Genomic DNA, 64602 nt, shown 5'->3' on the forward strand with positions numbered 1-64602 from the left:
CCACCTCCTTAAATTGTTCAAATATTGTTTAGTTATTCAAATTTTATGAGGTCACTTGGGATGTTGCAGAACTTAGCATGTATTGTGTGTTCAATGATTGTATCAATTTTGTGTGGTCAGACAAAATCTCTATTATTTGTCACTCAGCGTCAGATAATTTTTTGAACTTCCAGTTAGCCCAAGTATGCACCTACTGCTACCAACTGAAGAATGAGGTTTGCATCTTCAAGTACTCTTACACGTACAGCTGTGCAACACCTGCAAGCATAAACAAGTGGATAAAAATTTTCTTTCGGAATTTCGGAAACACGACACAATTTTAAAGCTGTCATTCAATTTCTGTAACGAAAGGATCACCCAACACTTTTGTTGGCAATAGGATAACATTTTCGGGTTGCTTTTGCTTAATCTGCAAATAAAAATGAATGAACTTGAACATACCATAAAGTTCTAGATGCATTGCCTTATTAGCTCCAGACATTGCAGGGAGCAATGCATTTATATACCGTAGTTAAATGAACAAGATTTGTCCACATATATCACACATCAGATTATTCACTATCTATTGTACTGAAATTTTAATATAAAATTTTGAAACGTGTGGATACGATGTGTACCAAACATAAAATATAATGTATTTCAAAAAGTGGTTTTCAAGCCTGCTGTTTATATATATTGAACTAACCCTGAGCTCTGCTGTGCCTGTCAGTTTCATGTGATTTTAAAGTAGATGAGTTAATTTAAAAAATCCTTAACTTCTGTTGCAAACTGCCCACTTACGGCACTGAAAAATACGGTACTATTCGGAGATATGCCAACTTGGAAAAAGCCTTTTTCGAAGATTTCAAAAATCCCAAAGCAGCCTCGGTTTATTCAAAGGAATTAGCTTATAATACCATAGAGATTAATCAAGTAAAGTGTCAGAGATAAATTTTCAACTGAAGTTTCAATGAGAAAAAAAAACGGTTGTCAAGAGGCGTTTCATAAATAATAATCTCTCTCTGTAGGTATCATGGCTGATACAGCCCTCGATGTACAATGATGTTCCAGTTTGATCGATCTCGTGCGTCTTGCCAAATTTTAGTAGGGTTTTTGATTTGTGGTTGAAAATTGTGCAAAAATGTGAATCTTTGAGCTCCTCTTGACCGTTTTCCTATTATTTTTCCACTTAAAGATAAATCTTCTAGTTTGCCTTTCCTTATGCTGTGACCCAAGAACTTCAGTTGCCGCATTTCTATAAATCTCATTATCTGCTGCTCTTGGCCCATGTGTTGGAGAACTGCTCTGTTGGTTCGAAAAGCTGTCCATGGTATTTTAAGAATTCTTCGGTAAAACCACATTTCTGCAGCTTCAAGCTTTTTTCGGGTTTTTGTCGTTAGCGTCCAGGTTTCACATCTGTACATCAAAATTGACCAAACAAAGCATTTTAACAAACGAATTTTTAAGGTTTTGGAGAGCTTTTGATCTTTAAAGATTTTTGTCATGGTGTTGAAACTCGACTTTGATAATGCAATGCGTCGTCTAATTTCTTCTTCACAACGGGTGCTTGGATTCAGTATTGAGCCCAAATAATTGAATTTTTGAACCTGTTCAATTTTGTTGTCATTGCAATACACACAAATTGTTGGTTCAGGAAGACGTTTCGAGACTGCCAGAGTTTTAGTTTTGTTAATGTTTATTTTTAGTCCATATTTTCACTAGATGTTTGAACTGCATCTAGTAAAATTTGCAAACCACATTGTGACGTTGCAAGCAAGACTGTGTCATCTGCATATCGAATGTTATTTATAAGTTTTTCGTTTATATTAATTCCTTCATCAATATCTTCCAGTTCTCTAAGGATGAGTTCACTGTACAAATTGAAGAGATCTGGGCTCATGACACAGCCCTGTCGAACACCTCTTGATGTTTCTATCCATTCAGTGATTCCATCGGGAAGCATGACAGCGGCTTGCTGCTTGTAGTATAGATTGTGTATCATACGGAAATCTTTATCATCAATCCCACTTCGTTTTAGTGATGAAAGAAGCTGGAAATGGCGTACTTTATCGAAAGCTTTCTGATAATCTATGAAACACAGAAATACATCTTGTTGGTGTTGAATTGAACGTTCACACAGCATGCGAACTACAAAAATTGCATTTCTCGTTCCTCTGTCAGGCGTGAATTTGTATTGGCAAGCAGATATTTCCGGTAAAATCTTTCTTCGTATTCTTTGGAGGACAATTTTCAAGAGCAGTTTTAATGTATGTGACATTAGACTTATCGTTCTATGATTTCCACACTCAAGTGTGTTTGGTTTTTTCGGAAGGGCGATAAAAAGAGATTTCAGCATATCCTTAGGTAATTCACCACTTTCATAAATGGTATTAATGAGATTCCACAACAAGTTTATTCCATCTTCTTTCAAGGCAATCAACATTTCCACCACAATATCATCTGGGCCTGCTGCCTTGCCGGTTTTTGAATTATCTAAAGCCCACTGTACTTCTTCCTTTAATATTGGTGGTCCAGTTTCACAATTAATCATATTATGATCAATATCTTCTCTGTCATCTTAAAAAAGGTCAGTAATGTACTCTTCCCAACGTTTCTTCACATCTTTCGGTTCATGGAGAATTTTGCCATCAGAAGATCGAATGCACTTCGAGGTTAATACAGGACCAGTTTTGGATATTAAACGTATTTCCTTGAACAGTTCCTTTGGCCTGATGTCTTTGAGCCTTTCAATTTTTTCACACTTTTCTTTTAACCATCGTTCTTTTGCAGATTTGCACTTTTCTTGAATAGATTGATGAATTTTGTTATATTTTTCTCGGTTTGTTTTTGACTGTCTTCTTTCTGACATAAGATTTTTTACTTCTTCAGTCATCCAGTGAGGCTGTTTAGTTCGTCTGGTTTCTTTTGGTATAACTTTATCTGCTGCTGTTAGAATACTTGTTTTGAGATTGTCCCACTGATTATCTACTGTTTCTTTCTTTTGGTTAGCTGGGAGATTATCCAGGACAGCATGACAAAAATTTGTTCTTGTTACAGGGTCTTTCAGAGCAGTTAACAAATATTTCGGTTGTTTTAAAGTGTTTAAACGAATTTTAATTGTTGCAATTACAGGGTTATGATCACTGTTTGCATCAGCACCTGGATAGGCTCTTGCATTAGAAATGGAAGACCTATAATATATCTTTCATTTATCATCATGTAGTCAATTTGATTTCTTGATCGGTCACCAGGACTTGTCCAAGTATATCGACGCTGAGGGTGTGCTGCAAACCATGTGTTCATAACAGCAAGCTTTTTTCCTTCACACCAGTCAATGAGCATCTCACCGCGGTCGTTTTGTGATCCAAGGCCGTGAGGTCCAACAGTTTTTCCATGTTTGTTGCAGCCAACTTTAGCATTAAAATCACCCATCACAATATTCACTTCCTGTGATTTATATACATTCTTTGTACAATTCATCCAGTGAGTCGTAAAAATCACCAATTTCCGAGTCATCTGCATCCGTTGTTGGTGCATAAGCAACAATCAGATTGATATTGAAAGGACTAGCTTTCAGTTTTACGAGAAGCAAACGATCAGATTTAGGCCAACTACCCAATATTGATTTAGAAAGTTGTTTGTCAATAATCACAGCAACACCTCTTTGATGTTCATTACCTCCAGAATATATAATTGTTTTATCATCTTTCATGAATTGACCAGTTTTTGTCCATCTTACTTCGCAAAGACCCAAGCAGTTCATTCTCATTCTGTCCATTTCTAGCATAATATTGTCCAGTTTTCCTTGTTGGTAAAGTGTTCGTACATTCCATATGGCAATTCTTTGAGTTCGTTGTCGGAATGTTTTTGCATTAATTACAGTTTTTGAATGACGATCGAAGGAGCCCTGCAATTGATGACTCCGACTACCGGGCGAGGGGCTCTGGTTTCTAGAACTCGGAGACCCATTTACGCCATTTCTCGTATTTTTGTTAAACTTTTGCATCATTGTAGACTTGGCCATAGTACTGAAGTAGGTAGGCCAGTTCCTTTCTTCAGCGCCTCTGTGTTTAGTCAGCCGCACTGCTTCCAGCCGCACCACGAGGAGGTACACAGATGACTTAGTGCCAAAAGCGGTCACCGAACGGCCTTAATTAATAATAATAGAAGTTAATTAAATAAACTCTCAGCCACAAAAAGAATGCAGTGGTCAAACAGCGTTTGATGTTCATAATCAACTAAGTTAAAATCTAGTGGCAGTTTAGAATAAACCTGAGTTTCGGCATTACATGATCTGAAATCATCTTGAGCTACTCATACTTGTTGCTCTTGCCAGCTAATAACAAAAATACAGCAACTTGAAGACTTCCTGATAAATTTTGACCAAGCATAGCGTTGGCTGCATATTAGTATTGACTTACTTATTTGGGCACCAGAATTACTTGGAAGTGATTGTTAGTTTGTCTTGTAAAAATTCTTGTTGACTCGTGTTATAGAATAAGTTAATTGCTTAACCTTTTGCATGGGTATGGAAAGGTAAAAACAAAAACTGTCTACCTAAATAATCACTACAAATTCTCGAAAATTTACGAATTGGTTTTCTCCGAAATGGATTCGCCGAAACGTGCCATTCCATGAAAAATATTCTTTGTTGGGACGATAATTGACAAACTTGACAAAAAGGACTAGAACAAAAAGGACTAGAACAGGGTTTCTTAAACCTTTTGGGTTGCGCTTCCCTTGGCATCACATATAAAACGCTGTGTCACTTTTTTTCGTTGAAGTTATAAACCAAAAGTCAAACTGCATAAAGTTTACATGTTTTGGATTTTAATACAAAAATTAGTTTCCATTTTCATCATGCATATATCAAAAGATTAAGTGGATCACAATCTAGCTAGATTCATTTTAACTTGTTCCCAGCTTGTGTCTTCACACTCGCAAGTGCAGAAACACCATGAACTTGACAATAACGGCAAGAATAAGCGCGGAGAACTAAAGTCAAAACTATAGCTCTCACAGTCAGTCACTAGTCAATAATCGTGACACAAGGTAAGGTGTTATCAATATTCCTGATCACAACTTTTACAATGCAGTAGAATACTAGTGCATAAGCCTACCATGTTCGGTTGTTCGCGCCCCCCCCCTTGTAGAATCTTCACGCCCTCCAAAGGGGGAGTGCCTCCCAGTTTAAGAACTACTGGACTAGAATCTCGTTGATGGTGTCAAAACAAATATTTTTTGCAGGAAATTGTGTAATATTGAAGCCATCAGAACTGGCGGAGAATACAGCCAAGGTTCTTTCCGATCTAATACCACGTTACCTTGATAAGGTAATAAGCAATAAGCATCTACCATAAAAGTAGTCGATTATAATACTGTATTCTTTTTTATTTCAAACGTTGCAATCAATTGAATTGCCAATAGTGTTCAACACTTGTTATATTATTTTATAGTACGTAAAATTGTATATAAATTATAACAGGAATGCTTTCTTGTCTACAACGGGGGAATTCCTGAAACAACCGCTCTATTGAAGGAAAGGTTTGATCATATCTTCTATACTGGATCTTGTATGGTGAGTGATGAGTGATGACCAGTCGTATGGGTAGAAAGTTAAACACAGAGATTGATAATAATCACATTTTGTGGACGAAGTCTTGTATGTGTAGTGCTGAATTAATAGATGTGAAATCGATTAAATGAACATTGTTTGCGAAGGAAGACAAAAGCGTTTCTTTCTTTGGGCGTAGCTTTGTTGTAAATTGACCTTGTAAGCGAATCATTAATTCCGAAGCTTGGCTTACCTATGTTACTGACAATATTGCGTAAGAAAAGTGTGTGCGAAATGTCTGGCTCTCTCGTGATTCAGCAAATCCGATTGCAGAATCAACATTGATAAGTTTACTACTAAGCCCTTTTGGAGAGATATTTGTTCAAGTTCAGTTTTTTTCATTGTTTTCAACAAAGTGTTGACAAAGTGTTTTGAACTTACGACCGAAAAGTCTATTAAACTTTGCCCTTGAGTTGCAAAATACCAATTATATATTTGTGCTAGTGCAATCATGAACAACAATAAGGTCTCTTTAGTTTTCTGTTGCAATTACTGAACACAAATCTAAAAAAAAATGCTTACTTATATATCAAGTAATTTTCTCCATTGTGCGTGAAAGTTTTTTTCAAACACTAGCGTCTGGTGGTGCCATGATTGTGATGTTAGTCAGCGAAGAAGAAATTTGTGTCTTGATTTTTTTCAAAGAAGCCAAGATTTTATCGGTATGTGTAAAATATTGCAAATGACTGGTATTTTATTTATTTAAGATCTAATGTCATTGCTTGTGATTTGCACGTTGACTGTTTAAACCGCTGTTCAGGTAATGATCTGCTGATGACAGTAAAATCTTGTGACAAATACTTTATAAGTATTCAAGAAAACGTGGTGGGCTAATCTTAACATTTTCGGCGGCAACTACCGCACAGAAATTGGATTTATCGAATATTGGAGTTGCTCAAATGCTTAATTTTGGACATTCATGTTCGCTGATGTTCAATTATTAGCCTACTTACATTTTGTCTTTCATTTTTAGGTTGGAAAGATAGTCATGACTGCTGCAGCCAAACATCTCACTCCAGTCACTTTGGAATTGGGAGGGAAGTCCCCTGTTTACGTTGGAAAGGAAGGTCATATGCCGACAGGTAGCTCCCTTCCTGTTTACCATATTTGCCTGGTTGATTAGCAACGTAACTGATTTAATGGATTACAAAACTGCCTGAGCATTTCATGCCAATTCAAAAAAAAAGACGTTTTAAACACTACTTTCTCCAATTTGGTTGAAACCTTGCCCAAAATGATGCTTATAAGTAAGACTACCTCATTTAAAATTTTACTTTAATCAGACTAATTTTTTATGAGTTATTGCACTTTGAATTTTTGTCTCTTGTTTTTACAAATTATCAAAATCATTAGCAAAAAAATAATATAAGCCTACAGAAATATTCATTCTCAGTACAAAAGAGAAAAAAGCCTGTAAAAGTTTCAAAATGGATTTTAAGTAGATATGGTTATATTTATTTTATTTGTTAATTTGTCCAGCTCGATACAAATAAAACTTTGTGAATGAACTTATCAATCTTCTTTTGAATTTAACATCGATCCAAATGGATGCATAGTGCAATCCATACCAATCAAAAAACTACACTAGGCTATCGCACTAATTTGACAAATTCAAGTGTATTGTGAAGCTTTCACCACACAAGTGTAGCTTCGTCGGTGACTACATATCTATCATATCAAATAAAGTTTAAAGTTCTACTTTTGTAAGAATGGTAAGTGTAGGCTACTTAAGAAGGCATACTTGTGTGGCAAAAGCTGAATAATTACCTTGGATCAATTTGATGTGGTAGCCCATTTTCTATTTCTTCAATACAGAATACCTGTATTTTCGGTACGCTTTACTCATGTGCGTAGTCATGCGCACAAATCGAAATGATCACTTTCTCGTGTTTTGCGATGAACCAAGACCAGAAAAACTGTTTGCGGCTGTCTTATTATTAACGTGTTTTGGCGCAGTAGTAAATAATATTTGAACTTTAATTGCCATAACCACAAAGAGACGTCAATGCAATAACCAAGCAATTTTACGCAAAAAGTTATTTTCATGGTAGGGAGGGTTTTTGGATATAAATTTCAATTTTTCTTTCTAGAGGTCTTTGAATGTACTGTTGTATCCTAAAATCAGGGCTAAAGTTAAAAGTAAAATTACCCCCCCCCCTCCCCCCCCCCCCCCCCAGTTATAGTCATGTCAACCGGCCAGCTTGGGCAGGTTTTTAATATCGTTTTTAATAATATCACACGTGCAATGTTAGGCTCAGCTGTAAAGTACCTTAACCAGTTTTGGAATAGTGGACTGAAAGCTGGTTTTTAAGAGTTTTGATGTTGTTTAAGACAAGTATGCAGGGGTGATATTGAAGTATTCATTGTATAGGTTTTGCAGTTTCAAATCGAGCTTAAATTCATCGTCAGATTCACCTATAAAAAAAATATACATGACAAATTCTGTTTAGTCGCAAAGCGCTTGTTGTGGGGAAAACTATTCAACGCCGGACAAATCTGCATCGCTCCTGACTATGTGCTCTGCGACAAGTCAGTAGTCGACAGCCTTCTCCAAGAGTTAAAGTAAGTAGCCGTTCGATTGGTTTCACAATGTGTGCATTGTTTGATTGTTTTGTGATTGATGACTTTAAAGTGTCGAAGTCAACAGCGATGTGTCTTGTGACGGTCGCGCGTTCTGGTTCATGATTAACTACATTTTGCCCGATTAGACCATGGTTGTGGCTGAAGGTCAAGATAACCTTTACCAGAGAATGTGATGTGATCGACTCCTATATTTCTTAGCGGTCCTCAAGAAAATACAATGGCCTGTTTTACGGTAGACAAACATTAGTCTGTTTGCCTTCCCGTTCATTGAATCCAAGTATTCAACCGGCTAGGAAAGTTATGTGTTGAGACAAAAACACTACTATTGGAGTTTGAACCTATGCGTTGTTGAGAGTAAAGCAAATACTATTTTACCGCCTCTGGTAGCCTGTTCCATTGCCATGAACCATTAAATATTTCCTTGTACAAGATATTATGTAATACATCATAGGCTTGGCTGCATTACGAAGATTTTAATACTACAGGAAAGTCATCACTGAGATGGTCGGTAAAGACCCCAAGGCTTCACCGGATTTCGCTCGCATCGTCAACGAGAGACACTTCGAAAGAATATCGAAGATGTTGGAGGATATGCCCAAAGAGAAGTTGGTGGTCGGTGGGGAAACGGATGCTGCATCCAAATATATTGGTACATGTGACATACTGTTCATACAGTACATTTATCAAAAATAGGCCTACTGCTTTATATTGCTAACTAAGATCATTAGAATTCGGTCAACTACTTTGGGACAAGTTAAACTTTAACTTTGTTTTTACATTAGCTCAAAACTGTTATTTGTGATGAGCATCAGTTAAACCATTGGATACTGCTTCGTAAGCTTAGTTTTAATACTGCACCTTTATGACATTGCAACATATTGATCCTCATCTAATTCAAACATCGTCAAACATATTTGATCACTCGACCAGATCACGTCAGAAGCTGCAGACTGAAAGGTCGAAATGCACATGAAGGAGCTGTTTCGCTTAAACAATTCCGTTGCTGTGACATAGAAACCTAATGTTTCTTGGAGACTGATGCAGTGTCATCACGTAGTGGCAAGATGTTTCTGAAAATATCTTTTGAGAACTTTTAAGAACCCTGCTCAACGCATTAGGTTTGTGAAAACGTTTAAAACAACTGCCTTTGTTTGACTCTTGGCACAAAATCTCATAAGTTTATTGCAAGAGAAGATGTTTTCAATAAAGATATGTGACACTCAGCGTCTTCTAACTAATAACTATATAATCAAACAAGTCATTTATATGAACAGAGGTGGGCACCCGCTACTTTTAAAGTAGCGCGCTACCCGCTACCGCTACTTGGACCAAAATAGCGCGCGCTACCGCTACCCGCTACCAATTTACAAAAGTAGCGCGCTACCCGCTACCGCTACTCGGACCAAAGTAGCGCGCGCTACCGCTACTTTTGTCTAAAATGACACTAGGAAACACTCAAGTCCATAGTGACACAAAAATGACCTTGAAAACGAATGTTATCATTCGTTTACACTGTCGTTTTAACGTCGTTATAGAAAACACATTCTAAGGGAAATTTAATGTTACTCATCTTTCAAAAACACGAGCATTTCAAAATGAGAGTTAGTAAGTCCTGCTCGCTTAAGCACATCTTTTATTCTTTTCCATCAGAGAAAAGTTTCCACCGCAGCACTGGAAGGAATGGGGGTGTTGTATTTAATGAACAGATGTTTTTAACTCGGTATTCGAAAAGCTCAAGGATCGACTTGCTCCTGTCCGAAAAAAGGCGTCCACAATTGCTGCTTCCTTCTGCACAGACGTTTCACGGGATGGCGCAAACACTCCAAAAAATTCATCCTCGGAGTCGTGACTGGTGTTGGTGTCACTCTTCTCGCTTCTCGGTATCAACCTGGCTTGATGTCTCCCGTAACAGTCGAATTACATCTGTCTTGACTTTTTCTCGCTGTGCGTCAGCATCATCCGTGGAAACGTAGTGCAAAATTGTAGCCAAGACGTCTTGAAGGAGGGATGAAGACATGATGCCATAACGCATTTCATGTCATTGAATCGTTTTTCCACCCCTTCAAGGACTTTCACTCAACTCCTCACAGGTCACAAGATCACTGATCTCGATCAACTTCTTCGCGCAAATTGTGATGGTTGGAAGCAAGACTCCGTAATACGCCTTGGACTCGCCCTGATGAATGTATAAAGCGTGGCAGATAGGCTTCATCACACGGAGATATTCGAAGAAGAAGTTGACGTCAGCTAGAAACGACCGAAACTTTGCAACCAAACCGATTATGTAGCCGCTTGACCACGCCAGCATTGCCAAAAAAACGAGTTTTTTTTTCACTTTAAATTAAAAAGTAGCGGGTAGCGGGAGTGCGACTGAAAAAAGTAGCGCCTCTCCCGCTACCGCTACTTTGGGAAAAAAATAGCGCCGCTATTGCAGCCGCTACTTCAACTAAAAAGTAGCGCCGCTACCGCTACTTTTACCAAAAAAGTAGCGCCGCTAGTAGCGCGCTACAAAAGTAGCGCGCTACTGCCCACCTCTGTATATGAATAATAACAAATCCACACTGACGTATAAAACCATGAGAGGTTTAAAAGGGAAAACGCTTTGTTGCCAAATGGGGTTAATTCATAGAAATTGATTAGATTTTTGGAAAAAATCACGAGTTTGAAGAAATCACAAGTCCGATGTCTCAATTCTGTTTCTGAAGAAACTTTACACCATTAAGTTTCACGATAACAATTGTATCTCATGGTAGCGCAATCTTGCCTTGGTCATATCTCTCTCAAAGTTAGCCGGCTACTTTAGTCCAATTAACAAAATCTATTCTTTCGCCTTTGGTTCAACGTCTACAAACCAGAGCTGTAAAGTCGGAAAGATTTTGGCATATCCGGAGTCGGAGTCGTTAATGAAAAGGCCGACTCCAGCTTGATAAACTTGATGAAAAAAAGACAAACAGTCAAATTTTTTGCTAATCTGTACAATCTTTTTTCAGCATATTGTTTCTTGTTCTGTGTATTGCGCTTTAAAGCTTTGCCAGAAAATGTAACTGTTTGTTCTTGTCTGTTTTTGTGAAAATTGCCGTTTCAATTTCGATCACAATTTTAAGTGAAGTTAGATTTAAAAAAAATGAAAAACGAAAAAAACTTTAAAAAATCTGTCAACACTGAAGTCGGAGTCGGCCAGTTATAAATCGAAGAGTAGGAGTCGTGTATTTTTAGCCCGACTCCACAGCCCTGCTATAAACCTTGAATCAATGGAAAAAGGACGGATTTTGCTGGTAAGGAAACGTTCCTTGCTTCACACAAGCATTTGTGTCGCAGCTCCGACTGTGTACAAGGATGTGACGTCGGATGATGCCGTGATGGCTGACGAGTTATTTGCTCCCATTCTTCCTGTGATGACGGTCGATGGTGTTGACGAAGCTATAAAATTCATTAACGCTCGAGAAAAACCTCTTGCATTGTATATCTTCTCCAACAACAAACAAGTGAGTTGTGCCCTTAAAAATTTTGATCAATTTTTGAAATTCCTTCCAACAATCGTCTTCTACTATCCACTTTACGATTTGGATTTGTCATTTATTTCCTTTCACTTTTAAGCAACTGCATTTTATTGTGTTTTTAGGTCGTGGAAAAGATTTTATCTACAACATCAAGTGGCGGGGTCTGTGTCAATGATTGCTTAATGCACATCGCTTCACACAACTTACCATTTGGTGGCGTAGGTGAGCGGTAGTATTGGTGTCTACCTGATTCACAGCAACCACCGTCAGCATCATCTATGAAAGCTATTTTAGACATAAGCGTCGTTACTAGTTATCGTTGTTACGTTTAATCGTTAGTGTACAATACATTGATAATAAAATATTGCACCTTTCACAATCACCAAAGTAAAGGGAAGGCCGTGCAAAGTGGACGTTTTAACTTCAAAGTGGACGTTTTAACTTCAAAGTGGATATTTGAGCAAGCAAATCAAATATCATGTAAGGTAATGATTTTTATTGTAGACATCAGTTTTAACCCACGGCCGCGGAGAAAAACTGACATAATATGGCGGCTTTGTTACGGACTTCATTTTGTTTATTGATTTTAAGTTCAAGCGAATTTGTTTGAACTTGTTAAAATGAATATCCATAAAAACAGTTAGGTTTGGTAATCAGTAAATTTATTATAAATGAGTATGAAGTATTTCGCTAAACTATTTGTCTAAACAAGAAACCATTGGGAGTGATTGTCTTTCCTCAAGATCATCTTTCCCCACCCTCCTCTATGCTTATTCAAATAGAATCAAACTAATTGTTTATTAAACAGTTTTGACAAATGCATCTTTGCTGTTTACAGGTCTCCAAAACAGACTATCTATCTGTTTGAAAATAAGTTTCCCGCTATAAAAATGTTGTTTCGTTTAGACCAGGGGTGACGAACCTTTTTGCGGTCGCAGGCCACTTTGTCAATTACACATGAGTTATCGGGCCACACAACTTTTTAATCGTAACCTACTATGAAATCTTTTAGAAGCGACTCAAGATATTATTCATGAAAAGTAACAAACGGCAGATGAAAGTAATAAAACCCACACAGTTGAAATTATCTTACGGAGTATCGAAACATACAACAGTAAAAAATAAAAACAAATCAACTTGAGCAAAAAGGATAGAGCAACAGTACTTGCACTGATAATGAAGACAGTTTAATTTTCGAAGCGTTTGCTTTCATATGAGTATAATTTCTACTTTTTTGGCTCTATCCTTTTTGTTCAAGTTGACTAAATGTTTCGACCATTATGCTCCGAAACAGCAAATCAGTTAATGAAATTTCTTTTTCAAACAACAAGCAAAAGCCCATGCGAATCATATAGACGAAGCTATCTAATGCAGCATTGAAGCATAAAATATAAAAAAAATAACATTGAAGCATTGAATTTTCAAACTTAGTCAAAATTCCTTGACGTCATAGATTGGAATCGACCAAAAATACAAGGGGAAGTTGGTGAATAGTGTTTTCACAACTTTACCTTATAGCTTTCATATTTTCTAACTTTAAACCCTCAAAGTTAGTGTTTAGAGCAAGAAAATAGCAAGGAAAAGTGTACTAGTGAAGGCATAAAACAACTTTGAGATGTATTTTGTCTTTGGTGCATGAGCGATTGTCGAATTGCTTTGCGGGCCGCACAAAATTCTTTGACGGGCGCAGGTTCGTCACCTCTGGTTTAGACTGTGTTGCAAGTGATGTCGATGTCTGTTTTGCCCCATACATCCATTATCCGTTTTGCTTTCAACAAGCTACCCAAAAAAAGCCTGTAATCATAAGCAAAAATGAAATATAAAGAAAGCTAACTTATTGGAGAAAGTTATTCATTGTCCACTATTGTTCAAAACTAAAAAAGAAGCTAAAATTCCCAAAAAATACCCTAACACACATTTAAATGGACAAGTTTTCACAACAAAGACCTGAGAAAACTATTTCAAACTCTTGGTCGCCGATTCTGACACGACGGATTTAGATTTTTTGTGTGGTATATTCGTTCAAGTGGTTTTAAAAGATAGAGAAAAATGTGTTATTTTTGTCTGTAGTTTATAAGCAAATGCAAATGCCCGTTTTACCCAGCATGTCCATTTTCCCCGTCTTCTCCTATATAGTAGTCGAACCAGTAGTCGGCTGCATAGCCGAGTGGTGAGAACCCTAGAACGGCACTTGAAAGGACGCCTTCGAACGAGCATGCTGCTGCGTCTTTAACAGGACACTTAAAGGTATGCCTGAAAGTGGACAGGAAGATTGGCTTCATTGTCTTCCCGTCCCGTCCAAATCTTCAATAACCGGGCAAAAGCCTGGATACAACAAAAAACAGTAGAACTAGCCCAGGCCCTATTTGGATCTGATTATACAGTGGGTCCGCCTACTCATCTGCGCCTACTGTAAATATCGTATTTGTTGCTTTAGATCAGGGATCACCCGCCACGTGCTGCGGAAATAACAGCTGCACTACAACTGTTAAGGAAAAAAAGTTACCAAACTTTTTGTGAAGGACTGACGTTGCTGTTTATCATTAGGCCACCACAAATGGGGACAGCCTAGGCCAAATTTGGAAAGATGTAATATTTTTTTAAGAGCACGATGCCCTGTAGTGTATCACAGCAGGGGATAAATTTTCCAGCAACCTTTCAATTTTCATCACAACTTTGCTATTCCACCCCTAACTTTGTTATTATTGTACTCAATTCAAGTCAATGGAGACTCTAAATAGTTGTATATCTTTTCGCAATTTGCATCCGGCCCGCAGCTGTTAATCTCGCAGCAATTCGGCCCTCAGAGAAAAAAGTTTGGTGACCCCTGCTTTAGATGATAAAATTATTTTGGTCTTTTGTGAACAACTTGTCATCAACACTTGACTTGTTTCAGGTAACAGCGGCTACGGGAGGTACCACGGCAAGTGGGGCTTTGATAACTTGAGCCATGAAAAGCCGATTTGTTGGAGAGGACAAGGTTTGGAGAGTTTGCTCTCCTCTCGCTACATGCCATACAGTGATGGAAAAGCAGCCATGGTAAGAATTATTTGACGTACAAGTCGTACATAGCCAATTGATTGTTTTTATGATTTTTACAGTTTATCATTATTATTATAGCATTTGCATAAGCCATCATAGAACTCGCATTTTCTGCCTTAACCGATTAACATCATAGCAATAGCCTGCATGACCCCGCAAGGCATACTACGTATTATTTCATTGGAAAAATGAATACAAAAGTTTTAAAACGTACTTTTATTTTGGGTATTTTCCAAATTTAAATGTGATTTTTTTCGGTAGGCTTATATGTTACGCTGATCTTACGCTGTTATTGAAATATTTCAGATCAGGCGTTTGACAGAAGAAAAGCCAGGAAGTTCTTGTGCTGTCATGTAATAGGGTAGAATTCAATGATTAGCAATATTTGTAAAGTTATCATTTGTCGCAACTGCCAGTAATTGAAAAAGGTTTACAATGATGTGAAAAGAAAGCGTGCTGTGTTGGTTATTGTTTCTGCAGTGCGATCACTGACCACATGGTCCGTTTTACTTCATGAAAATTTCATGTCCGTAGCATTCTGTAAATGGTCATTTTTATCAGATTTATATTTTATATTAATTTATCTATTGATATTTTAATTCATCAAGTTCTGTTAGAAGATTTGTCGACCGACAAAGATTAGCTTAGTAGTACACGAAGGATGTATGAAAAGTAGGCTATACAAACAACAATGGGCGCTTTTACATATTTACATAGGCTAATCTCCCTACTAAAATTTTACCTCGAAAAAACTTTGTTTTCAAACTTCTATACAACACAAACATTTCGAAAAGCCTTATCAAGAACCACTACTTTAGGCCTAATGTCTCAAAGTCTAAAAAAAATAATAATGCCTTCAAGCTCGAAAATGTCGCTGTGCATAGACAGCCATTAATTTTGGATTTTATCGATTAGTTAATTGTTTTATTGTTACTTGCAAGCGTAATTGTTTTAAAGCATCCGTTAATTTTGTCATTGCACACTTAATTTCTTCAAGAAACTTATTAGTTATCTTTACTTCATTTCATAAAAGTTATAGACTCTTTTGTTTTTTAGTCTATTTAATTTTACATGTTACGTTTTTTCGTTAGTAATTACGTAGTAATCAATTATATAATTTGTTTAATTATTTCCATAGTTTCGCAACATGCTATTGTTACGCCACAATATCTAAACTTGAAACCTTTGAAGAACTTTAGTGTTATTTTTGCTATTAACAGGATTATACTGAGGATGCTGTGATAGCGAAATCGATTTATGATTAAAAATGAGGCTGATAAACTGTTCGTTGCGTTGAGTAACAAGGCTTATACTAGGTCTAATGTGTAATTTTTCTTTGGTGCTAATCTGTTATTTTATTATTTTTTAAAGTGTTTTTTTTATCAAGTTTGATTTGCTGGGTTTAGATCAGGGGTTCCCAACCGGGGGTACTCGTACCCCTTGGGGGTACTCGTACCCCTTGGGAGTACGAGATTAAACACCAAGGGGTTCGAAGATTCTTGTGCCATTGAGCAGCTTTTCAAACAGATTTCAAAGTACAGTTTTATTTTGGAATTGTAGATAATATTATGCCTTTACCGTCTTTGCTTTAAAAAAAAATTATCTACAAATCATTGTTGTTATTTAGTAGGCTAGAAGCCTCATTGTCTCATAACAATGTGTTTTTTTACTTGCTGCTGCTGAAAATGGAAACCTTGCTAATTTTTCTTGTCTTGATTAAATTGCAAATAACTCTTTGCTGCAAAATGTCAAAAATGAAGTTATTTCCCATTTAAAGATGCTGGTTGATTCTTTCGATGGTTACTTTTTTGCTGGTGAATTGAATTATTTCCAGCATTGGATGATAAATCCATTTCTTTTTGATTGTCGGATGAGGATAATTTGAAGGAGAACATCATCGAAATGAAAAGCTGCCAAAAATTGAAACTGCTATTTGAAAAATCAATGTTAAAAGATTTTTGATGTTTTGCTATGAATCTTTCCCAAGTCTTGCTATGGGAAGCCATGACAGTGTTAATTCTCTTTTCAACAACTTATTACTGTGAAAGTGGTGTTCCAGCCAATTGTTCACCAAATCAAACGTCATATAAAAACCGTTATGGTCTACTTAACCTAGCTGGCATCTTACGTCATGGAAATTGCTAGAAAATGTCCAAATATTGCACCATCGGTCGTAAGACCTGATGAAATATTGCATTAGCCGCTTGAACACCTGTTTGAATGACTTCATAATTGTCTTTTATTATTGCGTCACAGTTACTGTCTACGTGCATTTGAGATATCGCAAATTATTCTAGTCATTCGTAAAATTGTTTGTTGGAAGTCAGTCGCAAGTTTAACTGTTTGCTTGGTGCTTGCTAGCTGGACAAATTTTCCGTCTTTTATCCAAGTAATCTGTTCTGTAGTGACAGTTTTAGAGGCGTACGGTGTTGCGTCCCATTTTCGATAGCCGCGGGCTAATTTTACAGGAATACACTTTTTGAATAGACGTTTCGAGGAGTGTTTCTTTTTCGGTCATTACATGCAGACGAACGGATCCGGGAACTTTATGTTACAATTTTCCCACGAAGAGATTATGGTTTACCGCTGTGACCAAGTGGCTTTTTAATCATGATGTATATCAAGAATAAGTTCATAAATCGTCTGCAACTGAATGAAGGTGTTGCCTTGAGTAAAATGAAACCATCGTTTGAGCGGATTTTATCAATAAAGCAGCAACAAATATCTCACTGACAAGTGACAAACAAAATAACTGACATTTAATTTCTTTTGATTATTGCATTTTTGTGTGAAATATCGGTTTAACATTTAATTGAGCTATAAAAGCAATTTAAATTAGCAATATATGCCTGAAAAATTCAATCAGAATTTTTTGGGGGTACGAAGAATGCTCTGACCTGACAAAGGGGTACGAACAGCAAAAAAGGTTGGGAACCCCTGGTTTAGATGGATGTTCTCCTACCTGGGTCGTTGTCGCAATCAATGGGTAGGCTACAGCCCAGACGGCAGGCTACATTATATGATCCTGACCATGTGTGCTATTTTAATTGTGTAATTTTTGCAAGATGTTATTTTCATTTATTGAGGTTAGGCTAACCTTTTGCTCAAGTGTTACGTAACCCTTATTGCGATAGGCTACTTGCTTTCTAGAAGATTTCTCTTACGTGCAAATCGAGAAACTTCTTTAACTTAAAGGAACATTTCGATGTAATGTATGCCGTTATGACGCCACAAACCTGTTTACGTATAATGCTGTTAACCATAAGAATGATTTCTTATGACGTAACATTACCGCAGTTTTAGAGAGAAAAAGCCTTTATTTTATTTGTTGCGAAAATAGTACGGTACAATTATAAACAATACGAATAAAATAGCACTATAACAAACCAGATTCCACAACAGACATGAAGCAGCGTAGGCTATTATAAAATCAAAAAACAACAAGCAAACGTTTTCGGCTAGTATTACAGCTCCTTCCAAGCCCATAAAAGAAATACTAAAGAATCATAGGCTATACAGTAGCCTACACTTAGAAGAAATACTAAAGAATCTGAATTCAGATTTGACCATATTTTTGCTTTTTTTTTTCGCGCAACGCTCAGAGTTTAAGATGGATACCACTACATCTTGCAGGTTTACAATTTTCCATATGAAATGGATTTGTTTCCTGTCTCATCATTAGTGCGTCCGTTACGGGAGCCGTCCACCCACCCAAACACTCAGCGGGCACACCATACTTACATGGAAGATACCTATCACTATCAGGGAGGTGAGGGACTCACTACGACCGAAGGGACCCACCGCGGTAGATGGTGATCTGTGGATGTAATTAAAGGTTATTGGCTGCCTCAAGCTGATCTGTCTGTCTCGACTTTCCTCTTACTGATCTTGGAGCAGTCTAGGAGATAGCGGGTCAAGCTCGAGAACTAGCGCGATTTGGTAGAGAGTTGATTTTAATTTTATTTGAGTTTGTTTGTGTGTGTGTGTGTGTGTTTCTTGTTGCCCGCTTGAAGAAGGGCACCTGCTTGTAGGAAACGGGCCACTGCAGTCTGACATCTCATTTGGCGGAGATGCCAGAGAGGAGCGGCCAGAGGGAGGGTAGCTTTCGCTGACCCAAGAGTCATCTTGGAATTGGCCACTGCAATCCTGTCATCCCAGGGCGTGTGGGACAACGAAGAGGGACGGTTAAAGATCTCCCGCTGCAATCACATATTTTTGCTGTGATAGCTTACTATGTGATTCTTTAGTATTTTTTTTTAAATATTTTTTTATAGGCTTGAAAAAGGCTGTATGACTAGCCAAAAACGTTTGCTTATTGTTTTTATAATGTTAAATGTAGTGCTGTTGCTTGGTTATGTCTGTTTGTAGTTTATTGGGATATCAAACGTTTAACAGCCAAATAAATGATCGAACAGTTCTACTTGTGAGATTGATTAATTGAATCATGCTCGATCGCCGAGTTTGACAGAGTGAAGTTTTCGATTGTTGAAGTGTTGTTGTTGGGAATTATTCCATCCATTAGATGCCGCTGAATGGAGAGCCAGGCCCGTAACTAGCTTGGAGCACTAGGGGGGGCAATAAGTATTCTAGAGGGGGCCTAACTTTTACCTTCCGTAGGATCATGTACGAAAACGCCGTTTGTACAGCATTCGTATTACAGCGTTTACATTAGCATAGAAACGTGAACTGGCATTATAGAGTGAATTACATGCTGTAGCCTAAACAGTTGTAATGACGAGTTTGACGACAGCATAGAAATGGAGAAGCAAAATCATTTTTAAAACATCCGACCATCAACTAGTGATAAAATGGTTAAAAATTGGCATATAAATTTATGATTTTGTAGTTGATTCTTTTGTTAGTTAACCCATTGCCTTTCATGAACTTTGAGTTCGTTTTAGTCAGGTTTTAGTTTATATACATTTTCCTCTATTGCGCTGCATAAATCACACAAAATATACTAGGCCTATACATAGAAAATAGGCGTTGAACTATGATCAAATAGGGCTGCCGCCGCTGCACCAGTCACTTATCGTTTTGTAAATAATTGTACAATGCACCTAATTTTTTCTAGTGCAGAATGAACATGCAATCATCTCTTCAAGATCAATTCTTTAATAATAATAGTGAGAATCTATTTCACACCATCAGTGAAATGTGTCCTCGCCATAGATAGGTTAGGCCCTACGTTAACGGAAGACGTGGATGGACTTCACTGAATCTATTAACGAAAACGTCCAGGTCTATTGTCTCGGTCATTTCCCTTTCAAACGCCAACAGAACCAAGCTCGCCTGGAACATAGACCTGCGTGTAGGCTTGTCTATCCGAGAAAAGACCGAGAAGCCACTCTCACAAACCGTACTGCTGGACCCGAATGATGCCACAGTAATGTAAGCTTACATACATTCAGGAATGCCAGTCGTTGTATGCTACTATATTGGAATCTTGGTGTTCTGCTAACTTCCACTTGGTCATGTAGGAACTGTTTTGCGACTTGCAATTCCACCTCTGGTTGAATATCTATCTTCAGTTTCGTATATAGTGGAATGAGCGATTCACGGTCCAAGAAGTTTTCATTTTTTCTTGAAAGGGCACGTACAGATGTATAAAACCATGCGTTGTCTGCCAATCTGAGTTCCAAACCGCAAGTAGGAGAAGCATAGGCCTACCTAGAACGTAAATGCCAAGGTGGTTGTCCGGTACTTTAATAATGCTTAGTGGCAGTTAACTGCACAGTATTCTGGAGACTGATCGGCTATCACACTGCTTAACTCAGTTGGAAACTGGTATAGGCCTACTCTGGATCTTACCAGCAATAAATGTCGAGTCTGCCTGTTTAACACAACATTCGACCACACCAGGTATAGGCACTAACATGCAGATATCCAATCAACCACGAACCAATCAGATGCTACGTTGTCTGTCCAATTGTGACCATTCCAACGTCAATGAAATGACTATCACCTCCCTAACTCTCTGCTCCAAGTCAGCCGATGGCAAAGCGATGACTTAATTTAGCTAGAATTTGCGCTTTTCCTTTGTTCTTTCTAAACGCAACATTGATGACGTCATGAAAAGCGTAGCTTCTGATTGTGGTTGGATTGGAAACCACCACACCATTAGACACACAATGTTTATAATTAAAAAACACAAGAAAATTGGGTATAAAACTGAAAAGTTAGCCAACAGAGCTAAGTAACATCATTTTCTCCAGGGGGGGCCAACATTATTGCTGGGGGGGGGGGGCTTCGCCCCCCCTGCGCCCCCCTAGTTACGGGCCTGTGGAGAGCAGTTGCTCAAGCGCACACTCCGAGAGTAGAACCAGCGCTGCATTGTTGATAAAAATTCTTGAAGGCCTTCAACGAATGGTTCAGCACTTCCAACAGATAAATAATTAAAATAACTCTGAATAATTTTAACAGCAACTTCTCAACACAACTCTCTTAATCGACAACAGCTACATCTTTTACAATCGTTTCCAACTTCTAATAATAACTCATCTGTTCATTACAGTAAGCCTACATGCATCTCCACTCCTTACCAATTTATAGCCAGTTTGTTTTGACCAGTCTTTTGCAGGACATTTTTTCGTATTTGAATAAAACCACAGGATTTCACTTTGAGTATCGCAGTAGCATTGATACTGTATCAATACCTTCTTTAGGCTATTATATTTTCATTGTTACTGAACATCAGCTTATCTTGTTTTAACGTATGATGCTTGACATTTGTCACTGAACACTGGAAGCAGCTGACTCGAAGACTTGCTTGATTATGTCTGTTTATGGTTTAAAAAAAGTAACCTCTCTACCCAATAAACTACGTCATTAATCTTTCCAAAATTTCTACGTCTATGAAATAGAAAGAACTATGACATTCATCATTTATTTTGCTTCAAAGAACCCTTGTTTTCATTCAGAAACATCAGGGTTGACCAGTTAATTGAAGTTTGATTTAAACTTATAAAAATGTTATTGTTTTATTTATTGTCGCTCCACAACAGCTAAGGTCTTTTACAGACAGGGCTCATTTTTAATTTTACAGTAACCTATATCAGGTTTACGATGCCATCACATTTTTACTCGACTTATTCTCACAGCGTTATGCAAGAAAGAAAACAATCGGCAGGCTACCGTTTTTGAAGTCTTCGGTTTGACTCGACCTCGACTCGATTTCAAGTCTCCTAAAGTCGAAGGCAAAACCGCTCGGCTATTAGCCTAAGCTGGTTTGATTCAAACTAACAATTCCCAGCGATGCTTGGGATGGGATGCTTTGCACCTGTCATGGTTTCTCGTGGCAGCCGATCACACACAAACACAGCTCGGTAATATTGTGTACCGTTGGTCACAGCGGTAAACCATAATCTCTTCGTGGGAAAATTGTAACATAAAGTTCCCGGAACCGTTTGTCTGCATGTAGTGACCGAAAAAGAAACACTCCTTGAAACGTCTATTCAATAAGTGTATTCCAGTAAAATTAGCCCGCGGCTATCGAAATCGAGATGCAACGCCTTACACCTCTAAAACTGTCACTACGATACAGATTACTTGGATAAAAGACGGAGAATTTGTCCAGCTAGCAAGCACCAAATAAACCAGTTAAATGTGCGACCGACTTCCAACAAACAACTTCGAGAATGAATCAGAAAAATTTGTGATAACTCAAAGGCACGCCAGCAGTTAGCGCGACGCAACATTTCATGTTTAAACAGGTTTCAACTGAAACAGGTTTAAACAGGTTTGACACAGGTCTTACGAACGATGGTGCAATTTTGGCACATGTTTTAGGAATTTCCATGACGTAATATTCAGTAGACTTGAACGGTTTTTATATGACGTTTGATTAGGTGAACAATTGTCTGGAACAACCGTAGCAATCCAATATCATGCCAAACACGTTTTTCTTCCTAACAAATGAACCATTTTAACCCATGCGTAATTTCCTAAAGATTCTGTATTTTCCATCTAAGCTGTTCCAAATAGAAAAAGGTAACAGAAAATAAAAACTGTCCGCACTCGCCCTTTGAAGAGAGCGACGTGGAGTAACGAACAGTGAAACGAGAGAAATTAGAACGTATGCAATTTGGAAGATTGCTAAAATGTGATAATTCGTAACCTCTTAGATTATTGCTTCGTTATTCTGTAATGTCTAAATTCATTTTTGTTATAAACCTACAATATTATACGAACACCTTCTGATAAGATAACTAAAAATTCGAATTCGAATAACAATTGTGCGGAAATAGATTGCAGTCAGATAGTTAAATTATAGATTTTCGTCAGGTAGTCAGACCAGCCTTAATATTAATTAAAATATAAACAGACCTTAGATCTTTAAATATAAATATTACCCCATAAAAATTATTCTTATACTTTAATAATAAATATTAATAGAAATTGAAATTTAAAGTAGCCACACAAAGTCAGTGTTATTTAAAAGTTTTCAAGATAAAAACATTGCATGATAAACGTGATTAAAAATCCAAATGCAGATCAATTTACAGTTGCTAAATTGTACATGGGCTTTGGATTAGTACGCTATAGGTTACATTTATTGTTATTTCAGTGACCATGTTTTTGGTGATCACTTTTTTTCAGCAGGCTTTAGTTTAAACACACACTAGGTTTGTAAAGTGATGTGATAAGATATAAAGAGAAAGAGTTACTGTAAAAATTAAGCGTATCGTATGTGTAAAAATGTCTAAAAATAAACACCCAAAAACAATCACAGTACGCCACTGATGGGCTGTGAAGGAAATGCTAGACTAAAAACGACCGTGCTGTATTTCAAACTGATTGTCCTGCTTTGATATTATGCACGTTATAGTGTCCGCGTTTTGTTGCTTCTACCTTTTTTATTCTTCTGTTATATTCAGCATTTATCGTTTTTCGTTGTGATGTTTACAAATAAAAACAAACTGAACTAAACAAGACCCTATGAATTCACAGTCTTTTTGGTATAAAAAAAATTGATACAATGTTAAAAATATAATCGGCAACATGGATAAAATTAAAGGTTTCCTACACAGACATCTTATTATAACTAGACTGCGCTTCTCGTATTTCGATTGAAGAAATTGAAAAAAGGCGGCGGCCATTGTTAGTGTCTCAAACTCGCGTGAAAGCTGCGCTGTTAACGATAACATTTCTGAGCTGGTTGCGCTTCTGCAGAAAACTAACTTGTTAACTATAATTTAGAACTTTGGTGTAATAGAGGTTTTATTCATCTATGAAATGAATAAAAGCATGTGTTAAATTGCACAGAATTATACATACAGTCTATAATATAAAGCATAAACACTGCGATGCGAGAGCACGTATACGATACACTGAATGCAGCAGTTCAGCAGAACTCTTACCGTATTCAATTTGGCGTTACAGCTGAGCTGATGATTAGCCTATTGTAAAAATAGCAACAAACAGTTTATTACATCAAACCTAAGTGAATGATACGCTATATTATAGCGGCTATAACGTAGGCCTATAGCTCAACAAAATCAAAACAAATTAAATATTCACCAATACTGATGTGATGTCGAAAGGAAGTGGTTTATTGGTGTTTGAAAACCACTGTTTTGTTAAGCGTTTTACGAACCAATTTGCCTTGTATTTGCTTGCAGGTTTCCTTACCAATGTGGTAAAACCTAATTTTTAAATAACATTTGGACACAGTTTTGACTAGCGTAAAAATGTGATTATCGGTAACGGTGCATTCAAACACATGATCCGTGAGATTAGTAAATATCTTGGAATGATTTATATTTCCAAGCACAGCTACCGCAATAGCTTCCACAATGCCTGGACAAAGAGGTAATCTCCCAGCTGTGGTAGTTAGTAACCGTTTAATGCATAATTCAGTTTCCTCACAAATATATACAACACTGAAAGAAGGTTTAAAAAGTCCACTTCTATCTTTAAACGATAAGAAGCTGGGTTGAACAGGTAAAGTGTGTGAACTCAGTTCAAAGCGGCACCTTGCACATAACGTTATCTTTGCGCACATTTTGGCAGCATAACCAGCAATGTACGAAATTGCAGCTTTTTTGTAAACTGACAAAACGGCCTACTATATTATATGTAAAACTTGTTTGTGCGGAGGTATATAAAGCACTTTCAAAACAAAAAAAAAGGAAGCAATTACGTAATTTAAAATTAACAAATTCCAACAATATGTTTGCGATTATAGAACAGCAAAGGTGAAATCATATAAAGATTTCGTCATACTAGGTGAATTGCGGAGATATTTATTAGTTGTTATTTCACAGCAACTTGAAACTGAAGCTATTTCTTTAAAAGTTATTGTTGATGAAATCACACGAATTTACGTCATAATGCAACGTTTTGCTACAACGGAGAAAATCGAAAGCCATCAATCTCTATTGAACAGAATCCTGGTAAAAGCTGCGGTTGTGTTGTTGCATAGAAAACTATTTGTTTTGTCAATTATTTGTTCACAACAACTGAGTTTTTTAAGAAACGCAAATAATTATAGGAGAATTACATTTTGTAGAAAGTTAAGTTGTGTTCAGTCGTGTTCTCATTGCTTTAAGAATTGGCGCTCCAGTTGTTTCAGGAACGAGGAGGCGACTGATTCTTAACTAATTAATTCATCTACTTCTACTTGTTTTAAAGTATCAGGTTTGGTGGCCGTGCTTAACTACTGTATAGGCCTATTTATCGATTCATATACCGCAATATTAGATCCTTTCATGCACGTCTTAAACAAACCATTATAGTTTTGCCACCTTTTCCTTTTGTTGGTTTTGCTCCTGTATTTCTTTTTCACAATATCATTTCTTTTTCATTCTGACAAGGAAAAATGAATTGAATTGAATTCAAAACAATGAAAATTCATTACGGGTCCCTACAAAAGCATTGGCAAACGCGCGGAATAGGTACACTAATAATGGCTGACGTCTGAACCTGCTTTCTTCAAAAATCGTAAACGAGAGAAGTGACGATGCGCGGTCTAGTTATAATAAGATGTCTATGGTTTCCTACCATAGACATCTTATTATAACTAGACCGCGCATCGTCACTTCTCTCGTTTACGATTTTTGAAGAAAGCAGGTTCAGACGTCAGCCATTATTAGTGTACCTATTCCGCGCGTTTGCCAATGCTTTTGTAGGGACCCGTAATGAATTTTCATTGTTTTGAATTCAATTCAATTTATTTTTCCTTGTCAGAATGCAAAACAAATGATATTGTGAAAAAGAAATACAGGAACAAAACCAACAAAAGGAAAAGGTGGCAAAACTATTATGGTTTAAGACGTGCATGAACGGATTTAATATTGCGGTATATGAATCGATAAATATACAGTAGTTAAGCACGGCCACCAAACCTGATACTTTAAAACAAGTAGAAGTAGATGAATTAATTAGTTAAGAATCAGTCGCCTCCTCGTTCCTGAAACAACTGGAGCGCCAATTCTTAAAGCAATGAGAACACGACTGAACACAACTTAACTTTCTACAAAATGTAATTCTCCTATAATATTTGCGTTTCTTAAAAAACTCAGTTGTTGTGAACAAATAATTGACAAAACAAATAGTTTTCTATGCAACAACACAACCGCAGCTTTTACCAGGATTCTGTTCAATAGAGATTGATGGCTTTCGATTTTCTCCGTTGTAGCAAAACGTTGCATTATGACGTAAATTCGTGTGATTTCATCAACAATAACTTTTAAAGAAATAGCTTCAGTTTCAAGTTGCTGTGAAATAACAACTAATAAATATCTCCGCAATTCACCTAGTATGACGAAATCTTTATATGATTTCACCTTTGCTGTTCTACAATCGCAAACATATTGTTAGAATTTGTTAATTTATGCTGCCAAAATGTGCGCAAAGATAACGTTATGTGCAAGGTGCCGCTTTGAACTGAGTTCACACACTTTACCTGTTCAACCCAGCTTCTTATCATTTAAAGATAGAAGTGGACTTTTTAAACCTTCTTTCAGTGTTGTATATATTTGTGAAGAAACTGAATTATGCATTAAACGGTTACTAACTACCACAGCTGGGAGATTACCTCTTCATCCAGGCATTGTGGAAGCTATTGCGGTAGCTGTGCTTGGAAATATAAACCATTCCAAGATATTTACTAATCTCACGGATCTTGTGTTTGAATGCACCGTTACCGATAATCACATTTTTACGCTAGTCAAAACTGTGTCCAAATGTTATTTAAAAATTAGGTTTTACCACATTGGTAAGGAAACCTGCAAGCAAATACAAGGCAAATTGGTTCGTAAAACGCTTAACAAAACAGTACTTTTCAAACACCAATAAACTACTTCCTTTCGACATCACATCAGTATTGGTGAATATTTAATTTGTTTTGATTTTGTTGAGCTATAGGCCTACGTTATAGCCGCTATAATATAGCGTATCATTTGCTTAGGTTTGATGTAATACACTGTTTGTTGCTGTTTTTACAATAGGCTAATCATCAGCTCAGCTGTAACGCCAAATTGAATACGGTAAGAGTTCTGCTGAACTGCTGGAAATGATGCATTCAGTGTATCGTATACGTGCTCTCGCATCGCAGTGTTTTTGCTTTATATTATAGACTGTATGTATAATTCTGTACAATTTAACACATGCTTTTATTCATTTCATAGATGAATAAAACCTCTATTACACCAAAGTTCTAAATTATAGTTAACAAGTTAGTTTTCTGCAGAAGCGCAACCAGCTCAGAAATGTTATCGTTAACAGCGCAGCTTTCACGCGAGTTTGAGACACTAACAATGGCCGCCGCCTTTTTTCAATTTCTTCAATCGAAATACGAGAAGCGCAGTCTAGTTATAATAAGATGTCTGTGTTTCCTACGCAACTTAATGCTTCTTCCTTTGCATCAGAGAGAGTACTTTTATTTTGTCTGCTTCGAAAAATAGTATACGGTACAAATATATTCAACAACAGACAGGAAGCAGCGAAAGTCTATACTAGTCATCGAGTCAGCTGCTCCCCGTGTTTTTAATGTGACAAATGTAAAGCATCGGCATTACCGGTACGTTGCAAACAAGATAAGCATAAGTTCCACAAAAATGTAAACAAAAAAGTGGATTCCTGTAGTTTTATTGAAACATCAAAAAATATCATGCCCTACAATAGTATGAGAAAAAAAACACCTATGCAAAAACAACAACTGTTAACTACTAGCATAAAGGACGAACCAAAAACACTAAAAGTAGGCCTATCGTAGTTTATAATTTCATTCTTTAACAAAATCAGTCAGTTTATAGGCCGACTTGAGTATACCGTAGTTAATAGGATTGCAGTCGTTAATAAGTAGTATGTAGCACAAGTTTGTGAGTAGTAGGCTTTACGTATAATACAAACAATGTTCAATCTGAAACAATCGTCAATGTTGTGACAATAAAAACAGTCACGGACCAAGTTCATTCATATAATAAATTTTTAGTTTTTTGTGAAAGTTTTAATACTCGTAGCCTCAACTATTTCTGAAGGTAAATCATTCCATATTTTTGGGCCTAAGAATTTCAAACTGTCTTGAGCACAAACCGGAGCAAATCCGGATCAGGATGTTTTGTGTTTTTTACTTAAAAGGAGCCGGATCCGGAGTCTAAAATTGCATTGAAAACAGAAGCAGATCAGGTGTTTAATTTTAAAAGAGCATATCAATGTATTTTTATCTGAAAAGATGTGCATTTTTTAAAATATAATGATTAGCCTTATTTATTTCACACCAGTTAGGAGCAAAATAGAATTTAAAAATAATAATACAAGCTTAAAAATAGCAACTCTTTCTTTGCACATTTGTAAAATTGTGGACTGTGCACTGTTGCCCATTCGACACTTGAATAAACAGAATGTCGGTGGGTTTAATCGCAGTAGCCTACAACAGATTAAACTTTTTCGATTTTTCTTAGTCTCTGCTGTTTGCGAGAACTGAGTTGTAATCGAGTTACGACAGGTAATATTAGTCTACCCACTTTTTTCAAGGTAGTATCTTATAAACGACTTCTAGACGTGTTTTTGTAGAAATCATTAATCAATCATTTTATTTTTCGTCATTAACGCGTCCGGGACGAAAAAGATACTAACTACAAAAATCGATATAGACCTACCAGCACGTTAATGAACAGGAAAAGGTGGCAAAACCTTGAAAGGTTTAAAACGTGCCTGAATGGAAAATCATGTAGGCTAGTAGGCTATATGTCACTAGTTAGCATGGCCACATAACCCAATAGGCCTAAGGCCAGATGAGCAAAGCAGGAAATGTCTGATGCAATATAGATTGGTCAGTTGTTTTGGTTTAACTTGAAGAGGCAGTGATAATGCTACACCTACCTTTACCGGCATTGCTGCATATTTCATGCATCAGCTCAGTGTTTCTTCTAGTGCTGGTAGCCCTAAATTTGATACCAGTTAGGTTTAGGCATGTTGTAGTTCTCACAAATGGTTGACTATTGGTTGTGTTATTTTGCAAACAAGTTGTGGAATAAAGTCAGAGTAAGGAAGTAGGACACACTCTAAATTGACTTAATGTAACTTTTAGTAAATTAGTATGTTAAAAGCTTTTTAAACTTTTTTTGTGCAACACTAAAAACTATCCAGAGATATATAAGACAGTTAAAACAATGAAAACTATCAATACTACAAAAAAGTGCTCAATGCTAAGCAAAAAAGCAAAGCAGAGCAAATTAAATCAAATATAGTTATTACTATCTGAAGCCTTTACAAATTGTATCACCTAACGGATCATCAGAAGGTCTTATTCAAATAGAATGCGGAAATCTGTAGAACAGTTATATATTTATAATTATTTATAAGACAGTTATATATTTATAATAGTTAATAGACAATTAAAGCAGCCACAAATTACGTCATAAGTACTCATAGTATAGGCCCACCATATTTTCATCGCCTGTAAAGAGGACAAGTTTTGCCAATAAGTAAAATACAAGTAGAATATTAAGTATGAAGAATTTTTTATATCTTTTTGGATAATTATAGATCTATGTAGCAAAAGTTACAGAAAAAAAAAACGCCAAAAAATAAGACAAATTTATTTGTTTCTTGCAAGCCGATTTGTTTGTGTGACGAAATAAAAATGTGACAAATTAAGCCGTGTTTGCAGGTAGCCATGCCTTAACTTTTCTCAGAAAAAAATGATTAGCTTTAATAAAGTCATAAAATAACTGGCACGAAATATGATTGAAGTTGTACACAGCCGTCAATGAGATGCTAAAACAGACTCAACAAAAAGGCTGTTTCTTTCCTTGTATCACTGCAACTGCATTAAAATGTAAATATGGCAAACTCTTTTACAATTTTTTGCATTTTTTTAATGTTTTATTTCTTTGTGATTTCCTTGTTTTTTTATTTTTTCAATTTTTTTTTAATTTTTTCTCAATTTTTCTTTTTCATAAATTTGTTGATCAGATCTCCTCAAATGAGGAAATTTCCTCACAAATGAATTGACAGCTCCGCTTGCACTCATCGCTGACCGCCATTTGGCTACAGTACTTACAACAATCGCAAAGCAATGTAGTATGTTTCAATGAACGTCTAAGATTGTTTAGAGCAAGAGATTAAAAAGGTAAGCTACGCCAATGTTTTTTGAACATCTACGAATCAGCATGTTTCATTGGTACAGAAATTTTTGGAAATCAAATACAAGCCTTTGTCTAAAAGTCACACAACAAGGAAATCCTGTTGAAAATATAAGCAGAAAAACTAAAAATGTCAAAAAAGCATTTGAGCATTTTTGAGTGTCCTCGGAGGATAATTCATTTTTCTTCAAAAGAGAGGACAAATCCTCTTAAAAGAAGACACATGGTAGCCCTATGATAGTAGGCCTACTATAAAGCTTGTTGTGACATAATATAATTATGTGGAAGGTTGTGTAGTGCATACTTATAACCAGCATCAACACAGCAACGCTTTGCAAGACATTATATTTTTAGAAGACTTGCTCTCATATCCAAGTGTTAGTGGTCAAAAGGTCACGGTAAACAAAATTTGTTGATACTTGACATCTGTTACATTAAAGACATGGGAAGCAGCTGACTCCATGATTGACCACTGATTTCTGTCTGTTGCGAAGTTTAGTTTCTGATGGCACTACTTTGCTTTGTAAAGCACTGAGTACCAACACATTGTGCGATAGATAAAGCATATAAAAGCATGCATTATTATTATTGATTGTAAATGTGACCTACCGTAGGCCTACTAGTACTATTTTCACAACCAACAAAATAAAAAAATCCTCTCTATTGCATTATACAAATATATTTGGGTTCATCTTGTTAAACTAAATTATTGCATTATAAGCAGTTTTGCTGTCATATAATTTAATTGTACATAAATTATATCGCTTAATGTTTAAACAAAACAAACTATATATACGGTACCTATTATACTACATGGTTTTTGATACTGACTACACCCATGATAAGTGCAATCAATTGTTATATATAAATGATCATTGATCAACCAAAGAATAGGGTGCAAAATATCAGTTTCCTGAGCCTGATTTTAAACAAAATCATTCACGGAAACAACATCACTTGCTACAAAAGCTTTGAAGAAATCTTGTCATTATTACTAAGATTAAACATTGTCTTAATTTGTTAAATTTGATCAACTTGTAGCTTATACGAACTCAGGTTTTAATTTTAAGACTCGTGTACTGTGGTGATTGGTGACCTATACAATTGTGCTAAAACAGAAAAATATCCAACATTCATCATGGCTTCAGCAAGTCAGCTTGTTCAAGCAACCAGGTTTGTAATTGAGAAAATTAATTTGCTGATTACTATCTTATTACTTATTTGTTTAAATATCAGTCTAGTAGTACATAGGTTTATTTTTGGAGAATTTACTACCTTAACCCATTAATGCCTAATGTTTCTGTATGGGAAATAAATTTGGACAGAGATTTTTAGCTAAACAAAAAACATATTTAAATATCTTTTGATACATGTCAGTAAAGTTGGGACTACACCATAATCGAATTTAATTTGTTCTGAATTGTTTATTCAACCCAAAGCCAAAGTTTAGGAAAACTTGACTTTTGGGGTTGTCTCACATTTTTTCTGTTCTTTGAAAGACTAAAAATGGAAAAAATAGTTGTAATGTTATTTGATACGTATTTAGGTACATGTAGGGATGGGCAAAATAGAAGAATAAGCTATTCTAGAATTATTCTAGAATATTTTTTCGAATCTAGAATTTCGAATATCTATTCTAGAATAATTTTTTTAATTTCAGAAAAAAGTTAAAAAGCTTTGTTTTTATTCTGGTTTTATTGAAGACACATAATGGAAAAGTGGCAACAAAACAAAAAAACAACAGTAACTGCCTGCCTAGGAGAGCAAGAATTTGTTGCAGTGAAGATTGTTTAAAGCTTTTATTAAAATGCTCGCCAGTGAGCCGCAATCGCAGTTTTGATGATGTTAATCCAGCACTAGAGAAGGATCTTTCTGAAGATGCAGAAGTAGCTAAATATATACTTCCTCGCAAGATCAAACAACAGCGGGAACTTTTCTTTATTTTTGTTCCACCATTCAATTGCATCGCTGTTTGGCACTTTCGCCTTAAGGTACAATCGGATTTCCTCAACAGCTAAAAGCTGTTCGTTGTTACTTGATGCTGAAGTATTCGTCGCTTCAACACCGGAGCTCAATAAAGCATCCATTTCATTGGATTTAGAACTGCATTGTTATGGAACTTCCTACACTAGGTGGTAGCCTCACCCAGAGTTGAATTGTTTTCCATGTTTCGTGCGATGAAAATAGATGCAAATCCACAGCACAACGGTCTTCTGACGTCTACAAAGCGCACTGGTAAAGAGAGCTGGCTAGCCGTTTTCGCTAGAGCGAATAGCTATCGCCGAGCCGAATGTAATTGATCGGCGAAAAATTGATAAAAAATTTTGGTAGTTGGAAAAGCGGATATTTCATTTCGGTTTGGAAAATTCGATTCGAAATGTGATTTCAATTCGAATAATTAGATATTCGGATTGCAACTATTCGAAATTCTATATTGCCCATCCCTAGGTACATGCATACCTATTTTTATGATTGTGCAAAAATTGCATTCATTTATGATGTTCCCATATGGGAACATTGGGAAGTGGGAACTCGTGATTATGTTATATCGTGGCTTCACACACTGTGCGGAATGGCTCGTTTCAGTGAGTCCGATTCGGTGAGTCCGATCCCTTAACGGGGGATTTTTTCAATTTTTTTTTTTTAATTATCGGGTACCGTAGCCTAATTATCATTGCCGTTTTAGGGTTTGGGGTTAGGGTTAGAGGTTAGGAACTCACCGAATCGGACTAACCGAATAGTAGCAGACCCCACACTGTGGCAAGCAAAACTAAATATCGTGAAGCAACAAATGCATCTTACAAATAGGTTTATGTTTTAACAGTGGATTTACTACTGGTCCAGGCCACTTGATTATATGTTGTGTTGGTAAGCAGTGGTTAATTGCTGGAGTTTGAACTTTGAGGAGTTTCTGTTAGTAATATTCAAAGACGAAGTTTTATGTCAAATCTAAAGAATGAGCAACTTTTACCTAATAGATTTGTCAACAGAGTTTCTGACAGCTCTTGAAGCAGTCTGTGGGTTTGATTACATGAGGGATATAGAGAATTGTAAATTGGTGATTTTGACCAGAAAGTAAGGGTGACTTACAGATGAAGAAAATGATGACTAAGATTTGCTAGAAACTCATGTTATACAAGAAGCTGCAGGAGAGGTTGAAGTATCCCATCCGAGCCTGGAAGACAATTAAGATTGCTCACTCCCACCCTATGCAAAGGAAAACAGAAACAAAGGAAAGTTGCCAAAATACAATGGAAAAAAAGTAGAAAACTGTCACAAAGTCAAACAATACCTGAAAGCAAACCTCAACCATTAGCCTACACGAAACCTATGATAGTGGAAAATTACAATAAAATCAATGCAAGAGTCGATCTTTTTGATAGATTTCTCACTGACTATCGACCTTGACTACCAAGTAAGAAGTGGTCTTTTTTCTAATTTTTTAAACATGCTTGTAGTTGCAGCTTAGGAAATTAGCTGATTAGATTAGAGGAGATTAGCAGATATATAAACCGCTTGCAATTCGGAAGAGATGTCGTACAAACATCGTTAGCCAAAACTTACTTTAGGATAAATCACTTTTATCTCGGCCTAGTAGAATGTACATGGTTTGTTGCAATTTCATTGTATTGTAAATTATAAGTATTTAAACCGATACAATTGGTGTGGTAACACAATAAACACCAGTGACTTTGATTATCCTTTTACACAACGCAGTGCATAGTGCACAGAAAAACAAATTTCTGTTAATCTTGATTTTTCAATGTTTCCAAATGGGAACATATCTATTTATCAAAAACAAACAAGAAATTTAAAAAAAATATTCTAAAAAGTTGAGTATCAGTAGCTGATGGAAGAATATCAAACAAATATAAAATTTCGACATGCATCTTTATCATGCAAGTTTAAGTATTAGGGGTTAATCCTTCTACAAGACTATTTAGGTTTTGGTGATAATAAGTTTCCCAACTGGTTTCCACAGAACTGGGCGACTTAAAACTTTCAAGTCTCCTTTGCGTTGTAAAATTTGTTTAGAAATTGAACCAATGAACCTCACAGTTTGCGTTTACAAATGTGAAGTCTTAAAATATTGAAGTAATTATCAGTTGCAATTTAGCAGATATTGCCAATAACTTTTATCATACAATCACAATGTATTTTGAAAATTATGATAGAAGTAATGTGTTAGTAACACCATCATTATTATTGCAGTACGGTAGCATTTGCCTACCCAAAACTGGCTAACTCAATTAGAAAATTCTTAAGTGTTCCGAGGATTTTTCCATACAATACATTTTAATGTCTGCTCATCTCTGCCAGAATAATAGAAGTTTGGCCACAATTAGTCTGGTTGTTGGAGGTTATCGATTTCGGTTCACATCATAGCACTTTATTTTTTGTAAACGAAATTCACCATCATAAAACCCGTCAGAACAAAAACAATGATTTATATTTGCCTTCTACAACGTCAAACTCTGGTAAGAAGATACTATGTTTTAATGTAGTGAAACTATGGAATCCAATACCAAAAGAAATACAAGAAAAGTCTTATAATACTTTTAAGAGTTTGCACAATGATCATTCCTAAAACATATCATATCTGCTTATTTCTCTGCACAGTTTTTTTTGTGTTGCCCTGTGTTATTTCACTGTTAATGTATGATGTAAAGTGCTGGTATTGTGCTATATGTGTTAATGTTCTTAATTTTGGGTCTTTTGTTTAAATGTTTGGGTTGCAGCTGATTTTGGTGACTTTTTAGTCTTTCGCTGCCACCCTTGTGTGAAATATTTGTGTTTTTGTATAGTGTTGTTTTTTTTCTTCCTTTTTCGCCAACAAAATAAATTGAACTGAACTGTTGTAGCTGAGTAGCTCTAAAAAGACACTCCAGTTATCTTGGTGATTGAGGCTTATGTCAGATGAGCTACATTAGTTTGTTCTTTTGGAAATTCAGAATAGTCTGCTTTTGTATTTGAAATTTTAATAGTCTATATTTTTAAAACAAGTAATCTAGAATCATGAAGTCATTTTTTTCATTAATACAAAATTCCACAACATACTCATAAATCAATGATCTTGAAATAATAGATTGTTAAAATATCAGTGTAAAATTTGCAAGTTATCACAGGCCTCGAAATTAGTTTTTGTTGACGGCGGACAAAAGTCTCACGGCAAACACACCAGTTTTAACGTCGATCGTTATGCTTAATCACTTTATCTTGATAATTCTTCGCCATTTGAGAACTATAGCTACGGTTTAGAAGGCTTTTTAAAATTTCAGTGAAGTCACTTTGAAAGCCTTTCATCAGACCAACGACGTGCGCTCGAAGAGTCAGAGCGCCGTTAAGCTGCCTAATAAGCCTCATAACTGATTAACTTCCACCGAACGAGGTCGTGTGGCTTCTTGCATCAAAATGCTCTGGGCACGGGTCGGAAAACTTCTACACTAACTCTACTATTTTCTGCTACGTTTATTTGCGTGTCATGTGAGCGAAAGTGAATTTTTCCTGGGCTGTTTCTTTCTTACTGTAATTCCTAAACTTAACAAATTTGCTGCATCTTGCTGTAATAGATTACTCGTATGTATAATCTAATTTTGTAACCAACCTTGCCTTATCAATATTGCTCGGAGATCAAAGCCAGACATTGTGACGTAAAACTTAAACTAAGTTGTGCGTGATTAGTGTAGAAGTAGCCTACCCGTACTCCCATCGATTCTTAGCAAAGAATTCACCTTTGTTACGCTGATTCAATGTCATCAATCGTTGAAGCATCGTAAACATCGAAAGATTTCCTGCTTGAATGGAAGCTAAGGGTTACAGTATTCACATTTTGTAGATGCGCGGGAATTATATTCTCGCAACAATTGTTCGTGCTATGCAATGACGATTTGTATCGCTAGTTCCTGTGCTATTTCTCGGCGGACAAATGTGACCAATCTAGATGGTACTTCTCGCGGACATCACATGCTGTGACGGTTTACATGTCCGCCATGAATTTCGAGGCCTGTTATCAGTTATTTTTTTTAACCCCTGTGGAGAGATAGAGGTAGGGAGCTCTAAATTAAAATAATCTGCTACCATGCAAAGCTAAGGGTGTTGCCGTACTACCGTATGCTACCTTTTATTAAATGGGCTAGCCTAGTGAGTTATCTTGATAATATGCTCTTGAATTGTATTTGCTTGTTTTTATGATTTTTTTTTATTGAAACTCGTATGTGACCTCATCAAGCAGTCTTGTTACGCAATGGGCAAAGTTTTGTTTTACATAAGAAATATAATATATGTAATAGGTTGTTATGCTAAAATGTAAAATGAAATTTCATGGATGTGTGTGGTGAATACAGTTCATGATTAATGCTACTTTTGTAAACTTTCAAAAACACAAATGATTTTCAACAATTAATTTCATGTTTATAATGATTAAATTTGAAACTTCATGTTTTTACTAAACAAGATTATGACTTTGAAGTCTGTGGTTTGCAATCTCATGATATCCCATACAACAAATTTGGTAGTTGTTCTGTAAAATATCACATTGTTTTTATATAAACCGTTTTATAGACATGCCAAAATATATTGTTATAACGTTTTCTTGCTTGTATAAAATAAAGAATCATTATGTATATATATTTATTAATGAATTCAAAACGGCACAAATTTGGTTACGAATTTTCTAAAAGTTGCATAACATTCATTTTTGCATGATGTTTTTACAATTGTGCCTTTCAAAATATATACATGTTTAGACAAGCTTTTGAAACTGGAAAGACAAAATCAGTGGATTGGAGAATTGCACAATTACGTCGAGTGTATGACATGGTGGTAGAGCAGGAAGAAACACTCATTAAAGCTCTTCAAGCTGATTTAAGCAAGGTTTGTTTGATGTTGATCTGGATGATTTTGATAAAATATAGCACAGTAGAATTTACTTGTTTCTTCAAAGAGACTATAAATATATAAGTAACAAATGAAGCAAACAGGTAAAACTTTAATAGCCTAGCTTGTATACTACCGTATATATGCTTTAAATTAAAACAATGTATATAAGTTTTCCTTTTTGTGGATTTAATGTACTGTTGAAGGTAATTAACAGCAGCAATCCTCAAAAAAAGTGCAGAAAATGCAACTCCAGTTTGAACGATCCTGGAGAGACTTTTTTAATGCTTAAACTCTATAATAATTTTATTGAGACTCTTTATCTCACACTTTGTTGTAGTGACACTTTTGTATAGACCATTTAATCCAACAACCTTTGTTTGTTTGGAATCTATCCATGCCGCAATAACCAATAGTGATGAGAAAACTGCTTGAGCATTTTAAAGAAATGTTCAAATAATAAATTTTATTCAAACAAAAGACTTAGAGATGTAAAGAAATACTGTAACTAATTCGATTAACTGAAATGTACACAAAAGATAGGCTAGACAACATTTTTTTAAACAAAACTGACAAATTTAGCAAACTAGCCTATTAAACTAAGACAAATTAGACGAATCTTGCTGTGAATATATTTTCTGTATGTTTGTCTCATCAGTCAAATGTAAATGTAGCATAAACTGATTTTAAAAACAGTCAAAGCAAGAAACCTTGATGATGGAAACTATCATGTGCAAGAATGAAGCACTCAATGCTATAAAGAATGTCCGCAGCTGGACAAAACCAACTTATGCATCAAAGTCACTTCTACAAATCGCCGACTCAATGTATTTGCAAAAAGAACCACTAGGTGTTGTTCTTGTAATGGGAGCATGGAATTACCCAGTCCAACTCGTCATTCTTCCATTGATTGCTGCAATTTCTGCCGGTAAATACCAGATAAATAGTTTTTAAAAACGAGTGAATGTCTTCAATTAATGTAATGGTATCTGTTTATAGAGTTTTTGTTGCTCCGATTTTGCAAGCATATCATATCATTTAGTGAAATTAAAATTTTTGTAATGCCATGTTTAATAAGTTTTGTAGTTTTTACCATTGAAGCTATTTGTGTAAAAAAACTTTTTTGTGTGTCATTTAATCACAGTCTTCAAATATTATTTAGTTATGCAGATTGCATCAGCTCACTTGAGCTGTTGTGGTTAGCATGTACAGTATAGGCTATTCATCGCTTGTGTGGGATAAGTTTTCGAAGTCCCAAGTCAGCCCAAGTATGCAAGTAGGCCTACTGCTTCGAGTTGAATAATGAGCTTTGCATCTCCAAGTGCTTTTAAACACACAGTTGTGCAACATAAATAAGCATATGCTAGAGGATAAAACAAAGCATTTGGAACTTGGAAAAGTGATACAATTTGAAAGGCGTCTTTCAATTCTTAAAACTTTTCCAAAAAGATAGCTTTTGTTGGCAATATGATAATTGATAACATTTTAGATTGCTTTTGTTTAATCAAAGACAGGCAAGACACAACAATACCACAGGGTTGAGCATTACAACAATATATTTTACATATTTACAAATAGTTTTAACAATTGAACGTTTTCGGCTTAACCTAAGCCCTCATCAGGAATCTAAAATTTGTTTAATCTGAAGTTAAAAAAAAAAAAAGAGAATTACCTTAATGTTTTTTTGTCGTATTCAGGCATACGCCCGATAGGTGAAAATTTAGGTTAAGTGGATGGAAAGGCAAGGAAGCCAATCTTCGTGTCTATCTCCAGGCATGCCTTTAAGTGTCCTGCCAAAGACACAGCTGCATGCTCTTAAGCCGTGTCGAACCGGCGCCCTTTTGAGTGCTGTTCTAGTGTTCTCACCACTCAACTATGCAGCTGAGAAACTAACAGTGTGAACCAGGAATATTTAATCTAGACCTACCAATGCAAAACTACCTTCTCAGAGTAAGCTACGTTAAAATTAAATCAAATAGTTTCTGGATGCTTTTTCAGAAAAAAATGCTATTTATAACTTTTTTCAATATAAATCGATGCTTGTTTAATAAATCTATCCCAAAATTTTCAAAATTCCACAACTTCAATTTATCAACTGCTTATTGCAACATTATTGTTTGGAAATGGGAGCAGCTGTAAAAAGCAATTATGCTACAGCTTGAAAAAATACAAATTTAACTTAATAAACCGTTGCTCCTGACAGTCGTTCAATCATCTGAGGATAGCACTACTGTACGAGTCAAGTTCTAGGTGCAATGTTTGTACAATTTGTAATTTATTTTTATGTTTTAATTTTTAAACGGCTAAATAGTCTACCTTCTTCTTCTTTCGTTTGAGACTAGATCAAATCAAATTTCAGGGCAGGTGATGGAGAGCCAGGTGAGTGTAGCTTCGTCCAGCGTTGCTGTACCATGCGTTCCATTTGGTGCTTTATAGATCGGACATTCGAGAACGACATGGTCAGCAGTTTGTTCCTCCGTGCCGCATTCGCAGGCCGGTGAGGGAGCCAAACCCCACTTGTGCATGTTGGAATGGAAGCGACCGACTCCGGTTCGGATTCTGTTGAGCTTGACCCAAGTCGGCCGAGCCAGGTCCATACCAGGGGTGCGCGCCACCGGGTGAGGTATAAAACGATGTAGTTTCGTGTCGGTGGCACACCACACTGCATTCCAATTGTCTTCCATGAAGTGTGCTGCGCTGATGGCATGATCGCTGAATGGATGTAGTAATTCAACAGCAGCTGGCACAAAGGGGTGTCTTGACTTTAATTACCGGGGAGATTCCTGAGGTGGGATGTTGAGTTTTGCATGAAGCAAGTGGTTAGGATCCCCCGCCCGGCGAGCCAGGTGAATAAGGGCTCCCTTTCGGCGAAGCTCAGCAGGTTGGATGCCTGCGAGGATTGGTAAATACTCTGTTGGAGTTGGGCGCAGGCATCCAGTCACAGTTCGCAATGCGTCGTTGATTGGGCTGTCGATGAGGCGGGTGTGGGCACTGCGGCACCAGGCAGGGGCGCAGTATTCAGCAGTGGAGTGGACCAACGCCAGGGTTGCAGTGCGCAAGGTGTCAGCACCTGCACCCCAAGTTGTGCCTGCCAAACGTCTCAGCAGGGCGACGCGAGATGTCAGCTTTTTGCGTAGTGACTGTAAATGGTGACGGTATGTGAGTGACCTGTCAAGTGTAACCCCAAGGTATGTAGGTTCTGGGCAGGGCGGCAAAATTTTGCCGTTAACGGTCACTTTTAGGTCACGTTTTGCCTCCCTGTTGTTGAGATGGAAGGCTGCCGTCACAGTTTTACTTTCGCTGAGCTTCAGTTTCCATTGGTGAAGGTATCCAGATATGGTCGTCATGTCTTGGCTCAACGTCATTTCTAATGATTGCCAGTCTTTCGCAGAGTGCAAGATGGCCAAGTCATCAGCATATGCATATTTGTCAGATGTTGTTGATAGTAGGTCATGCATATAGACATTGAAAAGGAGGGGAGCCAAGACTGATCCCTGTGAGACACCGTTTTTGAGTCGCCGCAGTCTACTTGGTTTTCCGCTTCCGGTGGTAAGGGTAAAACTCCTGTTGTGGATGAGTTCCATGATCATTTTGATCATGTGCCTGTCAGGGAGTAGGCGGAGTAGTTTGTAGACTAGGCCACGGTGCCAAACAGTGTCATAGGCTGCTGTTAGGTCGATAAAGACAGCCCCCGCTTTCTTTTTTGCCGAGAAACTCTCCTCAATATCCTGAGTTAGTAGTGTGACTTGGTCTACAGTTGACCTCCCGAGTCGGAATCCAGCTTGTTCTTTGGGAAGCAGTGGGTCAATTATTGGTTCGACACGAGCGTAGATCAGTCTCTCAAGGATCTTGAAAGGGATGCAGAGCAAGGAGATGGGGCGATAGCTCTTTGCATCGTCTAGTGATATCGAAATAGTCTACCAATACGTTGGAATTGTTTGTTTTTTTTTGCATCCTGGATTACACATAAATTGATGAGTTAATTGGATCACTTTGGATTAACTTTTACAGATTTGCCAATTTTGAGCAAGGTTTGACTGGAAGCCATTGGTTTACTACTGGCAATATGATTAAAATATCACTTTGTCTGGAAATGTCAAAGAAGATCCAGCCACGCTTTTATATAATGCACTCTAGCCTACTCTCAGAATGAAGATGGCGTAGGTTGCGCATGTCTGCACGCTCTTGTTTTCCCTGGGTTTGAACAAAGTTCTATACATTGTCTTTCTTACGGAATGACCCGATTCGGCGAGTTCTCTATTCGGCGATTTTTTGAAAATCCAACGACGCCTTCTGTTTATTTAAAGAATTTTGTATTTTATTCCACAATATCGTTTCTTTTGCATTCCGACAAAGAAAAATAAATTAATAGGAAATTTAGCGAAAAATGTTTGAACTATTAAATTAAAATGTTTGCTCACATAAAATTGACATGTCATCCACCTTCTTTGCGTCATGTTTATGTCATTCGTCATGTCATTTATTTTTTAAATAAGCTATTTGTTGATTTTATATGATATTTCAAATATATTTTACATCAAAACAACCTTTTTCACAAAACAATGCTGTAACTCAAAACAGCCAAAGAATTTTTGATGTCAACGAAACTTTTGAAGGTAATGTAAAGGCAATTACATCGTTTTAACGTCGCCAGACGTTGAAATCGTGTACAAAAGGGAACTTTTGCTGACCAGGTATAGGTTGTTCCTGAGAAACATTTACAAAAGCTATTCGATTTGTTCAAAGAACCGAATTAGCCTAACAGTTCGTATTTACATTGATTCAATATCTGAATATTGAATAATTTTCAATCGTTGGATTTACAGAAGGCGTCGTTGGATTTTCAAAAAATTGCCAAATAGGAAACTCGCCGAAAAAAGCTGTCGCCGAATAGGGAATTCGCCGAATCGGATTCGCCGAATAGTAGCAGACCCGTCTTTTTATATGCAGTGAACAGTGCAATTAATTAAGGAGCAAGATTCGCTCGCAAATAACACACATCAGATTATGCAATGAATTGGACTTTTTATGATAAATTTCGAATCAGCAGAAACGATGTATACAAAACGTAAAAATACGCTGATAGTTGCATTTCAAAAGGCGTGTGCAGCTATCAAGCCTTAATCTGTTCTAATACGTTGAAGTCACTCTAACTAAGCTATGTGGTACCTATCAGTTTCAATGTCCATAGATTGGTCAATTTTTATAGAAACCTTCTTTTTCTTCCGTTGCAAACTGTCCACTTACTTGCTGTTGTTGAATCCACTCTACAATAAGATATTAATTTTTGGTAATGAGAAGTCTTTTTTTCTTGTCTGTTTGGGCTTGATGCGGTCTTGTTGGGACTTGACTATCCTCACCTCACAGCCAAACCAAAGAATAACAACATAAATGGTTTATTGGTATGTTCACTGGCTGCTTTGGTGAGGATCGTAGGACGGCATCAAGTTCTTACTAAAATAAGAAACAGATAAGAAAAAATATGTCTCCTTACCACTCGTACTTAATTATTCAGTGTTAAGGTGATAACTTTGGTAAAAGGATTGAAAAGAAGATCGGTGATGGTGTCAAAACTTGTAAATATTTTTTTGCAGGAAATTGCGTAATAGTGAAGCCATCAGAAGTGGCAGAGAATACAGCCAAGGCTCTTTCCGATTTAATTCCACGTTACCTTGATAAGGTAATAAGCATCTAACACCAGTGGTGGCCCGTCCTAAAAGGTTGCAAGGCTGCAGCCGACCCTCGTGAAAGTGGTGAATGTAAATGTAATGTGAAACAACGTAAAACATTTTGCAGCTTATTGCAATCTATCGATTAAAAGTAGCCACGAGCTACCACCATCTACCAAAAAAAGATCAGTAGATTTTTAATCTTTAATAATCATTTTTATTTAAAATGTTGTTGTTAACTGAATTTCTATTAATGTTTCTGTTTCTATTAATTTTTTTATAGTACGTACAGTCGTATATGACATGTAGCCTATTATGACAGGAATGCTTTCCTGTCTACAATGGTGGAATTCCCGAAACAACCGCTCTGCTGGAGGAAAAGTTGGATCATATTTTCTATACTGGATCTTGTATGGTGAGTACGATAACCAATTATACGGACGGAGAGTTTAACACAGAAATTAGGAATAATCGCATTTCATGGGCAAAATCTTGTATGTGTAGTGCTGATCTGTAGGTGTGAAACCGATGCCTGGTTAGTACATATCAAAATTTTTACTCAATCAACATCGAACGTTTTTCCGTAGCAGCAATCAGAAAACAATATCCTTTATAAATCGCTGATGACAACGCATCACGGAGCAAGTCTTTATGACGCAAAACTTGGTTCTTATTTGAAGTTACACGAATAGTCACACTATATCGTGTTCATGACCCATCACACAGACCAGCTAATGTTCAGTGATACTCGTCATTTTGTGATTTTACTTTACTATATACAAACTTTGCTATATACTAGCTAAAACACATTACAAATGAAGCAATTAAAAAAAGAATTAGAGTGCAAGATGGATGGGCAGACGATTTAGCAAAACAAAAGATGAAATTTGCTGGACATATTTTGAGAGGATCGGCAGAACAGCTACATCAGTTAGTTATTGAAGGTATGGTGGAAGGTAAGAGGTGCAGGGGAAGAAGGAGATGAACACGAACTTGGGGAGATGATGTAAAACAATGGGCTGGTTTGTCAAGCATCGGAGAAGCCAAAAAAGTAGTAGAAGAACATGACGTGTGGAAGCAATTGACAGCCGACCTTCGTCTTGGTGACGTCACATGATGATGATACTACCACTGAAGAGATATCTCAGAACTGCTCAGCTTCAACAACAGACACAAAAAATAATCAAGTGTCGTAGCATTTGTGATTCGCGTCAGTCGGGTTTTCTGCATTTTAATCGCGTCACAATGTCCTGGACCGGTTCATTGCCATGTTTTATAAATGGATCAGTTCAATGTTATCACATATCGATCTTGATATTTTGAAAAAAATTATTTTCAATGAGCTGCTCCTTTAATGAGGCATCGCAAATGTGTGGCTCGATCTTTGCTGTACAAAGTAAGGTTTGCTCAGTAGGTGCTTACATATGGCTTGTACATTGTTGGGCTACCGACAATCTGATGTGGATACTTAGCGCTATTTTATGCTAAATCACTTCCCTTGAAGCGATTGTTTGTATTCTCGTGATCATTTCCGAACAAAAGCTTGTGTTTTGTTGCCTTTTCACAACCAGACAAAAAAACATGCAGAATCATTCTCATTTCATGAGTTGTAACTTGAGAAAGTAGCTAGTTGAACTGTTTTTTTTTTACTTACCAAAGCATCGACCATTGGATACAAAACTGTGAAAATTTCTGCAAAAGTGCAATACCTTGAAAGAGGAGGAAGTATGGCAATAAAAATTTTACAATTGCTGTACTATGACTCAGTATCAAAAATCAATAACCTATTGCAAATCGAATCCAGAGTATTTTGTGGTTATTTACATAAACTATAAAATTTCGAAAAACAAACTTAGTTTTCTTCAATCGATTGAGTTTCGCTTTTGGCAGCATGATCATTGCTTACTTCACAATGTAGATACTAACGACTTTTTTAGCCTGATACTTCGAGTTCGCTGTGGTAGTGGCGGTTTGCACTAACTTTCGGAACACAGTTCCCTAGTCAATAGTCATGTGCTAGAACTAGAACACATTTCCCTAGTCACAAGCTATGATTAGTTTTCTTCGTTGAAAGGATTGCGCCAATGAAAGGATTGCGCGATTGTGCACCAATGTAATATCCTCGCAATGGCTCTATCTGCATGGAATGCCAACAATTTTAAAATGTAAATAGTACACGCCTTCTTAATATTTGTGTTGCATTTGTATTCGTTTATTGTTTGCTTGCAATTGTCGGCTTTAAATTCTCATAACCTACGCCAACAACACAGCATCTTGTTGCATACAGTGTAATTGTTTAGTTGTGTTCTGTTAGAATAACCAGACATTTCACTTACTGAAGTTTTAATTAACTTAAAAGTAGTACATCTAAATACATACGTAAACAGAAAATAACATGATTACTCTGTACCCAACATAAGGACCTAACACCAGCTGACAAACTCAAGACTGCAACGAGTTGAAAACACAAAACACCGCGTGTACCAATAAAGAAAGAATGCCTGCGTCCGAAACAAATCAATCATGACGTCACATACACAAATCAGAAGAACGCAATTTCATTACAATCTCCTCCACCAAAATAGTGTGAATATTAATAACGAATACATAGCAAATATAATAACACGGTAGATTAAAGACAACACAATTAGTAAGACAGCCTATCAGGAGGTTTACGTTCTCTTGATGATCGCCAACCAACTTCAGTTTGTGCTTTCACAACCTTTTTGGGCGAGTTGTCAACATCGGCGAGTGGTAAGTCGGTAGGCCTATTATCTGCTGGGCTAACTTCCATGCTATCAGGTTCAAGTACGCTCTCTTGTGACGGAGGTGAAGACGAACGTCCTGTTGGGGCAAGATCTCTAGCAGATACAGTGGCTTCATGACCATTTTCGAAACGTACACGAGCATAATTCGAATTACTTTCGAGAATTTCGGCACTGTCAACAAGAGGTTCATATTTACTGTTACGCACATGTCGTCTAACATACACAGGACCATCTTCCAGCCAAGTCGGGACAGAAGTGCCAAACGATGATCGTCGTGAAAACTTAAACAAGCGATCGTGAGGGGTTTCGTTTGTGGCAGTATTAAGCAATGATCGGATCGAATGCAAAGCCTTGGGTAACACAGCTTCCCAGTGGGCAGTGCGCAGATTTTTCGATCTTAAACACAGTTTTATGGCAGTCCACACAATACCATTGTATCGTTCACATTGAGCGTTGCCTTGGGGGTTATACACAGAAGTGAAACTAGTCGCAACAGACAAATTTCTCAAGTACTCCTTCAACCTCTTAGAAAATTTAAACGCTTTGGCGTTGTCAGAATGTATAATGCTAGGTGTACCGTACACTGAAAACAAATTGTGCAAACATGAAATCACAGTATCGCCACTGGTATCAGCACAAGGAAATACAAACGGAAAGCGAGAATACTCATCCACGATAGTAAGAAAATAACGATTTTTAGAAACTGATGGTATCGGGCCTTTAAAATCTATGTTCAGTCTCTCAAACGGTTGGGTAGATTTGATTAAAGTAGCATTCGGTGGCTTATAAAATCGTGGCTTTACTTCACAGCATACTTCACAATTAGCAGTCAAACGTCGAACGTCTTCAACTGAATACGGTAAATTTTTCATACGAACAAAATGAAACATTCTTGTCACACCTGGGTGACATAATTTGTCGTGAATTTCATACAGTGTAGTGTCTGCTGTGCTGGCACAATATGCTCTTGAAATGGCATCTGGTGCTACATTCAAAGTCCCAGGCCTATAAGTAATGTCGTAAGAAAATTGTGAAAGTTCAACTCTCCATCGGAGAATTTTGTCGTTTTTAATTTTGCCATGATTTTTGTTGTCAAACATAAATTTTACCGAATTTTGATCGGTGATGAGGCTAAAACGGCGGCCGTGGAGGAAATGTGACCATTTTCTAACAGCTTCCACTATTGCTGTAGCCTCTTTCTCAACACTTGCATGATGCTTCTCATTGCGATTCAAAGTGCGAGAGAAAAATGCAACCGGTTTACCGTTTTGTTGAAGTATTGCTGACAGTGCTACGTCCGACGCATCGGTTTCAACACAAAAAGGTACATTTTCATCAATAGCTTGCAACGTTGCGTCCGCCAACACTTGTTTTAAGGTTTTAAACGCGTTTTCAGCATCTTGAGTCAATGGAAATGATGCTGTTTCCGTTAGAGGCTTTATTTTGTCAGAATACTTCGGTATCCAACGTGCATAGTACGCAAACAACCCGACAATTCGGCGTAGAGCCTTTGCATTCTGAGGCACAGGCATTTGAAGGAGGGGCCTTACTCTTTCTGGATCTGGGATTATAGTTCCATTTTGAACTCTATACCCTAGAAGATCAACTGTTTCACATGAGTACTTGCATTTCTTTTCATTAAAAGTAAGGTTACAGTCTTTAGCAACATCCAGGAAATGACGCAGATTTTCATCATGCTCCTGTTTTGTTTTGCCACACACTGTTACATTGTCTAAGTAAGCAAAAGTACTTTTACAAGAATGTCGATCAATAATGTCATCTATAATTCTTTGAAACCACGGCACCGCGTTAGTTAAGCCGAATGGAATGACATTATACTCGTACAGTTGACCATTTGCTTCAAAAGCAGTGTACAAGCGATCAGCTTCGGGAATTTCAATTTGATGATAAGCACTTTTGAGATCGAGTGTGCTGAAGAACGTGTATTGTGCAATTTTATTTACTTGATCTTGCATATTGGGTAATGGGTAAGCGTCTAAATCAGTAAATTTGTTGATTGTGCGGCTATAATCCACACACATTCTTTTCCGGTGAATTTCTTCATTTTCCCCCGACACAACAAGAACTTGGGCTCTCCATGGAGAAGTACTTGGACGAATTATTCTATTAGCTAGTTGTGCTCGAACGGCATTTCCAATAAACTTTTCATTGGTAATGGATTGTTTTCTTGATTTTGTTGCAATTGGTCTGCAATCTGCAGTCAAATGTTCAAAAAGTTGTGGCTTGAGAGGTGTCTTAATTTTTCCTAGAGCGCCAAGCTGAAGCGATGGTTCCTTTCCACCAAAATCGATTTTTACTGACTCATGTTGTTTTAAGAAGTCTTGGCCCAAAATTACGTCAGTCAGTAAGTGTTTCAAAATCACCAGATTGACATCAACATATTTGCGTAGCCCGAGTTCAATCTTTACTTGACAATAACCTTGACTACTTGACGCTTTTCCTTTTATAGCCATTCCAATTTTACATGATTGAGGGTGAACTACAAGGTTATGCCTTCGAACAAACTCTTTATCCACATGGCTTAAACTGGATCCAGTGTCAATTAATGCATTAGCCCAAATGCCATTGATGCTAACTTTAACATTTACCTTTGTCGGGGGGTCTTCTGTTAGTTCCGACGATGATACCACCGCGAGCGATTCCATTGCAGAAGACTTCTTCCAACTCGTGCGACAAACCACCGCGTAGTGTCCGTAAGCGTTGCATTTGTAGCACTTGACTTTTCTGGCCGGGCACAGCGACCGAGCATGTTTTGGAAAACCTCCACAATATCCACATTTTGATATGAAGCTGGATTGATTGGAACTACCCGCAAGTTGGTTTTGAATAGCAGCAGTACTGGGTTCATCATGATACTCAGAAATCGGCCTTGACACAAACGGCCTGTCATATTGTTCGGAGTTTCGATGAGCAATTTCTAGAGAACGAGCTTGCTTGAAAATAGCTTCTAGCGTTGTGGTCTCTGGGGTGTTGTTTTCCAAAAGACGCTGTCGAATCTCGTGAGAGACAATGCCAGAAATGAACGTTTCACCTATAGCTTCGTTTCGATATTCTATTGCCGTCACCTGTCTATAATCACAATCTTTGGCTAACGTTTTTAGCTTTTGTAGATAGTCATCTAGCGATTGACTTATTTCTTGTTTGCAAGTTTTCAATTGGTAACGTGAGAAACTACTGTTGATAGGTTTCTCATAAAGAGCACGTAGTGTAGCGACTGCATTGTCGAACGTGTCGCTCTCACTAATATAGTCATAAACGTCGGCATCCACATGCGCAATCAGGCATCTTAGCTTGTCCGCATCAGTCGCATCCGGTGTACCATCTAAGAATCCTGTGAATTGTTTGTACCAATGTAGCCAGGTTTTCTTGGATTGCGCAGAACTTGGATCAGCCTTGAAGACGTTAGGTTTATAAAACTTGCTGTCCATTTTCAAATAAGTTAATTAAATTGTTCTGTTAGAATAACCAGACATTTCACTTACTGAAGTTTTAATTAACTTAAAAGTAGTACATCTAAATACATACGTAAACAGAAAATAACATGATTACTCTGTACCCAACATAAGGACCTAACACCAGCTGACAAACTCAAGACTGCAACGAGTTGAAAACACAAAACACCGCGTGTACCAATAAAGAAAGAATGCCTGCGTCCGAAACAAATCAATCATGACGTCACATACACAAATCAGAAGAACGCAATTTCATTACAAGTTGAAAGCAGAATACTGTGTTTTGACTTCTAAAAGTAAGCGGATTTAGTAAAAATGTAAACACTGGATGAATGCAAAGCTGCTTTTCGTCAATGATTATGTTTACTAATAAATGACTGTTGCAAATTGCTTTTGAAATGAGAAAACGCACTGGGTTTATTTACATTGCTAATTTGTTATTTTGGACCAAAACTTCCGTAAAAATCGGTTTTGGCTCACCTGAAAAATATGTAGAGTCGATGTTTGAAGTTCAATCACAAAATTGTAATCCAACTTATTTAGAGAAGTTTTCAAAATATCGCTTCTGAAGGTGTGAAAGCAAACTCATCAGGCCGTCATACCTCCCATCAAATACTGAATTTTGAATGTTGCCTTTGAGGTGTTGAATAGGCTATGGTTTTCTTGTTTTCAGCGTTTAAAATTAGGTGGTATTGAAAAAAGTTATCGGCATTATGGGCAAATAATGCCGATAACATTATTTGCCGGGTCCACTAACCTTAACCCAAAGTAAAGGCGTTTCTCTCGTTGGACGTACCTTTGTTATAATCAAACAATAAATCGGACCTTTGAAATGATTTATTAAGTTTTTAAGCTTGCCTTAGCTGTATTACTGACAATATTTCGCAAGAAGAGTGTTGATCTGTCTGGCTCTCGTGACTCAGCAAATACGAATTGCAGAGTCAACAACGCTTTGACATGTTTTACACTAAACCTTTTTTTGGAGATATTTGTTCAAGTTTAGCTTTTTCCATTGTTTTCAAATATGTGTTGACTTTGGAAGGTGTTGAACTTATGACCGGAAAGCCTATTAAACTTTGAGTGCGGTTTTTAAAATACCAATATAATTGCTCATTCAGATGTGAAGAAATTTTCTGAAATGAGTGTAAACGTTTCTTTCGTACTGGAATTTGGGAGTGCCATTGTTTATTGCATTGAAGAAATTCATGTCATGATTTTTCAGCAGATTCAAGATTTAAAATTATGTGTAAAATATTGTAAATAACTGGTATTTTCTCTGAAATCTGGTGCCATTGCTTGTGATGTGAAATTTGACAGTTTAAACCACCGTTAGGTTACGATTCGCTGATGACAATATAATCTTATGGCAAACACTTCATAAAAAAATGGTGGACTAATTTTGACGTTCTTGGCCGCAAGTACCGGTAGGCTACCGCACAGACATTGGATCCATCGAGTTAGAGTAACTCGAATGCTCGACTTTAACATTATTGTTCGTTGATGTTGTGCAATGGCTAGTTTCATTTTTGCTCTAATTTTGAGTTCCTCTTTTAGGTTGGAAAGATAGTCATGGCTGCTGCCGCCAAACATCTCACTCCAGTCACTTTGGAATTGGGAGGGAAATCCCCTGTTTACGTTGGAAAGGAAGGTCATATGCCGACAGGTAGCTCCCTTCTTGTTTATCATGTTTGTTACCTGTTAGTCCTACTCACGTTATACTAAGCTGATTTTTGGAACCATCATCACTCTGCAGCTCTAAAGACTAGGCTTGAGTTTGTGAGCTCATTTTTTACTGATTTTATGCTCTATTTCAGACTCTGTTTGGGCGACCATTTAATTCCAGTTTGTACGACGTGCGTGCTGTTTGTATGTAACACGTTCAGTAAGGTTTAGTTCATAACGGATTTTTTGTAATTTTGACTGGAAATGTTGTGAAGTTCTGACAACACTGGCTCCGAGTTTGACATTGTTACGGGTGTTCGAAATTAGTGACATCGTGAAATACGACGTAACGTACATCGCCCAACTCGGAGATGTGCACCGTTAAGTGGCATTGTACAACAGTACGGTGGAGTAAAAAAACAACTTTTTTTTTAATTCAAACAAAGGATGTCTAGATCCCTGACAAATTGGCTAAAAACAACAACAAAACTGGTTTCGGAGAGTTGTACCCCCTATTGGCCATGCTACTCCATATTTAATGGGGGAATACCCCAAAAATTCTTAAATCGGCTGTAACTTTAGAACTGCGGTGTTAGGACCATGAGTTTGGCATCAAATGATGCAGAATCATAATGTTTCTATGTGCTCTAGTAGGACTTTTTGGCTTAATTTCACTAGAAAAAAGTTATGACCAAAAAACGCATTTTTGTCCAATTTTTGGACAAAAAGTGCTAGTGCAAAAGCAAAGTTATAGGGTAAATGCCCATGGCATGCTTAACTGGATGGAAGCAAATGACCTAGTGATTCTTTAGGTACTTTGTTGCATCTGCAGTTAAACAAAAAAGATGCCACGAAGCTGCACCAATTTTACAGAGTGTAAGTATGTGTATTTTTGGCCAGATAATTCATAATTGCTTTTATGCTGCTTCATACAGATGCCAAATTAGAATAGAAAGTATCGGTATATACATTGTTCTGTTTGTTAACTGCAGATGAAGATTTAAAATCGAAACAAGAAAACAGGTTAAAAAAGTGATTGCATGGAAATCACATTTTTATCAACAAAAGAAAAATTTCTAAAGGAAAACTTTCAACCGGTAAAGAAATCATTGAGCGATTGAATCTATAGTATCAAAAATATCTCTGGAGTTAGTTAATCATTGGACATGGTACAACATTTACACTTTGAATCACACAACTGTGTTGGATAAAATGCTATTTTGGTTAATAAGTTCTCTAAACTTGTACGGTACCCCAGCGAAAAAAGGAACTAAGCTTCATAATGATCTGAAATTATTTCTGCTTGAATATGATACACTCTTCGATATTTTCTGCAAAAACCCAGTACAAAGACGACGTTTAGAAGTCCACCACACGTTAAAAATGACTGATGAGGATTATCTTTTTTATGAAAATCAAATAGGTCCACGAACAGCGCGATGCTCAAAAGCACCAGGTACATATGATGAATCTGATGCTGTATTTGCAAGAAGATTTGGTAGTGCTGGTACCTCCATATAGTCCACTGACCATGAGGATATGCCTTACTTACACATCAGCAGCACCACCCGATCTTTCCACATCTTGTTTGTCGTATCCAGGCTTCCACCCGGTGGTTGAAGATTTAGATTAAGTGGACGGGAAGGCAAGGAAGCCAATCTTTGTGTCCACTTTCAGGCATGCCTTTAAAGTGCCCCTGACAGGTTGGATCCAAGTATAGTAACTTTTTAAAGCATTTCCTAGCGCAGAATTACACTTAGCGAACTTTTTAATCTTAACCTCGTAGCTCGACTGGTTAGGGCGTAATTTAATAAAACGACTGCTCCGCAGCGCCACCACAGGCGAAACTCCATATTTCACTGCTCTGGGACGACTTTGGTGGTATTACGTCATTCTAAGTGGACGTCGTTAGCGACGGATGAAACAAACGCTTCTTAGATGTAATTGGTGGATCACAGTTTGGTCGAAGTTGGTACAAGCGGTTGCTTTTTTCGAAGATTTATTGTTTTTACAGTTTAATAAAACTGTACTGGATGTGTTCCTACAAAACCTAAAATATACTTGAAGTGAAAAATGAAGAAATTGTACGAATCATCATTCATATTTAATTCATCATCACTATTCAAAAATAAATAAAAGTTTCTCTCTCTCTCATAATGTGCCTTCAGTTGGCCATTGAAATTCTGTGTAACGGCCATCTGGATCTGGAAAATTGTTTCGGATTCGCCAAACAATGCATGACGGCATCACAATCCGATTGTTGCTTCCGAGAGCATCACCTTGTACAGTAGGCTAGTATACACTCCAACATATGCCTGTAGGCATTTTTACTTGAGTGGTAGGCCTATTAAATAAATCATCTTCAGTGAAGTGAACATATACGACTAGTTTTGTATGGCCCAACCCACTTTCGAACACTTGAAGAAAACTTTGACCATTTTCTTCTCAGTACCTTTTTTTGTGGGAAAGTGGGAAAAGAAAGCACACGGTCTTTGTCACTGACAATGTCACATAAACAGCAATTTGTAGGCATTGCCTCAATCATAAATTAAAGGTACTGTTTGTGAAATACTGTTGTTACACTGCAAATGGCTATAGCCAGATTAGGACAAATAAAAAAGTATGAAAATTGTAGCCCTATGAAACTGCAATTTCAATTGAATTGAGCTGCTGTTTGATAAAAGTAAACTCAACCTATTTGATCGAAACCTGATAGTAATAATAAGTTCACTTTTGAGTTTCGGTAATTCTTAATTTGCACATGCTTTATTGCTTTAGACCAACAGAGCCCCACACATTCACGTTTTGCAGTAGCCGTACCATACTTTACCAAGTCATCACAGAGAAAGAATGTATCCTTCCCGCTTACTGTGACGTCACAGCGGTGTTGCCGTTTTTATTTTCGCAATTGAATGATTGCCAGATTCGCCGATGTCAACGAAAGTTTGCAAGCGTGTAACTTAGTAGCCTGTTGATATTTTTTACGATTTGTTGGTCAGGGAAGTTTGTTAGTGTCATCTTTTTGGTATCTTAGGTAAATTTAGCGAATTTATTTACCTGTCAGAGGCACTTTAAGTGTCCTGCCAAAGACACAGCCGCATGCTCTTGAGCGGTGTCGAACCGGTGCCCTTTCGATTGCCGTTCCAGGGCTCTCACCACTCGGCTATGTAGCCAACAACATCCACATCTGAAAGCGAAGATGACCGCAGTACATGCGACATGTACAGTAGTTTCCAGATATTTAAAGACACCACCAAATATCAAAATAGGATATCCTACGAAAACTTAGCTATAGCTCGTGATCGCTTTCAAGTTTCTGACCGTGCTGCAGCAGCTATAGCAAGCAGTGTACTGAAAGATCATGGACTGATTAGTGATTAGTGGTGATAATTCAACATATATTATTGGCCGAAGCAAGTTAAGACGTGAAAGACAAAAGTACCGGCGGCTCATTCGGGAGGAAGAAAATCGATGTCATGTGGTTGTTGATGGTATATACGTTGGTCGTTGGTGGTAGAAAAGATGCCACTCAAGTTATCAAGAAAATCAATAGGAAGTACCACCAAAACGTTCAGCTGGAAGAACATTTTTTCATTGTGGATCAGCCAGCGAATTTTGCATATCACATGTTACTCCAATAGATGGTGCTGGCTTATCTGTAGCAAAAAGTGTGCTGCAGGCAATTGCAGATACTGAACTTCATGACAAGCTTGTACTCGTTGGAAGCGATGGTACTGCAATGACTGGAAATAAAAAAATGAGCACCGCGTCATCTAGAAGAGCAACTCAAAGACCAGTGCAGTGGGTTATATGCTTACTGCACTGCAACCAGCTCCCTCTACGACATATATTTACAAACTTAGATGGGACAACAAACAGCCCTTCATCTTTTTCTGGAATCATTGGAAAGGAGTTGGAAATCAGCGTTTCTGAATGGGAAGTTGTCCAATTTACAGTAAATCAATCCCCAATTCCAAATTTCCTGTGTTGCTCAACAGTGTAAATGCCTGCTGTACTACAGCAGGTATTACACAGCAGGTATTACAATTTGTGGAAAACACAAACCAAAATACAATGTTAACACCACTAACATTAACGGGTTGAATATCACATACGCAATTGCTTAAAAGCATTTATGCCAACTGCAGCTTTTTTTATCCAAACATCCATCAGCTCCACAACGTTAGGTTTACCCATGACAGAGGAACGAATAACAAATTATGCGAAATGCGTGTAAAATGTAGGTGAAAATCAGCAAGCTTGAAGCACGAAAATTGGGGTGCCGCTCGCCCTTTTGCGTTACTTTGTAAAGAATTACAAGTCACATTTGTTAGTGTTTTAATGAACTATTTTAATTTGTTAATGCAAGAAAGAGTCTGAAACTAAATATAACAACATTGTCAGATGACAACTGTGAGGCAGCACTGAAGGAACTGTTTTAGACTTTCGTATCTAGAAGTATTTGTACCATGCTCGCATGAGTCACAAAGACCTGACTTCCGAGGCGTAATATATAAACATACTTTCAAAATATGTTAATACTAATTTGTGGTTTAAACCAACGTTAGTATTATTTGTCAAAAGTAGAATCTGAATTTTTTACGAAGGGACGTAGCATGCGAAAGATGTCGATGCGGTGACTTCAGTTTTTCATTCAAAACTTGCAAAACTAACAGCCAACTATTTTGTGAAGAACACTGCATTGGACTAAAAGCTTTCTTACAGACTGTGGTTTATTATTCATCGCTTTAAAATACTTGACTAGATGCTGATGCTTTGTTCTGTTTAGTCGCAAAGCGCTTGTTGTGGGGGAAACTATGCAACGCCGGACAAACCTGCACCGCTCCTGACTATGTGCTCTGCCACAAGTCAGTAGTCGACAGCCTTTTCCTTGAGTTAAAGTATGTAACCGTTTCATATGTTTCAAAATGTTGTATTGTTTTGTAAGGGTGGTCAAAGTTTTTCAGAGAAGAGCCTTGTAGTAGCCTAATGTTTGAGAGCCGTAGAATGTGCTATAATGCGAACATGGAAAACACTTAAAATCAACCAGTATATTTAATCTGACTCTGCAAATATATGACGCTCAGATAATTGTGCGTTTCATGCTATCAGTAAGTTGTTAATCTGAACAGTTTGTTATCAGGACTGTGGAGTCAGAGGAATTTTGCGTGTCCAGAGTCGGAGTTGTTACAAAACATGCCGACTCTGGCTTGATTCAAAATGATAAAAAATAAAAATTTTGCGCTCTAAGTCTTTACCAGAAAATAGAAGTGTTTGTTTTTGTCAGGTTTTGTGAAAATTACTGTTTTAATTTCGATCACAATATAAGTAAAATTAAATTTTAAAAAAATTAAAAAACAAATTAAAAAAAAAACTGGCAACACTAAAGTCGGAGTCGGCCAGATATGAACCGAGAAGTCAGAGCGGTATATTTTTTGCCGACTCCACAGCCCTGGTTGTTACAGCAATCCCAACTAGTTCTGTTAAGTGAGTGTCAATTAAGCGTCCTCTATATTAAGGCGTTACATAACCGATTGAATACAAAGATTTACAACTGTACGTTCTTCTTAAAATCAAAAAAAGGTTATGCTTAGTTTTTAAGTTTCGGATATTTACTTTCTGACACGTATTTCTAGAACTCAATAATCGAATGGCTTTTGCGGGATAATTTTATTGCCAAGTCTTCTTTCAATTAAAAGAGTACAATTTCAGCAACTGATGAGAGCTTGGCTTAAAGTTTAGGGACTGGAAACACTTACCTGAGTACATGAGCATAGAAAGAATTCGTAAAAAAGGCGAGACATGTTTTCAAAGCATTCAAATCGAGCTTGGAAACATCACAGAAAATCTGGTTATAGGCAAATTGTTTGTAAGCAATTGTTCGTAAAGCAATTGTTCGTAAGCAATTGTTCGTAAAACAATTGTTCGTAAACTGTTTTTCGTAAAGTGAAATCCGTAAAATAATTCTTCGTAAAGCACTTCTTCGTATACATCAAATTTTAACTACATGCACGAAAAAATGCTTTAGGAAGAATTGTTTTACGAAAAATTAATTTTACGAACAATTCTTTTACCAACAATTGCTTACGAACAATTGCTTTACGAACAATTTGTCGGACACCGAAAATCTTGCAATTTATTCTCATATTCTTTAAGATTTTTATTTTTTTTTAATTCATTTTCAGGAAGCATTTTGGATGATGGAAGTGCCAGAGTTTTTTAACATTGTGTTAGTTAACAAAAAATTAATTTTCGGAAAATAAAAATTGTCTTTAAAAGGTCTGTGAGGATTTTATTTTTTAGAGGGCCAAGTTCAAAGTTTTCAAACACTTTAATACATCGTAAAAATATCAAATCGTGCAATCGTTTATCCTTTTCTTCTTTCCTGAGCTTTATTCCCACGTCAAATGAGTCCAATGCAGATTGCAGTCTTCCACATCACTCTGTCAGTAGGAGCATCTTCTTTCTCTCCTACCGGCTCGGAAATCTTAGATAAGACAAAACATAGTTGCTAAAATCTGAACCAATGCGTTTTGTCATGTCCAAGCTAATACCTGCTAGTTAAGATTTATATTAAGTGGATGAATGGGCAAGGCAGCCAATCTTCGTGTCCACCTTTAAACACGTCTTTAAGTGTCCTACCAAAAACACATTCACATGCATTTGAGCGGTGTCGAACCTGCGCCTTTTCGAGTGTCGTATCAGGGCTTCTACCACTCGGTTATGCAGCTGACAATCAATGCGTTGTTGAGAGTAAAGTAAATACAATTTTACTGCCTCTAGTTCCCTGTTTTATTGCCATAAACCAGTAAAGTATTTCCGTGTACGAGTACATATACATCATAGGCTTGGTTGCATTATGAAGATTTTAATGCTACAGGAAAGTCATCACTGAAATGGTCGGTAAAGACCCCAAGGCTTCACCGGATTACACTCGCATCATCAACGAGAGACACTTCGAAAGAATATCGAAGATGTTGGAGGATATGCCCAAAGAGAAGTTGGTGGTGGGTGGGGAGACGGATGCTGCATCCAAATACATCGGTACATGCGACATAGGCCTACAGTGCAGTTTTGAAAATATACTTTCTACTGTACCTTACGAATATACTGTAGATCAGAAAAGTTTGATCATTTACTCCATTATGATTTAAACTTCAAATCATCAAATTTTAACTTTTAGCAGTCAAAAATTATTTGACCTCTCGACTAGATCATTTCAGTAGCCGCAGACTGGAAAACCGAACTGTACAAGAAAGTTATTTCTTTCCAACAATGCCGTCGCTGTGTCTTAAACATAATCTTGCATGTTTTTGGAGGCTGATGCAGTTCCATGTCGTCGTGGCTAGATATTTTTGGAAACATCTTTTAAAAACTCCTAAGAACCCTGCTCAACGCATTAGGTTTGTGAAAACTTGTAATCAAGTTCAAGTCCTACCGACTGCCTTTTCAGTTAATTAATGGAAATTGACTAGACTTTTTGCAAAAAGCACGAGTCTAAGTCCGTGGTACTTACCGTTTCGATGTTCTAATTATGTTTTTGACGAAAACTTTACATTGCCGTGTTTGACGACAGCAATTGTATCTCGTGGTAGTGGAATTCTGGCTTGGTCATATCTCTCTCAAAGTTAACCGACCACTTTTGGTTTAATTAATAAAATCCATCCTATCTTTTTTGGTTCAACATCAAAAGACCTTGAATCAATACAGAAAGGATAGATGTTACTGGTTGGGAAACATTCTTTCACACAAGCATTTGTGTCACAGCTCCGACCGTGTACAAGGATGTGACGACAGATGATGTCGTGATGGCTGACGAGTTATTTGCTCCCATCCTTCCCGTGATGACTGTCGATGGTGTTGATGAAGCTATAAAAATCATTAACTCTCGAGAAAAACCTCTTGCATTGTATATCTTCTCCAACAACAAACAAGTGAGTTGTGCCCTTAAAAGATTTTGATCAATTTTAGATTTCTTATAATAATCGCCTTTTGCTATTTTTACGACCTGGACTGTTTCGGGAATTGTTTCAGTTTCAGGTTTTGTTATTTGTTTCCTTTCAATTTTAAGCAGATATTTTGAATCTTTATGTTTTTAGGTCATAAAAAAGATTTTATCTACGACGTCAAGCGGCGGGGTCTGTGTCAATGATTGTTTAATGCACGGCGCTTCACACAACTTACCATTTGGTGGCGTAGGTGAGCGGTGGTACTGATGTTAACGTAATTCACAACCACTATCTGCAACCACTAAGCTCAAACAAAAAACATATGACAACAATTCTAGGCATTAGCGTTGTTACCAGTTACGTACCCGCCACGTATAATCGTTAGTGTTCATTGATAAAAAATATCTTCTCACAATCACGATACACCAAGACATACACCATAGCCTACTCGGAGTAATCCCTAAATCTCTTGGATCCACAGTAATGACGCCAACTTCACTGCTCCTAGATGTATTTTTCCGCTTTGAATGATATAGTTATCTTGCTCAGTTGTGAACAACTTGTTCCTCAACCTCCTGTCATCAACACTTGACTTGTTTCAGGTAACAGCGGCTACGGGAGGTATCACGGCAAGTGGGGCTTTGATAACTTGAGCCATGAAAAGCCGATTTGTTGGAGAGGACAAGGTTTGGAGAGTTTGCTCTCCTCTCGCTACATGCCATACAGTGATGGAAAATTAGCAATGGTAAGGAGAATTATTTGACCTAGAAGTCATACATACCCAACTCAATGTTTGCTTTATAATTTTTTACAGGTTTGTTGTTAAATATTTATATAAACCTTTATAAAATTTATGTAGGCCTATTCTGCTTTAACCAGTTGACATCGAAGCCATAACGGCCATACTTGGCATATTTTAATTCATTTGGAAATAGGCTATGAAACACAAAAGTTTAAAACATATGATTATTTTAAATCTTTTCCAAATTGAAATGTTTTTTTATTCGATGAATGTTGAAGTGCTGATCATCTTACCCTGGTATTAAAATATTTCAGATCAAACGTTTGACAGAAGAAAAGCGAGAAAGTTCTTGTGCTGTCATGTAATGGGGTAGAATCCAATCATTAGCAGTAGTTGTACACTTATTATCATTTGTCACAACAGCCAGTAATTGAAAAAGTTTTACAATAATGTGAATGAAAGCGTATTGTGTTAATTATATTATAGGTTTATCATATTAATATTTTGTATTAATATATTTATATTTTAATTTATTGCGTTCTGTTGAAGACTTGTTGACCTACCTTTCCTTGGAAGAAGATTTTATTCAGCTGAGTAGGCTAGTGTACGAAGGTCGTGTGAAATGTAACAAGTATAAAACAGCACAAACAACTCCCTGTTACCTGTTTGTGTAGTTTCTTTATTGGGGTCATTGATTTTGATACTCTCCTCGTATATTAATTAATACACTTGTAAAGACGCCAATGCATGAATTTGGAATGTAGCGTATCTTGTTACGTTTAAGTCTAGCTCGACTTTCGATTTGTGTGGCAACCCTCATCTCGAAACTATCGCTTGCGACTCATTTCTGTTACTTCGTTGCTGACAAATCACCTTCGTTGTTGGAAACGAACTTTCTTTGGGTAAAACAACAAGCGATTCATTGTTACGTGGCACAAAGCCAATACAGGAAGGAAGTCGGTTCGAAAATTTTATGTAGGAAAAATTTTGTTTTCAATCTTTTCGTTTCGAACAGCCATCATATTGGGAACCACTTCATTCGGCCTAATGTATATTTTTTTCCTTGGGTGCCAGTGTTCTTTTTCTTTCGTATGAAACAGGATTGTTCAAATTTCAGGGCAGGTGATGGAAAGCCAGGTGAGTGTAGCTTAGTCCAGTGCTGCTATAGGCTATGCATTCCATTTGGTGCTTTGTAAACAGGGGCGCCGGAAGCGGGGGGGGGGCAGGGAGGACGATCGCCTCCCGCCCTAAAATTTTCTCTGGTTGGGGGGCAAGGGCGGCAATGGTGCCCTTTTAAGGTTATGTGAGCTACTGCACATTTTTCAATAATAACAATTTCTGCTATTCGCTTTTAGCCTAATTACAAATTTTCATTTTTGCCTTAAAATAATATTCACACACAAAATTCTGTATCACCGTAGCATGATGCCCTTCCAATTCCGTGCCATTGTTCTTTATACACCGGTATGTAGTTCTTGTATCATTACTGGATAATGAGCTATTGTGTAGGTCACAAACATAATTTATTGCAATTCTACCACTCTTATGCTTCTTCAAAGACAGTTTTGTCATAGCCTAACTATGTTTGGTGCTACCACCAGCAGTAAAAATCAAACGCCAATGATTCGAGGCACCACTAACGACCGTTTTGCATTGCATAGGACCAAAGGTAGGTCCGGATGGCCGGGTATTGTTGATGGCTGACTTATAAGAAGAAAAAAATGTTCCTCGTGGTCTGGATTTTAGTTAGAAAAAAGATCTGAGTGATGTAGAGAAGTTAAGAAATGGTAACCTATAAACGTCTAGGCATAGCAAAAAGTGTGAGAACCTGGAAGTTAAAAATTTTTAGAAGAAAAAGTGTAAGTAAGCCGTTATGATATAGCGTCAAATTAGGAAAGGTGAATGCTGAAGGCAGTTTTAGCGCCATGAGGATAGTAAAAATGTGGCTTTGTACCACAATGACAGACAAAAGTTTAAACAACCGGTTGCGACTATTCACAAACAGGTGATGGACACCATTTCGAGCAACCGGTGCGCGTAAAATATACTTCGGATTGGTTTTGATATTTGTCTACACTCTAGGCTACTGTAGGCCTATATAACTTATACACTATACAGTAGCCCAGGGGCGGGCAACTTCTCCAGTCGGCGGGCCTGATATGGGAAAATGAAGTACTTGGCGGGCCGGATTCTTGAATCGCTACATTAATCCCGTATTTATCTACCTAGACAAACCAACAACCAGAGAATAACAACAATCACGATTATTTGTATACGTTCCCCATTTAATCATTACATTAATCAGCCAAACTTCACTTTGATCTGTTTTTTCGGTTTGAGGCAAGTCTTGAGATTGAAAGAGGTTCTTACAAGAGACAAGAAAAAGGATGGAATGGTCCGTTTATGACGGAACATAGCATGCTTGTCACTTGACTAAAAACCGAAATCAAAGAACTAAAGAATAACTAACAATCAGTATTATTTGACGTAACAAGCAAGTAGTGGGGAATTGTGACAGAGTGTGGCCGCGGGCCACATTATGTAAAGACCGGAAACTGTCTGCGGGCCGCTCAAAATCGCGGGCCGGGTCCGGCCCGCGGGCCGTATGTTGCCCGCCCTTGCAGTAGCCTATACAAATTATCTCGTGGACACATTTTATACTTTGCAGCAGATTGTGACGCTATGAACGTGAAATTTATCTTTCGTTTCTTCTTGTTCAATATCTTTCATTCATTTATCTTCATCTGTCTCACATTTCGATTTATATCGCTAATGGGGGAAAAACGATTAACGAACTGCCCAGCATTATTGCTATAACTTATTTTAAAACTTAAAAAAAGTGCCCTTTTTTCATAATCCTGCCCCCCCCCAGTCAAAAATCGTTTCGGCGCCCCTGCTTGTAAATGGGACATTTAAGAATGACATGGTCAGCAGTTTTTTTTCCTCCGCGCCGCATTCGCAGGCCGATGAGGGAGCCAATCAGCCAAACCCCACTTGTAGGCCTACATGTTGGAATGGAAATGGCCGACACCTGTTCGGATTCTGTTAAGCTTAACTCGGCCGGGGCAGGTTCATATACCAGGGGGGCATATACTACCGGGTGAGGTATAAAACCATAGAGTTTGGTGTCGGCGTATAGCCGTAGGAGAGTAAAACATTTTGGAGGGGACGAACACCATTTGCCCAAATTATGTCTCTGCATATTTTCAAAAACGCTAAATTACTCACAATCTCTAATGTAGTGCAGTCTAATAACTCTACAATCATCAACTTGACTGTGTACGAAAACACAGGTAACAAAACGTAACCTACAACATAAAAACAAGGCTGAATTAATTTCAGAGATGTACGTATACGCCGCAGACTTGCGGCGTAGACTTTTTGTTTACGCTAACGCTTACGGCCACATTTTTTTGGATAGTTTGCGCTTGAGGCTACGCCGTAAAGTTTTCGCGGTTTTTTAGCGCATAGCGTCAACGCATACTTTTTAATGTATTTTTTTCGCTACAACACGTCAATACCTTCCAGCGCTGCAGTTGAAAGAATGTTTTCAATGGGCAAAGACATGATGATTATGTGCCTGATCTGATACAGACGTTGGCGATCATGGTCTTCCAAACTTCTCTGTCATTTGCCATTCGTATAAAATCGTTCGTTTTAACTGTTGTGTTTGTGGCCCATTGATTCAAGCTGTTTAAATAAGTTAATCTTTGTCGACCTCTGCTTCTTTTTCCCTGTATCATCCCCAATAGAGCTAATTTTTCCAAATCTCCATGTCTGTGAATATGACCTACAAATTGCATCTGACGCCTTCTAACTGTTGTTATTAATCTCCTTTCTGCATTTGCCAATTTCATAACTTCGTCATTACTCTTCTTTTCAGTCCAAGATATCCTCAACATCCTTCTGAGAAACCACATCTCAGCAGCCTCTAGTCTTTTCTTCATATCTTTACTTATTGTCCAGCATTCACATCCGTAGGTTAGAATTGATTCTACATATGCTTTTAAAACTTTAATTTTGGTCTTTATTGTCATGTTGCGATTCCTGAAGACTGAAGACTGTTTTGGTTCCAATATGGGCAAAGACATATTGGAACCAAAACACAGCAAAATGTTAGATGAACACTTTCAGATGCTAATTTGTGTTTCTTCGTGAAAATTCAAAATAAAACTTGTTTGTTTCGAGTGGTTTATACCGTGTGAATGTGTGGCACCTAGCAAACAAAATTAGTTTAGGGTACGCTCAGGGGCGCCGGAAGCGGGGGGCAGGGGGGGCGGATGCCCCCCCTGGCCTCAATTTTTCTGCAGATGGAGGGGCAGGGGGGCAATGGTGCCCTTTTAAAGTCATGTAAGCTACTGCACATTTTGCAATATAACAATTTCTGCTATTCGCTTTTAGCCTAATTATAATCTTTCATTTTTGCCTCAAAATAGTATTTACGGCAAAAAATTTTGCAACACAGTACAGGCCTTAAAATTCTTCTTTTTCGGCAGCCATCGTGGCCTTCCGGGAGCTCCTTCTCGGCGGCCAAATCTGCGTGCTTGGAGGCCAAAATACAAAATAACGATAGCACAAGTAAATACAAGTAAACTTGTAACAATGCTAAAATGATCACTTAGCGTTGTTGAAATCTGGGCCTGGGCAACGTCCTACAGTAGAATCGCTGCACCACGCAATAACTGCTTTATCGGGATTGTAATCCAGTACTGCGGGACCATCTAACGACACTCGCACGAGTGTCTCCAATGTGGCTGATTTTAAAGAAGTTCGCCACTCCCCTAGAATTCTTTTAAGCAACAAAAACAACTTTCGACATGTGTTGACGATGACGGCAAGGTAATAAAATAAGTATTTCAATGATGTGAAGGACATTACTAAAAGAAGCATAATTTTTGCAAAATATGATCAAAAAATGTTTTCCCCTCGGATGTCAACTAACCTAGTTCTCCTTTTTAATAACGATTCAATGTCCGACAACATCGAATCGACATAAAACGACAATATTGCCAGCCGATGTAAATTAGCACTTCGGATTAAGACTTTGTTAAACTAAACGTCGGGAATTACAAACAAGACTTACAGCGCGGGTGATCGCAGCTGGATATATTCCATCAATAACAAATGTTCCCGCACAATGCAACAGTGGCGATTA

At 37.3% G+C, this 64602-nt stretch overlaps 2 protein-coding genes across 2 annotated transcripts in view; both read left to right on the forward strand.

Annotated features, from left to right (window-relative positions):
* LOC145770005 (aldehyde dehydrogenase, dimeric NADP-preferring-like) overlaps nucleotides 1-19138 on the forward strand; it is a 21565-nt gene extending 2427 nt beyond the window's left edge. Inside the window, exons 4-12 of the mRNA XM_082581583.1 lie at nucleotides 5227-5312; nucleotides 5465-5557; nucleotides 6567-6675; nucleotides 8044-8155; nucleotides 8662-8825; nucleotides 11495-11661; nucleotides 11799-11898; nucleotides 14573-14715; nucleotides 15025-19138. Of these exons, the coding sequence (XP_082437709.1) occupies nucleotides 5227-5312; nucleotides 5465-5557; nucleotides 6567-6675; nucleotides 8044-8155; nucleotides 8662-8825; nucleotides 11495-11661; nucleotides 11799-11898; nucleotides 14573-14715; nucleotides 15025-15075 (1025 nt within the window). The 3' untranslated portion in view covers nucleotides 15076-19138. The remainder of the gene's footprint in view (nucleotides 1-5226; nucleotides 5313-5464; nucleotides 5558-6566; nucleotides 6676-8043; nucleotides 8156-8661; nucleotides 8826-11494; nucleotides 11662-11798; nucleotides 11899-14572; nucleotides 14716-15024) is intronic.
* A 12209-nt stretch (nucleotides 19139-31347) lies between these two features.
* LOC145769924 (aldehyde dehydrogenase, dimeric NADP-preferring-like) lies at nucleotides 31348-59980 on the forward strand. Its single transcript, XM_082581473.1, has 12 exons — nucleotides 31348-31481; nucleotides 37055-37181; nucleotides 37881-38112; nucleotides 42779-42864; nucleotides 43176-43268; nucleotides 50649-50757; nucleotides 55546-55657; nucleotides 57637-57800; nucleotides 58524-58690; nucleotides 58856-58955; nucleotides 59308-59450; nucleotides 59762-59980. Exons 1-12 carry the CDS (start codon nucleotides 31447-31449, stop codon nucleotides 59810-59812), a joined length of 1419 nt encoding a protein of 472 aa, XP_082437599.1. The 5' UTR covers nucleotides 31348-31446; the 3' UTR covers nucleotides 59813-59980.
* Nucleotides 59981-64602: the final 4622 nt, after the last annotated feature.

The sequence above is a fragment of the Aplidium turbinatum genome, chromosome 5, assembly GCF_918807975.1.
Source record: "Aplidium turbinatum chromosome 5, kaAplTurb1.1, whole genome shotgun sequence".
Taxonomy (NCBI): domain Eukaryota; kingdom Metazoa; phylum Chordata; class Ascidiacea; order Aplousobranchia; family Polyclinidae; genus Aplidium; species Aplidium turbinatum.

Excerpts from the sequence above, each read along its gene's own strand:
- LOC145769924 (XM_082581473.1), top strand. The coding sequence starts at position 31,447 with ATGGCTTCAGCAAGTCAGCTTGTTCAAGCAACCAG. Across the intron at positions 38,113-42,778 it reads GATTGCTGCAATTTCTGCCG|GAAATTGCGTAATAGTGAAG; the intron begins GTAAATACCAGA and ends ATTTTTTTGCAG. Across the intron at positions 43,269-50,648 it reads TCTATACTGGATCTTGTATG|GTTGGAAAGATAGTCATGGC; the intron begins GTGAGTACGATA and ends TTCCTCTTTTAG.